This window comes from Ambystoma mexicanum, chromosome 14 (assembly GCF_040938575.1).
Source record: "Ambystoma mexicanum isolate Mex_15411 chromosome 14, UKY_AmexF1_1, whole genome shotgun sequence".
NCBI lineage: Eukaryota > Metazoa > Chordata > Amphibia > Caudata > Ambystomatidae > Ambystoma > Ambystoma mexicanum.
In genome coordinates this window covers 270,855,340-270,927,428 of record NC_090940.1, presented here as the reverse complement: position 1 = coordinate 270,927,428, position 72,089 = coordinate 270,855,340, and positions in this window count along the sequence as shown.

The window sequence follows — 72,089 nt, the reverse complement described above, 5'->3', positions numbered from 1 at the left end:
ATTGGTTCTCTCGGTTTGTCCGTCGGTCTGGGGGTGGTGGCTGGTGGATAACCGCACATCTATTTGTGCTAGTTGGCAACATTTCTTCCAAAAGTGGGAGATAAATTGACTTCCACGTTCTGAGACTAATATAGAAGGGAAACCATGTAACCGCACTATATTTTCCATAAATTCCTTGGCCAAGGTGGAAGCTGACGGCAATCCTTTTAAAGGGATAAAATGGGCCATTTTGGAGAATAGATCCACTATTACGAGAATCGTGTTGTAACCACCACAAGGAGGCAGGTCAGTTATAAAGTCCATTGACAAGGTGTGCCAAGGTGCTGGTGGAATGTCCAAAGGTTGAAGTAGGCCGGCTGGCCTTTTCTTTTGACTTTTATTTTGGGCACAGATTCCGCAAGACAACACAAATGACTTTATGTCTTTTCTCCAAGAAGGCCACCAGAAGTGGCGTTTGATCTTTTCTTCTGTTTTCGCGATACCGGGGTGTCCTTCCATTAATGATTCATGATGACGGGTAATGACAAGTTCCTGCAATTCTTTACTTGGCAGAAATAACCGCTCTTGGAAGTAGGGTAAACCATCCTTAACGGTGTAGTGAGGACCCTTTTGACTCCATTCCAGTAAGACAGAAGAGTCAAAAAGCTGTTTTACTTGAGCTTGGATGTCCTCAATGGTTTGCAATGAAGTCAAGCCCAGAATTCTTTGTTCCGGTATGATTGGCACAGGTTCTAAACTCGAATTGGGTTCTTCCATGCCTATCCGGGATAAGGCATCTGCCTTACCATTCTTGCAGCCAGGGCGATAGGTAATTACAAAATCAAATTCCGCAAAGAATAAAGACCATCGAAGTTGTCGCGAAGATTGAGCTTTGGCCGTCTTTAAATACTGCAAATTTCTGTGGTCCGTAATTACGGTGATGGTGTGTCTTGCACCGAGAAGATAGTGACGCCAAGCCTTGAAAGCTGATTTAATAGCCAGTAGTTCTTTGTCGGTAATTGCGTAATTGAGTTCAGGTGGAGAGAATTTTCTGGACCAAAAGGCCACAGGGTGTAGTTGGTTAGTTTCTGGGTCTCTTTGCGACAGGACAGCTCCCATGGCCGAACTGGATGCATCGGTTTCCACGATGTAAGGGAGATCTGGGCGCGGGTGCTTCAATACAGGTGCAGAGGTGAATTTGGTTTTCAGGTCCTGAAAGGCTTGTTCAGCCTCAAGAGTCCATTCAAAGCGTTTATTTTTCTTTAGGAGAGCTGTGATGGGTTGAACAGTTCGAGAAAATTCCGGGATGAACCTTCGATAGAAATTGGCAAAGCCAAGCATGCTTTGCACTCCCTTCACAGAGCTAGGAGATGGCCATTTGAGAATGGCGTCCACTTTCCGCGAGTCCATTCGGATTCCTTGAGGTGTCAGGATGAATCCGAGAAACTCCACTTCTGTGGTATGAAAAACGCATTTTTCGAGCTTGGCAAATGATTTGTGCTGGCGCAATTTCTCAAGAACTGCCCTAACATGGTTTCTGTGATCAGATTCTGAGGAGGAATACACCAGGATGTCGTCAATATAAACGATGACACAAACATCGATAAGTTCCCGAAGAACATCATGCATGAAGTACTGAAAGGCGGCAGGTGCGTTGCACAAACCGAAGGGCATTACTTGATATTCGAAGAGCCCAAATTTGGTGCGGAATGCAGTCTTCCACTCGTCGCCCTCTTTTATACGTACCAGGTGGTAAGCTCCTCGGAGATCTAGCTTGGTGTACACACGAGCATCTTTTACTTGGTCGATAAGCTCAGGTATCAGGGGCAAAGGGTAACGATTCTTAATCGTTATCTGATTTAGGGCGCGGTAGTCAATACAGGCCCTAAGGTCTCCTTCCTTTTTAGGTACGAAGAACAAAGCGGAAGAGACTGGTGACTTTGATGGGCGAATGAAGCCATTGGCCAGGTATTGATCCAAATACTGGCGCAAATGCAGGTTCTCAGGTTCAGTAAGAGCATAAATCCTACTACAAGGTAGTTGTGCATTGGGTACCAAGTCGATTTGGCAATCGTAAGATCGATGGGGAGGTAAGGTGTTAGCCTGCTCTTTCTGAAAAACGTCTTGGAATTCTTGGTATTCAGATGGTAGCTGTACAGAGGTGGAAGTTACAGAGGCTAGACCCATAGCTGGATTCCTTGGGTAACAGGTTGGTTCACAATCAGGAAAAGTTATCTTCTTTGCTCGCCAGTCTATTCTCGGATTATGTGTTTCTAACCAAGGGATACCAAGAAGTACTTGAAATTGTGGGGCCTTGATCACATCAAACACGATTGCTTCCCGATGTCCGTCCTGACCCACCAGAGTGATTTCAACTGTGGAATGCGTTACAGGCTCTGAGGCTATTTCGGTTCCATCAACTGTAGTAATTACATCTTGGGTTACTTTCGGGCGGAGAGGAAGCTTAATCCTGGAAGCCAATTCACGGTCTATGTAATTTCCAATAGCTCCACTGTCTATGTATGCTTTTATAGCATGCAACTGCTGAGGCTGTTTTGGGTTCACAAGCACCATTGGCATGACAAAATGCGAGGTCAAAGAGTTTGTTTTCAAGCTCGGCAAGCGGACCCCTACGCTTGTCGGGCTAGGTCGTTTCCCGAACCAGGTGTCAATAACTCGTTATCAGTGGCTCCAACCACCTTCTTGGGTGGTTTAACTGGACAACTTTGAAGAAAGTGACCGGAAGTTCCGCAATACAGACAAAGTTGCATTTGTCGCCTTCTCTCTCGTTCCTTCTGCGTTAATGGTCCTTTAACACTGCCAATATGCATAGGTTCGGAAACGTCAGTACTCTTGGAGTTAACGTGGGTCTTGATAGGTACTCTGGTTTCATACTTGAGCCGATCTGCTTTTCTATTTTGAAGTCTGTGATCAAGTTGAACCACTAAGTCTATGTAGTCTGCGCAGGCCTGGGGTGGATCTACTATCTGAGCTATAACATCTTTAAGCTCTCCGCGCAGGCCTCGATGAAACAATGTGATCCTTTTATTTTCAGGCCATCCGGTTTCCACAACTAGTCTATCAAAGGTGGCGATATAGGACAAAAGATCCTGATTACCTTGTCGTAAGGATAGCAGTTCGTTGTCAAGGGCCGGTCCCTGCGAGTGTCGAGCGAACAATCTTTCCATGCTGGCCTGGAAGCCCTGGAAATCCCGGAGAATGGGATCATCCTGATTTACCAATGGAATAGACCAATCGGCAGCACAGCCACTGAGGTAAGATAGTACAAAGGCTACTTTGGTCTGGTCGTTGGGGAAGGCCCCGGGCCTGCATAAAAAGTGTAAACGGCATTGGTTCATAAAAACGGCATATTTCTTGGGATCCCCCGCAAAACGTTCCGGCGGGGCCAAAGGCATGTGTCCAGGTAGATTGATTTGTACCGGGTTATTCGAACCCATTGTTGTAGAAATATCTCCGGAAACAGGTAAAGGAGTGTGCTCTGCCTGGCCCTGCAATAACCTTTTGGCCAGTTCATCAGTTCTTTCCTTGGATAGGATTAGTTCCCTTCTGAGAGCATAAGTCTCCTGGCAGGCTGAGTACACTTCTGCCCGTAATTCCCCTAAAAGATGGGCCAGCTGATCTGTCTCGGAAGTCTCCATAGCGCCCAGGTGGGAAATTGTGGTAAGGCTTCGCGTTCTGTAACGCTCACCTGGTTCCCACGGAGGCGCAGCGTCGAAGGCGCAGAACTCTGAAGATGGACAGGAAGGGCCCCTCTATTCTGGCTTCCCTGGCTCGTTGGATACCCTCCTGTGCGTGAAAAGGGAGTATTACCAACTGTGGAACAATGCTCAAGCCTCCCACTCCCTTCCAACCCTCCACGATACCTCCTCCACGATTCCCCGTGAAGCCTCACCTTAGGGTTTGGAAGGATGAGCTCTCCATCCTGCTTCTGATGCAGGGGCGCGTTGAAACCCAGTTACTTCACTGGATTGAGGATTGATGGGAGTTCAGGTAAGCTTGACTGTTCAGGTAAGGCGCTGTAAAAGTTCTGTTCAAAAGTTCAAGCTTAATAATAATGTTCGTTGTCTAATTGCAGCAAGCGCTAATGCTTATGTCTTTTTCCCCTTAGGGGATGGGGTTCGGAGTGCCGGAGATATGGCGCCGACCCGAAGTGAAACAGTTCTGGATGAGCGCTCAGGTAATGTCTTTGCATTCGCTCATTCAATGTCTTTGTCTTTTTTCCCCATAGGCGCCGGGGTCCGGAGATGCCAGGAAGCGTCAGGACCCGAAATGCAGTGGGAATAATCCAACAGGTAAGACTTAAAAGGAAACTGAGCTTTCCTTATTCCTTTTCTCCCTCTCACCTTTGTTCTTGTCTTTTTTCCTCTAGGCGCCGGGGCGTAGCTGAATCCGGAAGATCGCTGCTGAAGATGGAAGCGCCTTGCAAAGGTGAGTAAAATGCAGCGCTGCAGCGATCGAAACAAAATGCCTTTAAAATGATGTCTTCCTTTTCAGGGCCGTTGGAGAAATGACTCCGGGATGCAGATTTAGTAGGTAAGGGCTTTTCTTCTCCTATTCTCTTCCTTTCTCCCCTTGCAGGTGTTCCAGGGTGCTGGCAGGCGTGGCTGAAGTCAGGATGCAGGAGCTGACACGGTGAGCGTCCAGCTGCTAGGTGCAGAACAACGCGAAGCACGAGTGGCTGTTCGGGTGGGGTTTAAATAGCCTTGGAAGAAGTTCCTGGTATGTATCCTTCCACCAATCAGGTATGTATCCTTCCCCGACCACACCCGGGTGGTGAAGTAGTCCTACAGGTAAAGTAGTCCCATTCAGGCCTCAAGAGGGCCTGGATGAAGCAGCAAGGTCTGCATCAGGTAAGTGTGCACCCAAGCACTTAAACACATATCCTCTTCTATGAGCCTGGCGCCTAAGGCGACAGGACTGGGGTCCGCTATGAGCCTGGTGCCTAAGGCGCCAGGACTGAGTCCAAAGGGCCCCGACTTGGGCCCGCTGAGACTTCCCTGGGGAAAATGATGTCTGCCTCTGGGGTTGCTGGGCCCGGCCTGGCTCCTTGGAGGTAGGCATCATGACACCACTTTATCTTTTGCCATCAGCTTGTCACCTAAGTTTTGAGATGTGTTATGTTTAGGGTCTTTACACTCACATTCCTTGTCAGTATCTCCATTGTCAATTAGTGAGGTGTTCCTGCTCCTTTATGCTTTTGTTCTTCATATTTGGAGTGCCAGTATTCTTTTTTCGCAGTCTGGTTTGTGGTGGGGTCATAACTGGTTCTGTAGTTATTTGTCGTGTCCCGCATACTTTGTTACTGACCCTTTTTGTCAGCCATCGTGTAATGAATGCCTAGGGAGACGGTTTCTAGTGGCTTCTGGATCTTCTTTTGGCATTGTTACAGCATTACGTTAGCTGGGGGCATGTATACTGTTCCTTTGTTCAATTGTGTCCTTCTCACAGCTGTGCTTTGCTAGGGATAAGGGTGAGCTGTTGTATATTACCGAATTCTCCGGTTGGTGAGTATTTTCAAGGGCTTCTCTCACTGTTGCTGCTTCGTCCGAAAGTTTATATGTTTTTCTTTCGTTCCTCATTTCTTCTCACAAATTCTGTCTGCGTTGATGCAATATCGCCGCCGGTGGATCAAAGGTGAAGTGCGCCCACAGTCTCCACTTGTGAGGCGGCGCTGAAGTTACGAGTTGTGTTTTTTACCGGCTTGCACTGTAGAAATCTTCAGCGTATTGAACAGTGGCTCAAAGGCCAATGGTGCCCACAGGCTCCACCGTTACTCTCCTACACGTGCTTTGCAGTAATCTTGCATAGGATAGCTGAGGGGGAGTAAGAGTGATGAGCGGCTGGTCACTGTGTACTTGCCGCAATTTATAAGGTGAATCAATCAGTGGCGCTTACTTTTATTTTTATGGGGCGAGAATACGCTATCTCCTATTGTCGGTTACAGCGTCTATGTCTAAATGCGCATCTATTATGACATAGGCATGGGGGTGGGGTTCGGATAAACTTGCTCCAGCTATTTTTGTTGTATGTAAATGAATGAGTTCAAGAGGTCCGCCGGTGGCGAGCGACTGTATTGCTTACCTCAGATTTCCTGTTATCTGGTTTAAATGGGAGACTTTTATGCGGTCAGCGCCATCCAGGCAAACAGCAAAAACAGCAGCGCACCCTTCACTTGCAGTGGGCCTAACGCCGCAAGGGTGCTCTCAATCTCCTTTTGATGCCAAACTTCCTGGTTGGGTGGGGTCCAATCTCCTTCTCTCTTAAAGCTGCAGGGAGCAGACAGTCCTTTCTTATCAAGAACAAATAATCCCCACACAGCGAAAACAGCAGCGTGCCCTTCACTTGCAGTGGGCTTAACCCAACTTGGCAAATTTCGATTTCTGACATGCAACCATTCCCAAATGTGTGGTTCGGGCCTAGTGAAGAAAGGAAGTCGAAGGGCTTTGTCGTCTGTGTCTTCTTAGGCATGGCTTCAACATACCTTGGATCACCATGAGATGTTTAAATTAAAGACATACGCCCTGGCATGGTGGACTCCTTTCTCCAGCTGTCTCTCCTTTTGGCGCTGTGCTCCATAGAATACAGTTGAGTCACATGATACATTTGGTCGAGTTGCACACATAGTTTCTCCACCTTTTCCTTTCCATGCCTTCCTGAGCATCTTATCTATCCCTGATCTTATCTATCCCTCAGCTTCATCCCAGCTATCTAACTTTGCTCCTCCCTATCATACTCCTCCAATGCCTCTATGGCAGGTGAAAAGCACTTCTACACCATATTCTCTGGCAGAAGGCACTATACAAATGCATAACATAACATAATACACTCCTGGAAAGACTGCAGATAGGTCGAAGAGTTTCAGTCGTGACCCAGTTATCTATTGTTTCCTTTTAACTCAAACCAGTCAGCAGGCCACACTTAGCAACTTTTCAATAGCCCAGGTTTAATTTCTCCAAGGCCCATCCATGACTCCTGCAAGCCTAACGGCTGGATTTGGGTGAATATGTGTGATCCAAGGTGCAAATCTAAGCATGCAGGGGGATTCTGGTGAGTTCTTAGGATAAATGTGAGTTTGGATGCCCATACAGGAACAAGAAGCTTTCTATTTCTTTCATAGGTGGAGTCTGGCTACAGGAACTAGAGGCAGGGCAGGTCCACAAGTGATGGAGATTTTGAAGGCGATTAGGAAGGATTTTGTTTTCTTGGCAGATTCTGGGAGAATGAGAGAATAAAGATATTCCCCACCTGGTTAGAAGTAAGTAAAAGCTCTTGGAAGCCTTCCGGGACTAGCTTTCCAATAGGAATCAGATGGCCGTGGGAGAGGCTTTCCGCGCTGCTGGAAAGAAAGGGAAAGTGAAAAGGTCCTATGACAACAGCGGAAAAGCTATGTGAATGTGAGTTATGTGTATGTACATAGCGGGTGGATCTGTGTAAAGTTGGAGATCGGGGCGCATACCGGGGAGGAAGCAAGTGGTAATACAGAGACAAGATTCCTAGAATTATACAAATACGGTTAGCTTGCACAAAGTGTAAACAAGCAATATTACACTAAAAAGGGCAATCGAACTGATGAAGCATCTCTAAGAAAAGTAGCAATGCGCTGCTCCACTGCCCATGACTGTTGATATCCTCTGCCTGGACCCAGCGTGGGTGGAGGCAGGAAGTTGGTCTAAGAGTAGGGAAACACTGCAAAGATGCATGTCACTACAGGTGCCATCTTGGGAGAGGCATGGACAACTGCATACAATCCTCTCCTATGCCTCCACCAAGACCAGCGCTGAAAGTGAGTTGTGACAGTTTGCCTCCTTCCAAGAGGAGCACACTCCAGCTTCCCAGGGTGTCGATGATGTAACTGACGCACCAGTCGAGGAGCGTGAACCACGGAAGCTGGTTCCCAGGACCGATCGGTTGAAGTATATCCCTTCCAGTCTACTAGATACTGAAGGCGACCCCTAAAATATCTGGAATCACAAATACCAGAGACTTCAAATTCTGCCCCGATAGCAGTGGACACAGGAGAGGGAAGGGAATTGGTACCTCGATGGAAATGATCTGGAACATCAGGTTTGAGCTGTGAAACATGGAACACTGGATGAATCCGGGACCAAGTAGGAGGAAGCTGGAGACGAAAGTTGACAGATCCTACCTTCTCAGTGATCTTGAATGGTCCAAAATATTGAGGAGACAATTTAGAAGGTACCAGATGACGAGGTAAAAAACGAGACACCAGCCAGACTGAATCCCCTACAGAGAGATCTGGAGTAGGAGATCGACGTCAGTCAGCAAAGCGTTAGACTAGCTCCTGAGCTTCCTGAAGTGCAGTACGAGCAGCCTTATGTCTCAGCTAAATGTCCATCAGTAATGCATCGACATCCAGAAATCTGGAGGATGCTGGCACTGTTTTTGGAAAATAGGTTGGATGGAACCCATAAGTACAGAAAAGGGACAGGACTTCAAAGCAGAATGGGCAGCGTTGTTATATGCAAATGATGCCAATGGAAGAAGGTCCACCCAGTTGTCTTGCACGGCCGAAATAAAACACTGCAAGCATCCCTCCAATATTTGATTCAGCCGTTCCGTTTTCCCATTGGTTTGGGGTTGAAAGCCAGAGCTAAATGCTCGTTTGATGTTAAGACATGTGCAGATGTGGTGCCAAAAACGTAAGGTATACTGGGAACCCTTGTCTGATAAAATAGTGTCTGGTAATCCATGTCATGAGAAAATGGTTTCAATAGAAATCTGAGCCATGCAAGATGCCGTAGGAACTCCCGGTAGGGGTACAAAATGAGCATGTTTTGTAAAGTAGTCAATAATAACCATTATAGCAGTAGAACCCCGAGACGGGGGTAAGTTGACAATGAAATCTGTCGAGATAATCTGCCAGGGCTTGTCAGGCAAAGGCATCTTGACCAAATGACTTAGAGGAAATGACCTCGGTATCTTGGTCTGGAGACAGATGGAACAGGATGACACGTAATCTGGAACATCAGAAGCCAATGTACTAATTCAACCTACTAATTGGTCTGGAGACAGATGGAACAGGATGACACGTAATCTGGGACATCAGAAGCCAATGTACTAATTCAGTTGTTTTGGCTATGCCTCGGTGTCCAGCCGCCTGGGAATCGTAGCGCATCCGTAGAACCTCTAATTGGAGGGAGACGGTCGGAAGAAACAACTGGTTACCTCGAAAATAATAGCCCCTTTCTGGAAGTAAATCATGTTTCTGGGACATCCTTAGACATTCACCTTAATGTTCTTTAGACGCAAGCCTAATATTTTGCAGAAAATCCATTACTACATGTAGACATATTGCCTTGGGGAAGATCTTTTCCAAGTGAAACCTGGCAGCTGGTCGTGTGTCCTTCCTTGACAAGGCGTTGGCCCGGAGGTTACTTCTCCCTGTTAGAAATGTGAATATGATGTTATATGGGGAGAAGAAATGAGCCCATCTAGCCTTTTGACTATTTCTAGTCTGTGCATATTGTAAGGCTTTTAGGTTCTGTAGATGAATTGTAACCTCGATTGTGAATTGGGAGCCTAACAACAAGTTTCTTCATTCCTCAAAGGCCTTTTTTTTATTCCAACAGCTCCTTCTCCAGAACTGAGTAATTCAGTTCTGATGGTGACAGAGTTTTTGACATGTAGGCGACGGGGCATTACATTCCTAGATCAGTTTCTTGCAGAGGGATGACTCCGAGGGCATGATTGGGGGCATCAGTCTCCAAAATTAATTTCTTACTTTGATCCAGAGTGATCAAAATAGGAGCAGTGGAAAATAACTGCTTAAGGTGATCAAAATACTGTTGGGCTTGGGAAACCCATAGAAAAGGAAGCTCCTTCTCGAGAAACTTGGTGAGAGGTAATATGATGGCTGAAATGTGTGGAATGAACTTTCTATAGAAATTTGCAAAACCCAAAAAGCACTGGATCTCCTTGACTGAGGATGGAGAAGCACAATTCCTAACTGCAGTAACCTTGGCTGGATGCATAGAGATGCCTTTGGCAGACAATACGTAGCCCAAGTAGGTGACATGGCTTTGATTGAATTCACACTTCTCTAGCTTACAGTAAAGAGGTTCTCCTGGAGTCAGACCAACACCAATTGAACATGTCGGATGTGATCTGATTATGTAGCAGAAAACACCAGGATATCATCTAGATAAACCACTACGAAGTGCAACAAAACATCGGAAAAAAGCTGGTCCATGAATCTCTGAAAGATAGCTGGGGCATTGGACAACCCAAAGGACATTACGCAGTACTCATAATACCTAAAGGGTTTGGTTGCGAAACGCTGTCTTTCATTCGTCCCCGGCTCTAATTCATATAAGATTATATACCCCTCATGGGTCCAACTTGATATAAACAGTGGCTCCTTTCACCGTCTCAAGGATGTCCGGAATCAAGGGCATAGGGTAAGGATCAGGGGTGGAGATCTTGTTAAGCCCTCGAAAGTCTATGCAGGGGCGTAATTCTTCAGTATTGTTCTTCAGGATAAAGAAAAGCAAGGCTCCTGCTGGGGAGGTGGATTCAGTGATCAGCCCATTCTGTAAATTGGTCTGGAGGTATTCCTTGAGTACTGCCTTTTCCTTCTGCGACAAAATGTACATTCTCCCAAAAGGAATGGACTGATCAGGTAGCAATTTGATACTACAGTCATCCCTGTGATGAGGAGGGAGTTCAGAGAACCGCAGGGTGGAAAACACCTCCTGGTAGGATGAGTACGGTTCTGGGACCCCACACACATGGCTCAGGATGGTGGTGTTGGTCGAGAGTTTCAGACAGGGCAGCGAGGTGTGCATACAGATGGTCTAATAGCACAGCGAGTAGAGCGCTCGCTTTGACATCCGTGAAGAGCCTGCCGATGCAGTTTCAAATCCTGGCAGGGCCAACTCAGCCTTTCAATCTCCCCAGGTCGATAAATGAGCACAACAAGCCATGGGTAATAATAAGCAGCGGTTTGTAGTGCTATATAAATGCTAAATTATTATTATTATACCCATAGATCCTTGTGAAAGAAAGTGTGAGACAATGTGCCAAACGCAGGAATAAAGATTTGGCAGTCCAATTGATATAGGGATTGTGCTGGCGTAACCAGGGTAGGCCTAAAATGAATGGGTAGTGAGCTGCATTGATCATATCGAAAGTAATGACTTCCTCATGAGGAGAGATTAACATATGTAAGGGTATTGCCTGTTCTCGAATGGGGCCGGAAGAGTGTGATAAGTGCATCACCAGGCCAAGCAGTGTCAGCTGACATCTTTTTAACCTGTGTAACGTATGTCAAAAGATCCAGGGAACACTGTTTAAAATGTAATAAATGCTCCTGTGAAGATACTGTGATCTCTTGCCGGCTAAACATGGCTTTCAGGCTATTGACGAAGGCGGGATGGGAATTGAGAATAGGGTTGTTCATGTTTAGCAAAGGTGTGGCCCAGGCCAAAGCCGCTCCTGTTAGATGAGAAATCATGTGGCCGATTTTATCTCCACCCTAGGGAAAGAAGGAAGTCTTAAAGGTGCACTGTACTGTATCATGCAAGCTTCGAGGAACCCTTTAGGCTTGTGAGGGTTTCTGTCAAACTTAACTCCCAGTAAGGGATCAGGGAGAAGCTTGGTACCTTGTGGGGTAGGGACGATTTGTTTTTGGCGGTAGGCATTTTCTTGTTTTAAACCTTGCACCTCTAAGGTTAGAGACTATACTGATGCCACAAGCTGCTGCATCCGGTCCGTGTCTGCGCTCTCAGCCTTGTCTGTGTAGGCATCACTGTTAGGCGGAATCACTTCACTTGCAGTACCCTTTGGGAACACTACACACAATTAATACTACAGGTGTAAGTACAATTTCACCCTTGGTACAAGCCTGTACGACACAGTTATGTGGTAGCAGTGGCTGAGCAGCCAGACTTATCTCAACAGGGAAGTGAGCAGTACAAGATGTTACACAAAGGACTTGCAATTACAGTGGTTCAAATACACACTTACTCAAGGTTTCTTGTTAAAAGAATACACATTTATTTACACAGTCAGTTGGAAAACATTCCACTATTAAGAAGCAGCTCAATATCACACAATAATACACTACAATACTAAACCAATATGTTTCTGAACAAGTTAGGCTCCCCTGAAGTGGGAGCAAAATGGCACTTCAGTAACTTTCAAAAGGGGTAGAAAGACAAAGGTTAAAAGAATAAAAAAACACAATTACTTTCATGTCAGGGCAAATAATTTCAGTTCGCTACAACAGGCAATTCAATTCAATAGGCCTGGGCCAAAATCAATGGTTCAGTGTCTTGGATAGGATAGCGCAGTTCTGGTAGTAAACGGTTAAGTCTTTGCCAATGTTCTTAGAAGTAGTTTGCCAGAGAAAAGTTATATGACGGTTTAGGGAGAACAAGCCTCCAAAGTTGGGAAAGTTTCACAAACTTTCACCGCGGCAGAAAAGATTTCTTTACCGCACTTGCACAGTACCTTAGAATGAAAAAAAGCTGTAGCTGCGGCAGTTGTTCCTGGCAGTTCATGCAGATCTCGCTGTTCGTGAGCTTCAGTGAAGGGGACAAGAAGGAGGACGTCGGGAGGTTCCTGCACTGCCCAGGGAAGAGGCCACAAGCTTGGCAGAACATCGGTTTAAGGTGTGAGTGCCCTAAAGTCCACAAACTGGTATCTTTCTCACTGGCTATCCGGTTTTCAACAGCGCTCTGATGAAATTTTGACCAGTATGGAGACGGTGTCCAGGTGGTTTACGAGTTGGTTGTTCCCACCATCTCAAGGGAAGAAGTCGTCCTTGAAGGAGCTTCTCTGTCGATGGAGTTTCAGGCAATTCGGACCTCCAGCAGGGCTTCACCGGTGGCCCAGGGGTTGCAGCAGTCGTCTTCCTTCAGCTTGTCTTCGGTTCTTTCGCTCCAGTGGTCGACTCTGCTTTCCAAGTCCCAGAGACCTGCTTTTAAACAGTTTTCTCCCATTCATTCCAGCCTAGCTGTCACTCACCCAGCAGGGTGGCTGTCCTTGTCAGCCAGCCAATCACGCCAGAGTGAATTCAGGTCGCCTATGAGACTAAGCGCAGGGAGTTTCGGGCACCTCCCTCACATCCTGTCCACCCCAGACACTCAGGCGCCAGACAAGGGCTTCAGCACTAAAGCCCGCCAAAGACCAATGAACAAAGGGACCAAACCTGGTTTGACGTGCAGAAACAAACACTAGAAGGACCTTCCTAAAAGAAACAGCGAAAAAAGTTGACCGCAGTCTGTTTTTACAGATAGGTCTTGGGCGCCATACTGGTAAACATGGCTGACCCGATTTTTTGCTACCGGTGTTCGTGGTCAGGAAAAATCATGGTAGTTCATTCTAAAACCACTGCCACCAGCCATCTCAAGAAGAAAGGGTAACGATGACTGTTACATTAGTGTTTAGACGTAGGGGATGCTATGCAACCCCTCCAGCACTCTATGGGAAGATAGCATGTGCTAGGTCTGTAAATTTAAAAAGATTGGCAAAGTCAATTTAACTTTACATACTCTGGGAGATAGTAGTCAGTCCCAGAGACGGTATTTAAACCTGGGGGAGTCTGAAAGTCACCCCTGTGCCTCTGCACTGAAGGTGCTGTGTGACACACAAGCAAAAGATGATGCTAATGGAGGTGTTTTAAAACTCCATATACAAAGAACACAAAGTAAAACACACATCAAAATACATAAAAGAGTGGGGAATAAAGGCTCACACTCTTTCCAGGTCAAAATTTAAATCCTAGAAATCCAGCAAAGTTGCTGGGGGTCTCAAAAGGTAAGGGAAATTATCATATTCTTGAGAATTCTCCCTAACAGTCGCTATCTATCATTGGCTTACATTTACAGATGAATAACTGGTAAAAAGAGGCTGCCACTAACCTGAACCAGATACTGCTGTTGATGTTAGTGAGAAATCCCCCTGACCACCCTGTGTCTTCTTTCCTAAAAGGCCGTAGCTCGGAGGTCAGGATGCCCAGGAAAACCCTCTGGGGAAGAAAACCCTGATGGCTGGAGGCTTCAGTCTGTGTTGTTGCAGAAGAAAGATATGCCCCACCTGGTCAGAAGTAAGTAGAAGCTCTGGGAAGCCTTCTGATAGGAATAGGATGGCCGTGGGAGAGGCTTTCTGTGCTGCCAGAAAGAAAGGGAAATTGAAAAGGTCTCATGACAACAGCGGAAAAGTTACTTGAATATGTGTTATGTGTCTGTACATACCGGGTGGATCTGTGTGAAGTTGGAGGTTGGGGTGCATACTGGAAGGGAAGCAAGCTGAAATACAGGGACAGGATTCCTAGAAGTATAGAAAGAAGGTTAGCTTGCACGTAGTGTTAACGGAGCAACATTACACTAAATAGGGCAATCAAACTCACGAAGCGTCTCTAAGGAGAGTAGCGACGAGCTGCTCCGTTGCCCACCACTGTTGATATCCTCTACCGGGACGCAGTATGGGTGGAGCCAGGAAGTTGACCTAAGAGCAGGGAAATACTGCAAAGATGCGTGTCACTTCAGGCGCCGTCTTGGGAGAGGCATGGACAACTGCATTCAATCCTCTGCTACGCCTCCACAAAGACCAGCGCTCCAAATGAGATATGACAAAACCTTTGTTATTTTTGAAGCTTGTAAAGCCACTTTGTTATGTGGAGCCAGTTTGGCATGGGCCACCAATTTGTTTTGAGAAGGCATTTGTATGTATATAGCAAGGGAAATCTTTGGTTGGGAAACATTGTGCTCAGTTTAAGTTTTTTAGTTGAATAAATGTGGGAGACTTGAGATTCTGCATTGTTCTTCTTCAATTAAAATGATCTTGGTATAGGGGCTGTGGAGGACATTGTATTGCTTTTCTTCTACCTCAAATCTGAAGGGAGGGGCACAATTGTAGAGCATATTTGGTGTGATCAAATAAACAGATAATTGGTCTTTCATCCAGTAGATGCTGCTGCTACCAGGTTTGATGATGCTGAGACGTTTGATGGTGGTGGTGTTAAAGATGGGCGAGGGACTAGCAATGGTGGACATAATGGTGGTGATGATGTTGAGGGGTGGGAGGAGAAGGAAAGGCAAAAAGAAGAGATGTGGGTGACAGGCTGGTAGAGGAGGGGAATGCAATAGTAGAGGAGGAAATAAGGCATGAGCACATAGGAGTGGTGTTGGAGGAGGAAAGGGAAGTGGATCATGAAGTGGTGGTGGTGGAGGAAGAAAGGGAGGCTGAGCACATAGTTCAGAGGGTGTTGAAGGCAAAGTTGGTGCATCCAGACGTGCAGGGGTCTGACAGTGGAAGCCACATTAAACCCAATGGGGGCAAAGGAGACCCAAGCCTCTTGCTGTACTTTCTTGGAGGAGAGGAAGAAATCTCATGTTTTCATCCTCCTCCTGGGCCTGGGATTATTGAGGTTGTTTTACCAGCCGAATCTGAAATGATTGTGTGCTTCTTGTGCAAGGTATCTGTCAGGACTGGTAAGGTCTTTGACAGCCATTCACTGGGTCAAACAGCCTATGTGAACAACTTGTGGTGCTGGAACCAGGGTGTGTATGACATTGTCCAGCCCCTTAACCTGAAATAAGTTTGGAGGCGGCCTCATTTTGAGTTTGGCAGTATTTTGGTAGTACATCTGTCAAAATACTGCTACACTCAAATACTTTTACTGAATTACAAGTGGTGGTAATTCCCCATTTCTGAAGTCCATAGGACTCCATGGGGAATTTGTTTTGGATTTACTGCCAGTCGGAATTACTGTGCTGTAAATTTACTGATTTTTGTAGGAAAAGGGGCAGACAGCAAAAAGCTGGAGGTGAACTCACCATTTTTCCTAAAGATGTTCTGCACAGTAATTTCACTCGCGGTAAATCCACAAAAAAGAACTAATTCGGAGTTTCTGGAAAAACAGTGGTAATTCAGTTACTACCAAAAAAACTGTAAGAAATGGAATAACTGCCACTTTTTTCCCACACCCCCAAACTTGTAATGAATCCAATATGTTTAATTTTGTTTTGGGGTGGATTTTATATTCAAGTTGCTTGCTCTCTCCCTTCCTTTTTAAAAAAGTATCTAAAAGATAAAATCTTACAAAACATTTACACCACAAAGAACCCAAACATGTTTTACTTTGCCCAGTGTAAATAATGTTGAATAATAAAGATTGAAGTGATGGTAGGAATTTCAGGGGCATGTATCCTACTTTAGGAATGAAGAAGCCTTTTGTTTTAGTTTAGATAAATGACTCAATGGGGCTTTTTCTTTGCCAAACTAACAAAGCAGATAAATCCTTGTTCTTCCTCAAACAAAAATACTATATAAAAGCTAACAAGACAGATCAACTTTTTACCACCCAACTTCACCAGAGAGTGGCCTCCCGAATTATGCAGTGGATGCAGCTTCCCTCCAAAGACATAGGGGTTCATTACGACCCTGGAGGTAGCCATGCCGCTATTTGCGGCATGGCTACCCCCATTCCGGGTACCAGGTCTCCCGGTTCCTGGAATGAGAAAATGCCAGGTCATTCCTTGGAGGGCCCGGTATTTCCCCATTCCAGGAACCCATCCCCATTCCCATTTGAGCCCTCATAGGGCTCAATGGGAATGGGGAGCATGCTAACAACGGGCCCGTTAATGACGGGCCCGTTGTTAGAATGCTGGACCGCTCGCAGGACCCGCTAAGGATGCCTGGTTTTACCAGGCGTCGTTAGCGGGTCCCGCGAGCGGACCTCGTAATGAGGCGGTAGGGGATTAACGGGGCTGGCAGCTCTACCGGCCCAATTAACCCCCTACAGCCAGGGTTGTAATGACCCCCATAGTCACTGAGACCGCTCATATTTTCACGCAATTCCATTTATTCTATTCAAAATGATATCAATGGGAACTCCAAGATTTACACTCTCAATTGGAATATTTGGAGACGGTCGCCCTTCTCTGCCGGCACAGACAGATATTGAGTGGCTCGAATGCAATGTCACTCAGGATGAAGTACTACAGGTGATTCGTGATCTCCTGCTAAACAAATCGCCAGGGCCCGATGGATACGACAGTGTTTTACTCACAGTAAATCCACCAAAAAGATCTAATTTGGAGTTTCTGGAAAAACAGTGGGATACAGTGGGATACAGTGTTTTAGAAAACATGGCAAAATATAATGGCGTCTAAAGTAACCCAATTATTTTGCCACTTCAGGCAGCATCTCCCCTGCTATGGAGGAGGCAAAAATAGTTTTGTTTACTAAGCTGGGCAAAGACCTGACTAATTGTGGGTCATATCGTCCTATTGCTTAATGAACGTAGATGCAAAGATCTACCCAAAAGTGTTAGCAAATAGGATGAAGGATCTACTGCCATAGTTAATACACCCTGACCAAACAGGTTTTATCAAGTCCTGACAGACGCATGACAATATTCGTAGAACATGCCATATAGTAGAAAAAATAGGGGAAAAAAAGATCCCGGCCGTTCTTGCCTCCATTGATGTGGAAAAAGCTTTTGTTCGGGTAGAATGGTCTTTTCTTTTTCTTACTTTGGCAAAGATGGGATTCGGTCCAAAAATAATCAATAAAACCAGGGCTAACTATAAACAACCTTCAGCAAGATTATTAATTAACGGCCATTTATCCTTGCCTATTTTCTTACAATGCGGAACTAAACATGGGTGTCCCCTATCACCGCTGTTGTAGGCACTTCACTTGGAACCACTACTCGCCAAAGTCAGGCAGACAGAGGCTTCAGAAAAATTCACTTTGGGTGTATTTCATATAAAATCATGGCGCATGCAGATGCCATGCTCCTTTTGGACTCCGACCCCTTAAGTATATTACAAGCGGCATCCTGAGAATTTGTGAACTTTAGTAAGGTCGCAGGACTAAAAATAAATGAAACTAAAGTAAAGGTCTTAAACATATCTCTCCCCTCTTCCGAAGTGCAGGCTTTAAGGTTGTGCTTAATAGTCGGTTGGGTGCAAGATGCGATCAAACTGCTAGGGGTAACTCTAACTCCCACAATAGATGGGCTATATGATGCTAAATATCCCCCTATGTTGAAAGCAATTCAAACTCAATTACTAAATTGGGGCCCCGTTACAATATCCTGGCTGGGTAGAATCAATTCGGTACAGATTGTCACACTTCCCAATATTCTTTACATGTTCCAAGCATTACCAATACAGGTTCCTACAACGTTCTTCCATAAACTGCACAGAGCAATCCCTGCCTTTATATGGAAAGACAAAACTCCAAGGTTAGCTTTTACAGAAAGGGGGGCTGGGTCTCCCTCTTACACCCTTATTTTTTAATCCCCAATTCACTCCAGGTATCAAACATAATGCATTTGGGTAGACATGTTTCAGGGGAGTGAGCCAAAATAATTTATGCAATGCAAACAGGGGATTGGTTTACATGAAATCAGCCGTTTCCAATATTTTCAGGTGAGACACTGGATCCTTGCCCCACCTTTTAGGAAGGCAGGAATAAGAGATCTGAAACCTTTTGAAAAATATGTGACATCCAGTCCCGGAAATAAAGACCTTATATCAAATCTTTACAAATTGATGGCCGATTAAACCCCTGAGACTCTAATGAGGTACAAACAATGCTGGCATTTAACATTGGGGGAGGTAGTGCCGAAAATGTTTGGGAGGCACTATGGCAAATCATACCTAGGGCCTCATTACACGGAAGGCGGTGAGCCATGGCGCTAGTAGCGCCATGGCTCATGCCGGTAAAATACCGGCACCGCCTTGGCGGAAAGGGGATTTACCCCCCCATTCCAAGGTTGGAGGGGCGGTAAATCCCCCTTCCGCCATTGCCCTTCGCCATTCCCATTTCTGCCCCATAGGGCTCTATGGGAATGGGGAAGGCGCTAATTACGGCACCGCAATTTTGCGGTGCCGTAATTAGCTCCGAGGTCCCTTAGCGGGTTGGTTTTTAACGCCTGCAAAAAGCAGGCGTTAAAGCACCAACCCGCTAAGGGACCTCGTAGTAAGGCGGTAATGGTTAACGGTCACCGTTACCATTAACGGTGGCCGTTAACCATTACCGCCTTCCGTGTAATGAGGCCCCTAGACTCACTAGGTCACTTCAAATGAGAGAATTTTGGAATAAATTAACAGTGCAGTGGCACTATGCACATGTTTGGCAAGAAACATGAAACCTTCTGTCTCTGATTTATGCTGAAGAGAATGTGGAATGGTGGGGGATTAGAAGCATATTTGGTGGTGTTGACATGGGCTGACGCAACATTGGAGAGAGTTTAATACATGTTTGGTTCAAATGTTTGGCCTGCAGGAACGCAGGACTTTGAGGAGAGCAGTCTCAACAAAGCCATAAACAAACATTGAACGCTTTTGCTATACTAAAGTTAGCGGCTCTGTTAGTGATTGCACAAAAGGAAGGAACCTCCTCATATTGCTGAATGGCTCTCCAAAGTTTGGAACATTTTGGCTTTGCAATGGGTAACATATTCCATACATGGGGAACACTCTAACTTCTCCAAGGACTGGAATATAGTGTAGAACTGTGTGCATGAGGATCACAATGTTAGATTTTGTCTACAAAAACTTTGAATTTTGGGAATTGCTTGATTGAGTCAAAATAGTTTGCAATAGCATAATTGTCTACTTTACAGCCTTATGATTTAATTAATGCACAGCGGGGAAAGGGAGCGGAGGGTCGGAGGATTTGTGGAAGGGGGAGGAGATATCTGTCTGTTGTTAAAGCAAAAGGCTAATAAAAACAAATAAAAAAAAAGGTTTGTCAGTCTCTCCCTGTCGGGCTTGGACCTTTCACAGCAAAACAAAACACTAATGGGGTACCCTTCCCCAAGTTTCCTTCACTTCCTTTATGGGTCCCTTTCTCCTAACATATTACACCTTCGGTCTCCATCTGTCAGTCTCGGACCATTTCCTGATGTCGAAGACTTTCAAATATGCATGGATTTCCTCAGACCTCATCACGACCACATTAGCTTTCCAACTTCTAACTCACGCATCTATATCATTTGCCCAGTGCTTCCTGGTCTGGGTAGTTCACTCTATTATGTAGTTCACTGTTCACATTTTTACTCTCCCCTTTTCTCAGGGTCAATTTCCATCACCTCACTTTTACAGTTCATTCACTTTATTGCTACAAACTATTCACCTTTCATGGAGACTTTCGAGTGGGCTACTTCCTTTCGCGGGACCACTCCGTTGATCAGTATTGCTGATTTTGCAGCTATCGTTATTTCAAAGTTCACTCGTAGGTCAGCATTTCATTGTGTCTCATCCGCAGCCTGCAATTGGGCGATAATATTTTGCTACTTCAATCTTTCTTCAGAACACACCGGTCTCTCACATTGCTTGCCAACTCACCAGCTGTGTGTGTTTCTTTTCTTTTATGTGCTGCTTTGATTCTCGAGTCAAGGTTAGTACCACATGCTTGACGTCGCCTCCCCAACTCTGCTGTTCACCCAGGAGAGTCACTGGCATCCTTGAAACACAAAGCAGCTTTCTTGTTCAGGACTCAGCCTTCTCCACGTGTCTTTCACAGCCTTTTGGAGGCTACAACCTCCTAAAGGAAACTCCTGGGATTCTCCACCCGTGGCTTTTGTCCCTCTGCCCGTTGCTCTTCTCTAGTAGCTTCGCCTTCGCCTCACAAGTTCTGCTCTTACTCGTGTTCCACCTTGCTCAGATTTTGCTTCTACGGTCCACCTTTTATCCATGTTAAGTGAGCTAATTGGCATCTGGTGTATGTACTTCGAGTGCCTGACTGTGTCTGACCAAATTAGTCAGACATGTCCAATGCGATGTGTAAGAGTTAGTTTTGATACAGTCAGTCGCCCTCTTCCTTAGCCAAGTGTTTGTGTTGAAAGGGGGGGTGGAGTTGGGACATTGGAGAATACTATGAAATAGGAGGGATCATAGGTACAGGAAAGGGAGGAATACTGCATCTTGCCACTGCCTGCCCCACCCCACAACCTGAAGACTCCTCACCCAGGTGATCCTCCCGCATTGGTCCACCCCAGGGTCTGAATCCAAAGGTGATGGCCATGCCCTGGCCACCTGAGAGAGAGATCCCAGAGGACTAGCAGGTGAGACACCCTTTGGTTTCTCACATACCCTTCCCCTATGTAATGCAGCTGCATATGCTTCACAGGGAAACTGGGAAAGGAGATCAATGTTTGCAAGTTCCTTTTCTTTTCAGTGTTCCACAGTGAAACCATAGGGTTGCAGGTCTAAGAACCATTGCATGACTTCCGGGTTAAAGTCCTTTCATTGGATTATCATACCAAAGTTGAGTGGTCGTTTACAAGATTTTAGTTTCTCCCCAGAAGGTAGTACCTCAAAGGAATAATTGCCCATTTGATGGCAAGGGCCACTAGAATACAGAGTAGTTTTTCTCACAGGAGAAGATTTTACGACTGGTGATAGGATGGGGTGTTCTAATCCATCACATATTTGTGACAATATGGCTCCTAACCCCGTGTGGGAGGCATCCGTCTATAATACAAATTCCTTTGAGAAATCCACCACTTTTAGTATTGGGTTTTGGCATACGGTTTGTTTCAGATTATTGTAACACATATCATACTAATCAGTCCAACACATTTTCTGGGGCTCTGCATTTCTTCGTTTGTCAGTCAGCATAGTTGTTCTATCAGAAAAATTTGGGAAAAACCTTTGGTAAAAAACAATTAACCCTAAGAATGCATCGCTTAGTCTTAGGCATGGGGTATCTAGGACAGCTTTCACTTTTTCTAGTTGAGTCTGGTCACTGTCATTCCCTACAAAGAAGCCTAGGTATTGCACAGCCAATTGAGCTAGCTTGCATGTTGATGTATTGGCAGTTTAGCCAGCCTCTCTGAGGGTTCTCATAATAGTAGAACAATGAAAAAGATGGTCTTCCCAAGTTTTACTATAAAGGACTATGTCATCAATATAGGCTGTCCATAAGTCATTGAAATGTGGCTAAGGGCCCATGCAGTACAAAAGGGAGCACTTTGAATTGGAATAATCCCATTGGTGTTGAGAAAACTGTATTTTCCTTAGCGGGTTCATGTACAGGAACCTGCCAATATCCCTTGGTTAAATCTAGGGTTGACAGGAAAGTGGCATTTACAAGTTAATCTATTAACTCATCGATCCGTGGCATAGGATAGGTATCAGAGGCGGAGTTGGTGTTGACTTGCTGGAAATTTATGCAAAACCTCCAAGAATGATTTAGTTTAGCCACCAACACAATAGGGGAGGACCATAGACTTGAAGAGAGCTTGATAATGTTTGCCTTCAGCATTTTCTTAACTTCATCAATTACTATCTGTTTTCCTGCTTCTGGGAGTCTATATGGTTTCAAATGGACCACTTTTCCCTTTGGGGTTCTGATAAGATGATAAGTACCATGCACTCTCCCTGGTTTCTCAAAGAATACATCGGTGACTGCAATTATAAGGTCATTCAAATCTTCTTGTTTCTGTTTAGATAGCTCTTGGGTAATAAATTCAGAGTGGTCTATCTCCTTGGGTACCAAACAGGACAACATAGAGGAGGAAGCAACAGAATGATTTTCTTTCCACTCTTTTAGATGATTTACGTGGCAGAGATGGGTCTTTTGCATTCTATCAGGTCAGATTATTTTATAGGTGCAGGTTCCCATTTGCTGTAGCACTTCATAGGGCCCATGACACTTTGAGACAAGTTTATTTTCAGATGTAGGTAAGATGACTAATACTGTCTGTTCTTTTGAAAACTATCTTAAATGTACCTTCTTGTCATAGGTGGATTTTGTTGGCCTTGATTTTTTTCCATGTGAGTGTGGACTAGACTCTGGACGAGCTTCATGTGCTCTCGCAGTCGGGTAGCTGTCTGTGAGAGGGGAATATGTGGCTCTTCTCTTTCTTCCCTGGTCTCCCAGAGCATGTCTAAGACATCTCTTGGTTCTCTACGGTAGAGCAACTCAAAAGGGGAGAATCCTGTGGATGCCTCAGGGGACTTAATTACTGCAAATGGGGCCCACTGGATCATACAATCCCAGTCCGTCCCATCCTCATCTACCAATTTCCTCAAAATCATTTTGAGGGTTTTGTTAAATCTCTCTACCAATCCGTCTGTTTGGGACTGGTAAACAGAGGTTCTTAAGGTGGTTATGTGTAGTAATTCCTTAGCCTTCACACATAAGCTCACTCATGACATTGGATCCCTGATCCATTAGCATTTCGTTGAGGAAACCAACCCTTGAAAGAAATGGCAGCAGGTTTTTTAGGATTTGCTGGGTTGTGTTGTTGGGGAAGGCTTCTGGGTACCGGGTAGCGTAATCAATGATTACATGAACATATTTATTAACCAGTCTAGAAGTTTCCAACGGTCCAATGATATCCATTTCAATTCGAGAAAAAGGGATTTCTATTATTGGTAATGTGTTTAGAGGGGCAGGTAAGGGAATATGTGAGCTGTTTTTTTGGCATATCTCACATTTCTGAATCAGGTTCTTTATTTCAGCATGGATACCCGGCTAATAGAATTGGGTTTTATATTGCCCCAATTGTCCAACTGTCAAATGAGAGGGTGTGATCTCTAGCACTATCTTATGATGGGTTTTAGATATTACTTACTGATTTTTACTTAAGCCTTCCCTGGAGGTTTTCTTTCTATATAGAAATCCCTGATTCTAGAAGAAAAAAGTGCTTCCCTTCTCTTGTCCTTCTCCCCCAGGAATCACTTGTAAAAAGCCTCTGCAAATACTGGATCATTTCACTGGGCGAAGGCTAGATCGGGAAGGATGCTGGGTTCTTCATCACTTTTTGCCTCAGTGACATGTGTTTCATCAGCCTCTGCAAAGCCCAAGCTACCTTTCTCAGTTTCAGCTGGTTAACTTTCTTCCTAAAAATGGGGAAATAGAGCTTTCTCAAGAATTCCCTGTGCAATTGTGTCCCCAGGTCATATTTCAAAAGGAGTTTCGCCATTGGTTCTGTAGGAGAACCTTTATGTCTCCCCGAAAGTCCAGATCTATTACGGCTGCTAGGATATCTTGACCAAACTTCCAGGACAGACCAGATTTGGGCCAATCTTATATAACAACCCCCAGGGGGGATCAGAACTAATTCTGTGGGAATCATCCCTCTTTTCCCGGGGGAGATAGTGGCTTCTCTGCTGCTACAAATATCAAAGGCTATGGATTCTTTTGTGGCAGTAGAGGGGTCTGAGGATCTATGACAATGTTTCTGGAATTATAGGGTCCCCAAATGTGTCTCAATTGAGTCGTATCCCACTACTGACACCATATGTAAGGGAGGCATGGTATCACAAGTATGACACTGACACAAAAGTTACAATTTGTAAAAATCTTTATTGAAGTTTCAATACTGTTGGAGAAACTCCTACTTTTCTCTACAGATAAAATGGGAGTAGTGTCGACCATCAAATAATAAAGGAAACAGTCGTAGTTGAGTCCATCAAATAAAAATCCCCTATACTAACATAACCTAATGCCTCCCCTATATCTTGTACATAAATTGTGAAAAGGAGAATATGTATGTAAAGGAAAGTCAGTATTCAAATACAAAGAATAAATGTGACTAGTCAGCTCTCCTCCCCAGGTTGGACAGAACAGATTAAGGCGGTCCCTGTAGGCAAGATGACACACTTGTTGGGGTTCCCTTCCACAAGCTTCATTCAGTTCCTTTAGGAGTTCCCTTGCCCTAACATGTTACACCTTCAGTCTTGCTCTGTCGTGCTCGGACAGTGTCCTGATGTCGAAGACTTTCGAATGTGGGTGGTTTTTCTTCAGACCTCCACAGGATCACTTTAACTTTCTGACGTGTAACTCACGCATCTATATAATTTGCTCTGTGCCTCCTGGTCTGGGTAGTTCACTGTATTATGTAGGTCAACGTTCATCTTTTTACTCTCCCCTTTTCTCAGGGTCAATTTCCATCACCTTGCTTTTACAGTTCATTCACTTTATCCCTACCAAATTTTTATCTTTCACTGGGACTTTTGAGTGGGCTACTTCCTTTTGCCGGACCACTCTGTTACTAAGTATAGCTATCTTTCCAGCTATGGTTATTTCAAAGTTCACTCACAGGTCTGCCTTTCACTGTGTCTCATTCACAAGCATGCAGCTTTCAATTGTGCAATAATATTTTGCTACTTCAATCTTTCTGCAGCACACACCAGTCTCTCATGTTGCTTTCCAACTCACTGGCTGTGTGTGTTTCCTTTATGTTATGTGCTGCTTTGATTCTCGAGTCAAAGTTAGTACCACAGGCTTCACCTCACCTCCCCAACTTTGCCGTTCACCTGGGAGGGTCGCTGGCATCCTCGAAAGACAATGCAGCTTTCTTGTTTGGGACTCTGCCTTCTTCACATGACTTTTGCGGCCTTTTGGAGGCAACAACCTGGGATTCTCCAACTGTGGCTCTCGTCCCTTGGTCCATTTCTCTTCTCTAGTAGGTTCCCGTTTGCCCCAGAAGTTCAGCTCTTACTCGCGTTCCACCTTGCTCAGAGTGTGTTCTACGTTCTGCCTTTTATCTGTGTGAGGAGAGCTAACTGGCATCAGGTGTATGCACTTCGAGTCAAGTGCCTGACTGTTCCTGACCCAGTTGGCAGGATATGTCCAATGTGATGTTTAAGAGTTAATGTTGTTACTCTCAGTCGCCCTCTTCCTCGGCCCAGTGTTTGTGTTGAAAGGGGGGGTTGGACTTTGGAGAATCCTATGATTAGGAGGGATCATAGGTATGGGAAAGGGAGGAATACCGTGTCTCGCCACCGGCTGCCCCACCCCCACTGCGTGAAGACCTCTCACCCAGGTGATCCTCCACTCTGGTCCACCACCAGGGTCTGGATCCAAAGGTGATGGCCGTGCCCTGGCCACCTGGGAGAGAGATCCCATAGGGCTAGCAGGTGAAACACCCTTTGGTTTCTCACACCTCTCAGTGTGCGTGGAATCAAACAGGTTCACACCTATGTGCTGCAACCAAGATTTCCTCTGGGCTAATCATACAGCCGAGTTTGGCAACTTTCCCATAACAGGTGTGCCACGCTTTTAACAGCACCCTCTGGTATGATGAGGACCTTATGTAGTCGGCTTGCGGTAGTGGTAGTTGACAGCCCCCCAGAAAAACTCCTATGTAGTCCTGGCCAGAGATCACAGTACCATTTCTAGGTTGACCGAGATAAGGTCCCTTCCCAAAGGCCCTCCCACTCCTCGGCCAGCCTCAGTTTGCAGCAAATAAGAAGATCATACACAGACTACTGGTAAACCAACATTCTTGTATTATATAGTTAATACACAGCATACAGAGTGATCAGCTGATCAGCAGGAAACACAGCAGGACAAGTGTATCATATCATAGGCAAACACTAATATGGTATAGTACTTTCACAATGGGGGTGGTACTTGGCACGATATTGCAGACATTTGTCAAGAACTGTTGACATCTCACTTGTGATGCAGCCCTGCAGAGACATTGGCCCTCATTACAAGCATGGCGGTCTGGAAAGTATGGTACCGGTAAGCATGCCGGTACTGTACTTCCCGGACCGCCATACTACGGGCTCTGCTCGCGGGAACCGTTTCACCCACCAGGTCTGTCCTGGCGGGTGTAACGGCACCTGTGAGCATAGCACGTTGGATGCACCGGCTCAACTCTGAGTGTGCCGGTGCATCCGACGTCCCCATCCACATTCAGCCCTATGGGGCAGAATGGGGATGGGGAGGCCCTTGATTCCGGCACCCGAAAATGGGCAATTACCGGGTCCGCCTAATTCGGCATGACCCGGTTCTTGCTCATTGATGGGTGCCGGAAAAAAGCTACTCCGGCGGCAGCCGTGCTGTTTTTAACGGCACGGCTACCGCCAGAGTTGTGATGAGGCCCATTGCATTGCATTATGGATAAACAACATTCACAGAAACCCTACTGTTACCTCCCACATATGGGGGTTATGCCATACTTGTAGAGAATAAGCAGAAGAGAAGGTCTGATGTGTCCTCTGCCCTAGGAGGGGTTTGGGCCTGTCAGCAGTGCTGTGTGCAGAGGGAAGCAGCGGGAGGCAGGGGGAAGATCTGAGGCCTAAATATACGAGAGAGAGCATAATGTAGTATACAATAGCATAGCATAACAATCCTGCACAAGATAGGACAGCATACCAATCCTGAATAACATAGCATAGTATAGCAATCCTGCCACATCAGCAGGCTATACTCAGATCTATGTTATCACTGCACACCCCGTTATTTCGCTACAAAAACACCTAAAATGCTGAAAATGAAAAATAGCATAGATGACACATTCCCACATTCTACGTACCCCCAACCTGTCTTCATGTGTTGCGAGTCCCCTTTCCCTAATGTGCATCGGGACTTCCGACGCTGCTTCACTTTTGTTTTAAACCAACCTTTATTCGCTTGCGTACTACATGCAGTAGAAGTCAAGAGCTGGAGGTAATTCAGGCACCCCACCGGCAAAAACAGCCAGTATTACCAGCACTGGTGTTACAGGTACCGGTAATACTGGGAATCCTTCCATGAAGTCCTATGGACTCCATGGAATGGGGGTTAACATATCATTGCCACCACCTGTCATCTGCCGGTAATACCAGTGCCTGTAACGCTATTACCGTTTGCCGGTATCCCGCTGGATATACTGGAAGGCTACCGGTAAACACAAAATGAGCCCCTATGTCCTTAAAATAAATGTTGCCCAGTGTGTATTGCATATAATAGATGTGCATTTAATGACAATTAGTATTAATACTACATGAACATTTACATAAAGTGTGTTGATTCATATCTATGTATCCAACTATGCTTCATTAAATACACCTATAAATAGTTGTATTACGTTGCACAACATCAGTGACAATTAAAATCTTCAGGGATAATATTCAATCTACAATCCATGTTCCCCAGCTACTCATCCTATAATAATCTACTATGGGAATCATAACTTCCATATAAAGTGCATGCAACTAATTCTTTATTTATTAAGTCCTAATTTAGTGCCCATTATTTATTACTCTTATCAACAGTCAGTGGCGTTTTTGGTGCACCAGTACTTAAAGGAATCATGGGTTATGTGTTCTAAATTGTGTACCTATTTCCCAAAAAACATGCTGTTGATGTTACAATTCTCACCGATACTCCACCCACTTATTTCTAAGGTGGGTAGTTCCCTTAGTGTGAGAAGAATAAAAGTTAGTCTGAGCTTAGGTGAAGGAAAATTCAGTAGATATGTCTGTGTTCTAAGGAAGTGGTGGTCCAATCTAGCTGTCCAAGCATCTTTCATCCTCTCTTTCCTTCCTGCCTCACATTCTGGTCCTTGCCAACAAGGCCCACTTTCAACTCCACCTCCTCAAAGGATTCCATCCTTTCCTCACTTTCCCCCAGTAGCACAATGTCTCTAGAGCTCTGGTTCTCTGAAGGCTAGACTACTGCAACAGCCTCTTCCTTAATCTACCCTCTTCTTCTCTACTACCCCTCCAGCTAATCCAGTATAGGGCTGCAAGACTAATCCTTGGCCTAAAGCCAAGGGACCACATCTCTCCAGCACTAAAATATCTCCACTGGCTCCCGGTTGTTGCAAGGATCAAATTCAAATCCCTCTGCATCATCAATAAGGGTGTCTGGTGCCGGAGATCATGCTATCTACAACTGGCTCACACTAAATACTCTCCCTCCAGGTCTTTTAAATCCTCCAGCAACAACTCTCTTAGTGCCAAGCTCTTCGCTAAACAGCGAGCTGGTGGCTGATTACTTTCCTCGGCTGGCTCCCTCATATGCAACAGCCCCCACTCCCTCTTCGTCTTGAGCCAAATCTCCTCACATTCTGGAAGCTCCTCAAGACTTCCCTTTTCACCTCCTCCTTCCCTCCTTCCCTTCTCTGCTAAACCCCACAGTTGCTGTGATTGGTGGTCAGGGCCCTTAAGGGTCCATCCGAGTTCTGCCCTCCCACACCCAAATGCCTCAGCCTCCGCCTGATCCCAGCACTTGCCTAAGCACCCAATTGCCTGTGCTTCCACAGGTCTGTAATTATTTATTGGAGGTTGACCACTCCCACTAAGTAACTCAACAGCTGCTTACTCCCCAGCACTCCTAGCACCTATCCGCCCACCCTCATCCCTTATCTCTCACTGCACTTGCACATTCTGAATGCTCACAAGGTCTAGTAGGTCCGCCTCAATCTCTCATTGTTATATTTGCATTTCATTCCCATGTTCTCTCCCTGCTGCCCTGTGGGCTATTTGAAACACAATGGGCCTCATTACGACCCAGGCGGTAAGTTACCGCCTGGGTCGTACCTTTACCACCATGGCGTAAACTACGTTTACGCCATGGTGGTTGGCGGACTTACCGCCCCATTCCGAGGTTGGCGGGGCGGTAAGTCCCCAATCCCCATTTACCCTTCCCCATTCCCATTTTTGCCCCATAGGGCATAATGGGAGTGGGGAAGGCGTTAATTACGCCACCGTAAATTACGGTGGCGTAATTAACAACAAGGTCCCTTAGCGCCATGGATTTTAACACCTGCTAAAAGCAGGTGTTAAATCCTCCATGGCGCTAAGGGACCTCGGAATCAGGCGGTAAGGGTCGGCGCTGTTTACGCTGCCGTAAACCCCTTACCGCCTGGGTCGTAATGAGGCCCAATGTACTTGATGTATAAGCGCCTTACAAATGCTCAATAAATAAAAAAAAACGAAACTACATGTTTTTAGTCGAGCCAAGTGTTAGAAGATTATCAGCCAGTCACGTTGTTTGGCTTTGTAAGAGACTTCTTTCTTGAGTTGGTAGGCTCTTTACACCAATCTCGGGTCCAATCTATTTCTTCAAAGTATTTTGTGTTACTGTGCCTGAAACTGGCGGCAGCTCTACATCCTCTGCCACCAATGGTTCATTTAATTATATTCAAAAGGGGACATTCATGCTCAGTCTTGATCTTAATATACAACATACCTCTTCTGATCGAAATAACAGTAGACAGTGAAGTGAGCCCCAATTCTATTCTCAATGCTTCAACAAGAATGCTTTGAGCTACTCCTATAATACGCCTCCAGATTTTCCCTTCAAGTGTGGGTAACCACTTTGTCTGTTATAATGCGCTAGTTTCCAGGCCATAAAACAGAGCAGTAATAGAACATTGTTTGTAGACCTGCATGATGAATGTAAGGCCATCCTAGTGGCAAAGTACTTCAATATGCTCATAAGGCTACGAGCTTTTGATATCCTTTTTTCTCAGCTTTTTCGATTCTTAAATAAATATAAAAGTGTACTTGCTTAATGCTCCCTTTTGGGTGTGACGGATTATTTGGTTTCATTTTGATTAATGTGAAGTCCATTTCTCTCAGCATATTCACACAGTTTCAGAGCACTGCGCTTGACACCAATCAATGTTTGATCCAAAAACACCACGTTGTCAGCATAAGTAATCAACAGGACGTAGCATTTCCCTATTTTAGGGGGAAAGCTGTTGATATCTGTGAGGTATTCTGGCAAATCTGCTAGATACAAGTTAAACAGTATGGGAGCTAATATGCACCCCTGTTTTAAGTCCCTGGCGGGATGGAATGTCCTTTGTCATATTTCCTGTACCGTTCAACCTACCTGCACTGTGGTGTTAATGTGCCGCTGAACTATTATAGACGTAGAAGGTAGTCAGCTCATGTCACACATCTACAGCCAATAAACATTAAATCAATGCTGTAATACATACAAAATTCATCATTTATTAATAGTCAATAGTTTTCAAATTCTTAGAAAAATACACATTGGTTTATAAAAAGGATTGTTGATGGACGAAACCCCATCCAGTTCACATAGTGAAACAGTTACACACTATCTAAAAACAGACAATTTAGTTTGTGACACTTAGATTATGATATGTACTGATAACACATATCTAGCAGATTGAACGTGGATATAATAGTCTCTGCAGGAGTCTTATACTACCTTGCTTAGATCTAGTGGCCCTGTTAGGGGGAAGATTATATGCTGCTAACTAGAGGTTGTTACACTAGTTAGGAAAGGGTCAACATGTTTCAGTTCTCTGGTAGTTCTAGGAACTTTCTTCAGGAGTGGTGTCACTGTATCTAAATGGTTACAATAAAAGAACAGTAAAAACAGCAGAAAACACTTTCAAATTCAAACAGGATATGGCTGAATACATAGAGCATTGGTAGGTGATTCCTGTTGTGAGTGTATAATAACACAGTTGGAAGGTTTATCTGTGGCCAGTCTTGTCTGGGCGAGTAGTAGTTGTAGAGGAGTGGTCCTGAATATAGCAGGGAATAGTCCTCTTGGTCATTAGTGGACTCCAACTGGAGTTTCACAAAGACCTTTCGTTATTGAGTAAAGGGTCCCTGTGGAGATGATCCCTTTCCTTCGGGACACTCTAGGGCAAGTTGACAGGTGCGGGATAGGCTATTTACATGAGCCTCGACCGTCCGTGACTGCCTTGCACTATTGGGCGTGTGCTGTAGTTGGTCAGATAGTTTACATAAAGTCAATTCTTCCAGTTAGTGCCTTAAACGCTCTCGATGCGGATTCGAGGATCAAGTGCCAACATAATTTTGATGTGCCTGTCAGACTAATCCAACTTTACCAACTTAGGTTTCACTCTAGTCCGTTTGTCTTTGTTGGCTAGGTAGTACCCCAGTCTCAGAAAATAATGTATCTGAGATCTTATCATATGGGCTATCACAGGAGATGTACAATGTACTTGTGTGGTAGGAGATTGTGTATTCTCAACAAATTGTATGTTATAAATATATTTTGTATTTAGTACTCTTAATTGGGGTATTAGTGATAGGATGTGTAAAAAGCAGACCCTATTCAGTATATTCAGTATTTCGCTTGTCTTGTCGTCAAAACGATGGCAAATGGTGAAAGAAGTCTCTTCCAGTATAGGCTGATTTGGGCATTGTATAGTTTTATGCACAGGGCACAATGACACGGCAGATGTCAGAAGGATGCAGGTCAAGCTGGCATCATTGATGTTATCCATGATCACGCTGGTGGGCATCAAGCTAACCCTATCAAACTCCTCTGTGTCCTCGTCCATGCTGTGGTTAGTCTGGTCAACCTCATTGTCCATTTTAGTGGAGGTAGTATGGCTCAAAGGCAACACGTTTATCTTGGAAGCAAGACAACGCAGCACCGCACAAGTTTGCATCCTGATCCCGTGCTTAGAAACCACTCGCTGGTATTTAATGTGTTATAAAAGAACACTTATACTCATTTCATTTACGCGTTTATTCGCACGATGGTCTGTATTAGTCTTAATTAGCCATCCACAAAGTTCCCCTTATGCACACACTCTAAATTGTCTCTGTTTCCACTTTCTCTAATTTTTTTGTAACAGCTGTCATCCTTTAATTAGTGATGTCTTACAAGCAATCTCAAGGAGAGCTATACCCCATCACTGCACAGGCATACAGAGCCTATTGTATGCTCTTCAAGTTAATATTTTTCATTTGTTGTTGCTTTTGATTGTTGAATGGTGCATCAGAAAGCTGTACAGAGAAGTTCTAACTGTCCCTGCCTCTCACAAGGAATGCCCTTAGTGTGTGCTGGTCACCACCTGACTATTAGTGGATAGAACAAGAAAAAACAATAAAAACAATATTTTCCAAAATCGGAATTGATAAGGACGAGGCTTCTAACAGACAGCGTGATTATACAGGCTTCTCATGCCCGAGGACACCATGGGCCTCATTAGGACCCTGGTGGTAGCCGGGCCCTTATTAAGGGCATGGCTGCCACCGGTAATGATTTTTTTAATTCCATGGACCTGTTAAAAATGAATACCCATTCCCATTTGAGCCCAAGAGGGCTCAATGGGAATGGGGATGATGCTAACAACAGGCCCATTAATAACGGGCCCATTGTTAGCATGCATGTCCCCTCGCGGGACCGGCAAAGAACGTCTGGTAGAACCAGATGTCCAGAGCGGGTCCCCTAGTGGCTCCGTTATCCCCTTACCGCCCTCCTCATAATGAGGCCCCATCTCTATTTTCCCAGCAATTTGGGTACCAAAGAGAACTGTGCATTAGTTAAAAAACATGTATTACCAAAGAACCTGAACGTGAGACCATTCCGAAACTTTATGTTGGCATAGAAGAGCTGTGGCAAACTAAGAAACACCAATGTATGTATGTATAGATGCCTTATATTTGAAGAAGACAGTCCTGAAGAAGGTGGTATCACCAAAAACAGTAGCCACACACGTAGCGAGGGTCAGGACATACCTGCCACATACTATGTAATACCATTAGGGAGGCAGAGCTAATTGACTGGTCCTCCCTCTGGCTTAGACTTCATAGCTACGTAATTGATTTTATTCTGTCAATTTCATTCAGGCATAGACATGTCGAGTATAGGCCACTAATGTTTTTAATTGCCATTAATACTGACTGGGTGGTCTATCCCTTCTTACTTTGTTTTGCTTTAGATCAAAAAGGGCCTAACGAGTTGGTCGCATGCAAAAACTGACACTGTGAAAGTTGAAGATCATAGTTTTTGGCCTCAGAAAATATCCATGATTCCTTAAATTCCATGTGGGTCCTTAAATACAAGCGTACGTCTATTCAAACGATGTGTGCAGTTAGTGGAAGCCTGTGTAGTTTCTTAAGAACTGGTGAGTTTTGTACAGAGTTCACGTTGCAATTCTTACTGTTCTGTTTTGGACTATATGAATACGATTGAGTGAATATTACGGTGCTCCAAGAAGCAAAGCATTATGATCATCCTTGAGCTTATTATAGATTGCTCTATTATTGCTTCATGATGTTCTGCGATAAAGGGCCTGATTTGTTTGGTTATCATCAGATGCTGGTTTGTAGAACTAACTATTGTGTTAACGTAGTGTAACATTGATAGATGAGTGTCAAAATGCATTCCTAAATTGCATACAGATGTTAGAACATTCATATTAACTTTGTCAAGACATATTTCTTTCAGGTAATTGGCTAGTAATTAACTTGTGGTTGTAAATAAGCATTCCGTTTTTGAAGCGTTCAAGCTCAGTCAAGTGCTGTCCATTCAGTATTCCATTTTGTTTAAGATATTGGCTATGGATTATACATTTAGTTGAACATGATCTGCCTGAAGATGAAAAATCAAGTGTGTGTCATCAACGTAGTTTTGAAAAATGATATGTTTCGACATTAACTAATTGTGAAATGGTTTTATATACACATTAAAAAAAACTGGGGACAGGCAGGCATCCTGTGGTCCACCACAGTCAATTCTAAGTTCTTCTTATTCAAATATGTCTAATTTCACTATGGCACATAACCCTTTTAAAAAGGAGATGATCCAGTTGGAAGAATTCTCTGAAATGATGGTGACTTGTGTCAGTGTGGTCAAACGTATGTTGTGGTCCTCCACGAGAACTAAGAGCATGAGTAGGGAATTAAAATCCCAATTCCTGGTGATAAGAAACTGATCCTTTACATCAATAAGGGCAACTGTTGTTCGAAATTATCTTGTAGTTGATTTCTTGCTGCTTAATCGAAGATTTCAAAAGGAATGGGTTGTTGGAGATAGGACAATAGATTCCTGTTTCATGATGAACAAGTTATGTTTTTTAAGTCGAAAGATAACCAAGTCTTTTTAAGATTCAGAGGAATATACCCTACATTAAAAGATCTATTAATAATGGCAGCAAATGCTTTTGCACACTATTTGATTACAAAGAAGGGCAATGGCCTTGAGAGAGGTTTTTAGGTTCATGGAATTAGTTATGTTGGTAATTCCACAGCATCTGTAATAGAAATATATTATGGAATATCGTTTTTCTCCACTGAATCTTATTTTTCAGAGTGAAGCAAATTGAAACAATGGTTACTCACTTTATATGTATTTGCAATCAGATTTCAATTATTTGCAACTTTAGCTGAAAAGCAGATGCAAGAGAGTTGCACCATACATTAGTAGACCTGGCCTTTGAGGAGCTGAGTTGATGTACTTTGATGTAATTTGAAAGAGATTTTTGACTCAACATTTACAATTTGTCTTTAAAATAAAGTTAATTTGGCTTTTTGTTTTTAAATTTTATTTTTATTTTAACAAACAAAAACAACCATATAAAACCGGACAGTGTACACCAATTATACATTTCAAGTCTCATGCTTACTCTCTAGATGTGTCCACCGCTACCACGTTACCCCCCTCCCCTATCCGGAGCCTATCCCACATCACTGCCCTCCACCTCTCTATCTGAGGACATCCCTTCTTCCACTCCCTCGGAGGCACCATCGTCTTCTAGGCAAGTCTGGGCAGACCCAGACAGCGTGGCTATTAAGTGCCTCCAAGCTACCAATGGCTCTGCCTCTTCATCTCCCTTTTCTATTAACTGCTTCGCTCCATTGCCCATTTCTGAAGGTCATGCCACCACACTTCTACTCTGGGTCTATTACTTGCTTTCCAGCTCATGGCAATTCTGCGTTTAGCAAGTATGTAAGCCAGGTCTTTGAGTTTACTCACATGTTTCGACTTACGTGGCCTAGGGACCCCCCCCACCATGCATGCCCACCGAGATTCCACCTCCAGACGAATCCCCTTCTCGGCCAGAAGGTGAGCCACCTCCCCCCAGAATCTCCCTATTTCTGGGCATGCCCAGAACATATGTACCAGTCCCGCATTCTCCTCTCCACATTTAGGACATGTTTATGTTCCAGCATTTTTAAACTTTGCAATCTGCTGAGGAGTCATATACGCTCTATGGGTGACCTATAACTGGATTTGGTGCAGCCTCGCGTTCCTGGACACTTTTTTGTGGTATCTCTGTACCCTCACCCACAGCCCATCACTCATAGGTTCCCCAGCTTCCTCTTCCCAATCCCTTCTCAACTGACTCACCTCCTTCCCTGCCCTGGACATCAGTTCATAAATTCGGAAGAACTCATGGCCTCTGTCTGACACATCATAGACTGTTTCTATGGCCGTGTCGGGCTGACTCTCGAGCGCTGTTTCTGACCAAGTGTCTTATCTTTTGCACCAACCTAGTATAAGTTATAGACTGTCATCGGTGTAATCCAGTGTCCTCCACCAATGTGTCAAACCCCACCACTTTCCCAGCCTGGCACACATCTCCTAGCGTTGCTATACCAATTGGCTCCCAATTCTTCCGGAGTATCTGCCTCAATTGTTCATACAATCCCTTCAGTGCCCCTAGCGACATCTGTGGGGAACACGGGAACAGGTTTTCCATAACCCGGCAGAACCGTTGCCATATCTTCCATCCCAGGTTTAACAATCTTGTTTCCATAACTCTATTCTGTTCCTGGTATTATGCCATATGAACCCCCTGCATATACTCTGGATTTTAACAAAGAGTCGCTTGGGTATCATGTATGGTATATTCACAAAGTAGTGCAACAGCCTGGACAGCACCACCATCTTTAACAGTGCCACCCTCCCCATCATGGACAACGGAAGCTTGGCCCAGAACCTCATACTGTTGCCCTTCGCCTTCTCTGTGTTTAGTTTGTGTTTGGCCTCGACACTGTGATACACATCATTCCCCAGGTATCTAAAGGTCCCGGTCTCCCATTGTATTGTAACACCAGCAGTTTTTCTCGCAGTATCCCTTTATAACTACCTAGGGGAAATATACATGATTTCTTGAGGTTCACGATTATGCCAGACAGCACCGCGCATCGCCCCATTACTTCCAGAATATATTGCAGATTCTCTTCAGGATATCTCAGATACAACAGCATATCATCAGCATACATTGATATCAGATGCTGCCCCCCCTTAGTGCTGATCCACACCTCTCCATATTGTGGCCTCAAGTATATCGCCAGGGGTTCCAATGCTAAAATGAACAGCATCGGGCACCATGGGCATCTGTTACGCTCACCTGGTATCCACGTGGGCGCCACACAATACTGGATGGAGGTCTAAGCGCTATCCCGGACCCCTCTCTGCTTGATTATCTGCCAGTCGTTGGGTAGCGCCTATAACAGGAGAATGGAGGGTTAAGATACTGGTTCTGTGATGGGTGGACTCCCACCTCCCTCTGGTCCAATTACCCTCCCTTGGGGTTATTGCTCACCTTAGGTTTTTGTGCGATGAACTCTCAGTCCTGCATCTCTGTGCAGGGGCGCGTGGTTGGTGTGGGCGTTCCGTGGACCTAGTTGCTTCATTGGTCCGTGTGCCCTTATGATGGGTCCAGACCGGCTGTGACTCAGACTCTGCTTGCTGTCATCCAGGTGAGTTATAATGTCTTTTCCGTCTTTATTCTGTCTCTTACTTTCCCTCTGTTTTCTCTGTCTTCTCGGCATCTTACTTCACTACGCTGTTCCCTAACAATGTCTCTTTTTGTTTTCACAGGGATGGTTGCGATCTCGGAGTTGCTGCGCCGACGGCAAAGACCACAGTGAGTTATTAATGTGCGCAGCGCTGAGCTGTTTATTGGTATTAATTGCTAACCTGTGTTCTCTTCCCTTCTTTGTACAGGTTGCGGTGATGATCCGGAGTGATGAGAGATCGAAGCGCTGCTTGCCCACGTAAGTGCTTTGTTAATGCTGACCTTGTTCGTTCTCCGTTGCAAGTTGCGGTGAATCCCGGAGATGGGCGAGGTAAGAGAAGCGCAGGGTGCTGCCAGGACTCACTGCTTGCCCAGGTAAGAATTGTTATTAATGCTGTCCTTGTTTCTTTACCTTTGCAGGTTGCGGCGAACTCCAGAGATGGACGAGGTAAGCAAAGCGCAGGATGGATTCAAGACCGGTTACTTCACAGGTAAGTATTCTTGCTCGCTAATGCTGTTCTTGTTCTTCCAGGTTATTAATGGAATCCAGATCTAGGGCTTCAGGATCGGGCCGCCGGAGAAGCAGATGAGCAGGAGCTGGACACAGTGAGTGTTACGCTGCAGGAGTGCAGAATAACGCAAAGCGTGTTCTGCTGTTTGAGTGTGGTTTAAATAGCCCAGGTAAAGTAGTTCCAGGCCAAGTAGTTCCAGGCCCAGCCACACCCAAAACACTAGACCGCATGGCTTGGTTCTAAAGAACTAAGCTGTGTAATAGGCCTCCATGTTGGCTTAAGGTCCAAAACTGGTATTGCTTTATTCCTGATAATGAGCCTGGTGCCAAAGGCGCCAGGACTGACTCCATGTATGTTTCTAATGGAGTTTTAAGGCCCTTGGGGCCAGTGTGAAGGGCTTTAGCCCCACTGCTGCCAGGGAGCTGTTATACCAGAGGGGGTCAGGGACATGGATCGTGACAGAATCCATGTCTAGTACCTCTACTGAGTTGCCATCGATCTGAGATGGTCGCCCCCATCTTGACTCGAGCTAGTGGCTTACTGTACAACAATTGGACCCACCTCAAGTACATTGGCCTGACACCATATTCCTTCAAGGCCGCCATTAGCCAGGGCCACTTGACAGAGTCAAAGGCCTTTACTGCATCTAATGGCCTTTCCTGTTCTATACCATGATGGAGCCTTCTAAGATTGTTAGGATACTTCTGCACGGCACATACCCGGTCTGGTCAGGATGTATGAGTTTATTGATAACCGGTCTCAGCCTATTCGCCAGGACTGCCATAAGTATCTTGCTGTCCAGATTAAGCATGGATAGCGACCTATATGACCCACAGTCCATGCATGGCTTATTAGGCTTGAGAAGCAGGATGATAATTGCCTCCCGCAGAGACTCCGGCAGTATCTCCGCCCTTTAGCGCCTCGTTTAACATTGCTAGAAGTGGGGGGAGCAACTCCACCTTGTACGTTTTATAGAACTCACTAGGGAGTCCTTCTGCCCTCGAAGCTTTACTAGTAGGTAAGAGCTTGATCACTGCTTCTAATTCCTCCAATGTAATTGGGGCCTCTAAGCTCTCCCTCTCTGCAGCCTTGTTTGGAAGACCGATATCCTTCAGTGTTTCTATCACATCAATCACTTCTCCCTCATTAACATCTATATATAGTCGCTGGTAGAACTCTAAAAAGCCTATGTTCACTCCTTCTTGGGTGTCTAGTATTTGTCCATCCATCCCCGTTACCGCTCTGATTGTTTGTCTGGGTGTCTCACTCTTATACAACCAGGCTAACAATCTGCCTGGCATATCTCCCTCCGCATGGTGCCTTTCAACGTATTTTTTATAGTTCAGGTTGCATAATCTCTCCCAGTACTGCCTACAATCTTGTTGAAGTTGTCGTATGGTTCCAACTTCCTCTGAGGAATGCCCACCTTTGCGCATTATTGTCTCCAACTTCTTTTCTGTTTCGTGTAACTCACGTGTTATCCCAGCTTGTCGGCCTTTGGATTTAGATATTTCCACCCCCCTCACCACCACCTTAAATGCCCCCCACAATGTGCCAGGCAATTCCACGCTCCCAGTGTTATGTTAGAAGTATTCCACTATTTCTTTCTTCAGGTCCTCCCTGAACACTGTGTCTTTCAGAACTTCAGCCCTAAGTCTCCATGTTGGGATCCGTGCTCTGGGGGGCCAATACTGGCATACTACAATCAATGGCGAGTGGTCCGAGAGGACTCTCGCCTTGTATTCCAACTGCGAAAGTTCATTTGGCTTTAATTGTGGTTTGCTTATATGCATTGCACAACTTTTACAATGCAGAATTAGTATTTGGCGAGGGATCATTTCTCCATGTGCTTTCTGCTGCTCTTATGGGGGTCATTACGAGTCAGGAGGTAACCATGCCGCTATTAGCGGCATGGCTACCACCTTACCTGGTACCGGGTGCAGGTTCCTTGAATGAGGAATTACTGGGCCATTCCGACTTTGGAGGGCCTAGTAATTCCTCATCCAAGGAACCCATCCCCATTCCCTTTCGAGCCCCAATAGGGCTCAATGGGAATGGGGAGGGTACTAAAAATGGCGCCGTTAATAATGGGCCCATTGTTAGCACCCTGGTCTGCTAGTGGGACACGCTAAGGATGCCTGGTTTTAGCAGGCGGCTTTGGCGGGTCCTGCGAGCAGCACTCGTAATGAGGCGGTAAGGAGTTGACGGCTCCGGCACCTTTACCGGCACCGTTAACCCCTTACCGCCTAACTCGGAATGACCCCCTATGTTTGTGCCAGATTCTCCTAGGGAGCTAGTATACCATTTGTTCTTTTCTAAACCAATTTTAATACTCTTAGTATATTGAGAGGCAATATCATGAATGGTTTTGTTGATATTTAGTTAGTAAAAGTTAGTTAACTCATCAAGCGATACAGTCTGATTGGTATTTTCAAGGTATTGTTGCATAGTTATAAATAAATGATCCCTATTTAGTCATCATGAATCTCAAATTATTATAACTTTTGGATTACTTCTGAAAGGTGGATTTAGGGCAACAAGGTCAAATTTGATAAGAGCATGATCTGTCCATTGTTGTTGGGAAGAGGATACATTTGCTAAATGTATGTTTTTATAGAGAATCCGGTCTAGTATTCAACCTTTTAAGTGAGTTGTGTGTTTGATAGCTTCTTTTAATTCCAGTGCTGACATCATGCGCCCCTGTATACCTTGGGTCTTCAAGCCCAGGTTAATATCACCCATGAATAAAAACTGAGCCTGGAGCTTGATACAAGATCAAACAGTGTAGAAACGTGGATTTTTGTAACTCAAACGTAATACACAAAATCAGCGTGTCCGTTGAGGCTTTTGCCACAATTTTCTCACCAAACAAGCCCCCCTTGGCTGACTCACACCCTGACACAGTCCTTTCCATGCACCATTCTGCTATATCTGAACTCTCGATGTTCTTGCCCCTGTCATGAGGATCCGCTTAAAGCCCAAAGCCAAGTGCAACTCTTGGTACGACTCAGACCTCGTCACCCTTAAACGCAAGTGCAGGGTGGCTGAGAGGAAATGGCGTGTTTCCGGCACATCTCTGACAAACTGGCATGCTGCCTGCTCCAAAGGCAATACCGGCTCTCCGTACACACCAATAAGAGAGCCCACATCCAAGACCACGTCTCTGCTGCATCTAACAACTCGTCTGAACTCTTTTAAATATGCAAGGAGCTGGCCAATCCTGTTGCAGTCTCTACCTCTCCTCTCCCTTCCCAGGCCCTTCATCTCTAAAACTCAGGTCATCCGTCCTCTATCTCTTCCTCTCCCCCTCCTCCCTCGACTTCCTGCTCCTCCTCTGGCCCTTCTTCGGCCACCTCTCCTCCCTCCTTCTCTGTCTTTCCCCTGTTCTCCTCAGACAAGGTTTCTAGACAAGTACGATCGTTGAAAGTCTCATCAAAACAGGTTCAGCCCTGTTCCTCCAAAACCATCAAGGACTGTATTGGCACCTTGGCTCCTGCTCTGGCTGATTTCTGCAATGACTGCTTTGCCACTGGAGTCTTCCCCTCCCCCAAAGCACTCCCTTGTGCACCCTCTTTTAAGAAACCATCTGCCGGCCTTTCCTACCCAGCTAACTATCATCCAATCGTGGACAATGCAAAGGGTCTTGAATTTAATCCTTGCAGCCACTGGGAGCGAATTAAGAGATTTCAGGGCTGGAAAGATATGATCCCAGGGCTTGAGGCCAAAGACGTGTCTCTGAGTCCTGTTCTGGATGAGATGCAGAGGTCAGAGAGTGGTTGCAGGCAGTTTTAGGAAGAGGCTATTGCAATAGTCCAGCCTAGAGAGAACCAGAGCTCTAGAGAAAGTGAGCTTCTGGGGGAAGGAGAGAAAAAGGAAGAATGCCTCTGAGGAGGTGCAGTTGTTGGTTTGACATTTTTGAGACGTCAGAGATGTGTGGGGAAAAGGAAAGTGTGGAGTCGAAGAGGACCTTGAGGTTCTTAGCCTCACAAGTGGGAGCAGGGAGAGGATCAAGGGATGCCAACCAGAGAGTCACAGGAAAGGAAGGTGCAGGTGTGCCGGTGAGGAGGATCTCTCTCTTAATGGCATTAAGGCAGAGGTTGTTGGTGATGCCCCACTCTTGGATTGCAGAGAGGCAGTCAGAGGTGAGAGAGGGAGAAGAGGTGGCATAAGGGAGCCAAAAAACAAGTTGGGTGTCATCTGCATAGCCCTGAAAGTTTGAGCAGAGAGCAGCAATGCAGTGGGCGAGTGGGGACAGGTATTGGTTGAAGAGTCAGGGAGAGAGGTTAGACCCCTGGGGAACATCAACGGTAGAAAGTGAGACAGAGGAAACGAAGGATCCAAGTTGAACCTGGGAGGGTCGATTGGAGAGGAAGGAGGTCAGCCAGGTCAGGGCCTGATCAGTGATACCCAGGTTATCACAGAGACGATTGAGCAGGATGGCATGATTGACCATGTCAAAGGCAGAAGAAAGCACAAGTAGAATGAGGACAGAAGGGATGATGGCTCATAGTCTTTATCGTGATAATCATTACAGTCTGACATATCAGTGCATGGGGCAGCAGAGATAGAGACCTGGGATTTTCAATCTTCCCCCATACCTCACATGTGTTGTACCTCCCTGATCGTCAGTATTTAGGATCTACACACCTGCCCCTTCTACCGCTGAAATAGTGATATGAACTGAAAGTTCTACCTCCTCTGTCACTCTGCTTGGTGTTCATTGTAATGGTGCAATAAAATGCATTTTCTTGTAGTTGTGCTTGTCACCCAGAGTAACATGTGATGGGGTATGGAGGAGTCATACATTACATTCAACTGACAGCATGCAATTCTGGCCTCATCAGTGAACACAGCAAATTCTACTTTAGGATTAATCAGGAGAAGCATGTCTCCCCAGCCCCACAAGATGTCCCAAGTGTGTCACCTAACTCTCTGAATCTCTTCAGAATCCCTATCAGCAAAATCAGATGGGTCTGGCTTCCCCACAAGATGCACCCAGGATTCTGAGCTCTTCCTGCTTCTCTTCCTAGGTGTCTCTCAATGGCATGTTTCACATCAACCCACTTCAAGAGACAGGCACTGACTTCTATGTCTCACCCTCCTCTCCAACCCCTTGCTGCTCCCTCACAGCAAAGCCAGCCAAGTATGCCTCTCCCACAAGCTGCTCTCAGAATTCCTCACTCCTCCCACTCATTTTCCTGGTGTCACCTGATAGCACATGTTTCACCCACTCAGCTAATGAGACAGATACTGACTGATGTGTCACCCACCTCCTACGAATCTCTGTTGCACCCTCCCAGCAAAATTGGACGAGAGTGCCTCCCCACAATCAGGATGCAATGTGGAAGCTGCCTGATTTGGTGTAAATGAAAGTGTTAATATACCCCCGTGCGTTGTATATGAACACTTTCATTTATACCAAAGTGAGCAGCTTTAAAATCGCTGGATGTTGAAGCTGCTTACTTTGGTTTTATAGGAAAGTGTTCATATACGCTCGTGTGATGTATACGAACACTTTAATTTACACCAAAGCGAGCAGCTTCAACGTTGCAGAATGCAACGTTGAAGCTGCTCGCTTTGGTGTAAATTAAAGTGTTCATATACACCCGTGTGTGGTATATGAACACTTTCATTTACACCAAAGTGAGCAGCTTCAACATTGCAAGATGTTGAAGCTGATTACTTTGGTGTATAGGAAAGTGTTCATATACACTTGTGTGTTGTATATGAATACTTTCATGTGCACCAAAGTAAGCAGCTTCAACGTTGAAGCTGCTTGCTTTGGTGTACATGAAAGTGTTCATATACAACACACAGGTGTATGTGAACACTTTCATTTACACCAAACAAGTCTTCTTGTAACACTCCTCCAGTCTAACGCTACCAAAAGGGTACTGTATATTTGAGCTATTTTAGCGCACATATTAAACTGGAGGAGCGCCACAAGAATACCCTTCCAAAAAGCCAGATTACGCGTTTGGCTGTTGCTAGGTTGGTTTCCAATCCTTCCTAGGAACCACCACATGTATTCCAAAAGTGGCACATTCCTTGCGACTACGGAAGAATGCACCTCCTTCAGAATAGGTCTTAAGTACCGAAACGGTTGTTAAGCCTCTTAACGTCCTTTTCGGTACTTAACACCCGAATGAGAATAGGGGCCTCAGAGTTACATTCCCTGAGTAAAGCAAGGTATGACAAATTCCAACAACAAGCTGGGTGAAAGCCTTTGCAAGAATAGCGAGTATACCCGGACTAATGGCAAGAAATCACACCCACAACACTGTAAGTAAACAAACATCAGCCTATTTTGTTAACTTATTTCAAGCCCACTGCTCCAACCTGAGACTTAGGGACTCAACCGTAGTAATATTTCAGCTTTTGAAACGCAACTCTGAAGAACGAACTAATCATACGGTGGGGACTCCCAGGAAATGGAGAAGAGGGGGGAAAGTGTGCCTTAATGAGGCAAATATTGTAGCTACTTGCTGCCAATGCCATCTCCCTCCTGTGGACAGCCGAATTAGTGCGGAAAGAGTTTAAGTATTGAGAGTACATTTTCTAAATCCACAGGTCATTTTTTTGCCTTCTGGTGAACTGCATGCTCGTGTTTTTAGTCTTCCATTGAAGGTGAGGGGAATAATGACAGAATTGTAAATGTGTTGCCTAGCCAATTTCTATTAGGGTTTATATATTTGTGTGAGTACTTTACTATGTTTTGTATACTTTTCAAGTTCTCTTTATGAAACAGTATTGTTGAAAGGAAAACGTGGTGAGGGTGAGAAGGGTACAGATGAGAGGGAAAGTATCATCAAAAGGCGGGCATCTTTTATACTTTGCAGGCATAGTTATTGGAAGTTCTCCTCTCTCAGGTTATTTTTCAAGTGTTGATTATTTTTTTTGAAAGGCAAATACTCATTTGTCTTGTGCAGTTTCTTCTAAAGGGAAAGGATATTTGGAGTAAATGTGTTTATTCACTTACTGTGCATATATTAATGGGGGGTAGTTTGATTTGTGTTACGGGGGCAGTGATTCACACACTGAGTGACGCAAGGGAGCTGTACTCATACCCAGGTCGAAACAACACATTTTATAGCACATTTTGCAGCAGGAATAGAAAAAATGCCATATGTGTTAAACTCTCTAAGCTATCCTATTGTTACACAATATGCTGTAAAATCAATTGTGCCGTTAAAAAGAAACAGGTATGATGATATCTACCCGATAACCTCACAATCCTTTTAATTAAAAAACATAGCACTACAATTATCACGTTTACTAGTGCACCATGACATCAGCCTGCTGCTTCTAAGCACTGTAATGATAAGTGTTATGTTAATAAGAAATGAAACCCCCATAGCCAACATATTATCAAAAGGTCTGGTATGCACATTTGAGGATAAATAGTTGGTAAGATAGCTCAGTGGGTTTAGTGCTCACTGCTGGGGTATATGAGTGTTCTGCCCGTCATATGTTTGAATCCTATCAAGGTCTACTCAAACATATATACCACTGATCATATAGCTCAGACTTATATGGTTAATAACATATAAGATCAGCGGCATATACAAGTACAATGTTGTGGTGTCAGCCACTTCCTCTGCTTGATGATGAACCAGATATGTATTCCCTTTCAGTTTGTATATGAACTTTTGATTTAAAATTTGATTGATTATATTGTCTCAACAAACTAGACCTTAATATTTTCTTGACTGAATTGTTTTCTCAAAATTCCCTACCAAATCAAAGGGAATTACATATAGTCAAGATTTGCGTCCGCTTTTGCTGCATGCTGCTTTGCCTCTTCTTTTCATTAGGTGCACGTTGGATTAGTTTAAGTGTAATTTTGCACCCACCCTGAACTCGCGTTAACCTTTTCTTCTATGCCAGGTTTCTGCATTCTGTGGCACAGGACTGTTAGCAGGACAGCGGAGCACACGAACACCAAGTAGGAGCAGCTTGTATTGCCTTGTCCAGATCCTCGATATGATCATAACTGCAGGCAAGCCAAGGTAAGTGCAAATGTTTACATTCACAGTAATTTGGTAATATGGGCCTATAAACACTGATATTAATGATACATATAGCAAACCATTCTTGTATGAAATGTATATCATATTACTGTGATATCGTAACCATATTTTTATTAGTGTACTGAGGAACAATGCTATGGGATGCCACATCCTGTTTTGTCAAGGGGTGAAAGGTTGTGTGCCATCACTTCGTGTGATATCACTTGGGGGCGGGGTCAAATGTAATGGCATCCTGTGATGTCATCAGAGGCCAAGGGTCATGTGATGTCACTTCCGCTACCCCTGGTATTTTTGTGAAACGACGTCCATGTTGCAAGCCCTGAAGAATGTGAGTTGATAATGTTTGCCAGCTTTTAAACTAATATATAGGGACAGTGGGGAGCTGGTGAATGTAACTACTATGAATTTAGCATGGGTAGTATAGCTCAGTGGAGCACCGGTAGTATAGCTCACAGGCAAAGTGCTTGTCTTGGAAGCAAGACGAAGTAAAGCAACACAGGTTTGAATCCCGGGTCAGCCATTAGAAACCTTTTTGGTATTAAGCTAGTTATAAAAAAATTATTATAACTCTGGTAAACCCTGGCATTCATTTTCAGAGGTGTGTACTGAGGATAACAAACTATTCTATTCATACTGGCAGGTGAAATCCCCTGTTACCAGTATTTGATCATAGTTACTACAGTTTCTTGTCTCTATTATAGATCCCAACATTATATTAAATAATTCCAGAGCCTCTAAAGATAGATATTCAACAGGTGCAAAACCACACTGGCTGTAGATTTAACAGTAGCACCTAACATGTCTGGAGATATACATTGATCAATTTTAATTTTACGCCCAGGCTAGACAGTATCCATATTACCATGCCCCCAGTGGGCAAGCTCTGAGGCCTTTAGGGGCAGGACAAAATAATGTTTTATATCCATGTTTGTGTACTGGTGCTCTTGTGACATATTCATGCCAATCTGCATCACCTTCCCTTCTACCTAGGCCTCTTAGATTCCATGAAAGGATTTTAATTTGTATCTTCTAATGTAGCATTGTTATCAATTGACTATTTCCATCAACAATATTTTCTGTACAAAGGTTGGTACAAGGGTCGCTACAGGGGGAAGACATACATCTAGAATAATCAGTGGTTATTCCTTTCCTAGTTCTACAACTCTTGTTTTAATTTCTGAATATTATAAGGCCAGTGGTCTGCATCTCAACTGTATCCTAGAACCTCCAGGTGGAAGTGTTCTGATTTATCTGTCAGCAAGAGATTGATGAATCAATTCAATGGTAATCAAATCCACATGTGGGTTAGTACGATCATTAAATCAGTTATCTGACTTTATGTCAGAACGGATAATGCTGAGGCAACCTCTCATATGGTGTAACCAAAGTACCAAGTGTAACCTGTTACAACTAGCCAATCGGGTAGCCGGGAGGCTGTGAAGCTCACCCTCAATACCGAAGGCCTACATCAAAGGCCTTGTCTGAGCCTGGTTCCTCATTCACATCACAGCAATCAAGGAAGTAAGCTTGCATAGCCCTTCCCACTCCACATTTACAACTTCAGTGTGGATACCGCCTGGGAGAGGCCATGGGCAGCGTGTGCAGACACAAGCGCTCAGCTCGCTGCTTGCAGTGGCCATTTCAATGATTCATTTCTTTCTGCAACGTGTGGCCAGAGGTCGCCATTGGGGCCCGCTTTTGCCCTCATTCATTGAAAAAAGCGTGCGAAGACACTCAGAGTGTGCAACTCCACTATAACATCATGGCTGCCCTCTTCATCAACACTGCAGTACCTCAGAGGGTAGCCTTAACGACTGGGATGCCTTCAGCCTGATTGGTTCCTTCCTGTTACAACTAGCCAATCGGGTAACCGGCAGGCTGTGAAGGTGGCCCTCAACACCGAAGGCCCACATCTAATGCCATGTCTGTACCTGTCAGGGCCTTGCTGGGCATGGAGGCCCCCTTCTTATTTCTGCTGGCAAAGACATGCATTATGCTGGGTACCTCATCCTTGCACACATGGACTGTGGCATCCCTCCTGCCATTACGTGAGTGCTGATTATTGCTCAGTTGCCTACCTCATCTCTCCTTGACTCTTCACCTCTGCCTCCCAGGCATTCTCATCTCTGTTGACAGATGTCCCTTTGTACTTCATGGTCTACCTTTGAGATTGCCTTCTACATTTCCTGAGCTCTCATTCCCCTGCCTCCACTTCTGTACTGCTTTGGTGTAATACCCCTGTCACACTATTCGTTTTTAGGTGTGCTTTCATCCTGTATTGTTGTGACTGTTAGTTTGAAAATCGAATTTAGGTGTGCTTTGATCCTGTACTGTTGTGACTAGTTTACAAATCGAATCTAGGTGTGCTTTCATCCTGTATTGGTGTGACTGTTAGTTTAAAAATCGAATCTTGGTATGCTTTCATCCTATATGGTTGTGACCGTTAGATTAAATATCAAATCTTGCTGTGCTTTCATTCTGTATTGTTGTGACTGTTAGCTTAAAAATTTAATGTAGGTGTGCTTTCCTTCTGTACTGTTGTGACCGTTAGATTAAAAATCAAATCTTGCTGTGCTTTCATTCTATATTGTTGTGACTGTTAGCTTAAAAATTGAATGTAGGTGTGCTTTCCTTCTGTACTGTTGTGACAGTTTGATTAAAAATCAAATCTTGCTGTGCTTTCATTCTATACTGTTGTGACTGTTAGTTTAAAAATCATATCTAGCTGTGCTTTCATCCTGTATTGCTCTGACTGTTAGTTTAAAAATCTAGATGTGCTTTCATCCTGTATTGTTGTGACTGCTAGTTTAAAAATCATATTTAGGTGTGCTTTCATCCTGCACTGTTTGTGACTGTAGTTTAAAAATCGAATTGGGGTGTGCTCACAACTACGGTTGTTTTGTTCTGATAGTTAAAAATCCAACTAACTCCCTTGCCCTCTCTACTGTTTCTGTTTCTTATTTCCTTGTATCCCCTTAGCTCCCACTTTTTTTCCTCCCAGTCCTATTGTGTACTTCCACTGTGTGCTTGCGCCCTCCTGTCAACTCCCTCCTCTGTGTTTCAGCTGCTCAGTCTGGTTAAGTGTACCACACTCTGTACCCCGTCACAATGGCGCTTTCTATCTCTTCTATCTTCTCTAACTGCTTCTCTAATTACTATCCTTCACCTCTCAATAAGTCTGGCAGGAAGAAACTTAAGAAGGACAAACTTGGCTCCAGCCCAGTGTTTCCTATCGCTGACATCTATGTCAGTGCTTCCGCCAGAGAGACTCTCACTAACATCCTCTTTGTTGTTCCTTCTCCCGTCTTATGGACTCTACATATGGTTGCTCTGCTCTCTCCCTAATCTTCCTCACATATCAATGGTGGCACCCGCTGGGAGGTCCTTCTTGCCTTCCCCTCAACCTCTAGGGTCATCATAAATGTCTATCGAAATGGTACCATCCTGGTACAAGGGCTTCAACCCAACCTCATTCTTTATGATAGGCTCCTCCCTCGCCTTATCAACTTTCCACCTTCCTCCTCACTGGATCGCTTGCCAACTGCACCTACGGCCTCGCTGGTTACCTTTCCTGGCAGGTACACCTTGGCTACTTTGCCTCTGCCTGGGCACACCTCCTCCCGAACCATGGCTCCTTCTACTATCCTGGCTCCCTTGCCCACATTCTCTGCACTGACAACCTTGTCAGCCTCTCCCACGCTGATGCCTTTGCCACCCACTGCTGATGCATCTGGGGCTCTCTTGCCCCCTGTAGCCCCTCCTTCACTGGCTCCCTTGCCATCTGCCACTGCCCCGGCTCCCTTGCCCACACTCCCTTTGGCCCCGCTGCCTTCTCTTGCCTCTGTCTCTCAGGCACCCATGCCACTTACGGGGGGATCTCTGTCCCCTGCACCCTGCGTAAGCCTTTCAAAAATGTCAATCTGCTCAACATTGCCACGCTTAACTCTCACCCTGCAGTCAAGCACTCCTCCGACATCCGCCACCTCCTTCAAAACCTCGACCTTGACGTTCTTGCTCTCTTGGAGACCTGGTTTAAGGACAGGTCTGTCACAAGTTTTGAACCTAGCTGCAACAGGCCAGGAAGGGGAGTTGCTCTAATCTTTCCAGAGTGGATCCCTGTTTCCACCATTCCCACTCAGGCCTATTCCTTTTTCAAATGCCTGGTCTGTAGGCTTTCTCTCTCTCCTGTGTCCTCTCTTACCCTGGCCTCCTTCTATAGGCTACCGGGCCAGTCTACCCTCTTCTCAGAATGGGCTGACCTGACATCTTCTCTCCTTTCCTCCTCCTAACTCCCCCTGCTGTGGGATCTTTTCATCCATCTTGACTCTCCTGACTCTTCAGGAGCTTTCCACAACATATGTGACTCTCTCTCTCTCTCTCTCTCTCCATTCTACACTCTGGTCCGATGCACACTGCTGGCCCCACTTTGGATGCTCTCATCGCCACAGACATCCCTCTCTCTATCCCTCTCACTACCTCACTCTCATGGACTGATCACTCTCTGCTCTCCTCTCACTTAAAGCTTTCTTCTCCTTTAGCACTGGCACACCCAGCACTGCTCCCACCTTCAAGGTCACTTTTAAGGATTTCAATCAGGCACACACCCATGTCTCCCCTAGCATGTAGTGCCCAATGAAATAATTATTTTATTTGTATCTATAAATTCAATATTCTGAATGATATACCACTCATATCACATCCTTCTCAAAATGTGTATTTATTTAATATTCAAATCACACATACATTTTAATATATATAGATATGGGGCAGCAATCACCAAGCAGTGACAGTACAATTCAGAAAATAAGTAAAGCAATTGAATTCACCTATAATAATGCAGGATATAAAATACAGGAAATAGAACAGTTTTGGTTTGTGAACAGAGAGCGTTTAGGTTAATATTCCCCCTGCAAAGTACTGAAGGTACAAATGAGCAATCCTACAGAAATGTCAGTAATCAGCAGGTATTCAGGAATGAAAGACAATGGGCCTCATTCCAAGGTTGGCAGTAAGGGGTTAACGGCACCTCTAAGGGTGCCGGTGCCGTTAACCCCTTACCGCCACATTACGAGGTCCTTTAGCGGGTCCTGCTAAGGGCGGCTGGTGTTTCCAGGCGCCCTTAGTGGGAGCCGCTAAAGGACCAGGATGCTGACAATGGACCGGTTATTAACGGGCCCGTTGTTAGCATGGTCCCCATTCCGATTGAGCCCTATGGGGGCTCGAATGGGAATGGGGATGGGTACCCTGAATGGGGAAATACAGGTCCTCCAAAGTTGGAATGGCCCAGTAATTCCCCATTCAGGGAACCCGGACCCGGTATGCGGTAAGGGGGTAGCCATGGTGCTAATAGCTCCATGGCTACCTCCAACCTTGTAATGAGGCCCAATGTCTAGAGTTAAATGCAATCTTCCCTCCCCAAATAAGAGAGAAAAACATTTCTTGAAATGGACACTTTTAAAATGACAGGTGAAAATGGCTTTCTGACACAATGCAAAAGGGTGCAAAAATGCTTAAATGGATAAAAATTCTTAGGAAAGCAACACTAAACAGGTCCTAACAAACATGAGCTACAAGATAAACACTTTAGATCAGGATGGGATTTGAGAAACACTTTGAATGGGAAAAAGACACGTGTAAACTTTTGAAAACTGCAAATTCACTGCAAAATTTCACTATGCGATTTTTGATAAAAAATGGTCAAATACACTGTTCTGCGATGCTTTTTGGTTGTGGATGTAGCTAAGGGTGTTAGGTATTAGTGAGAGTTAAAATTTTGTTTCTATTTCTGTTTTCTTTATGGGATTTACTTTAGTTACTCAAAATCACTAATGACTTATGGTTTTGTAAAACAAATGAGAAAAATCAGTGCAAGAATGGTTCTGAAAATACTAGGGTTCTGAAGTTAAAGATGGGATGGGTTGAGATTGGGATAAGAAAATGCAAATATACTATGGGTCACTGTTCTTCCTATTTATACTTACAGTCCCTTGTAATTAAAATTGGGCCGTCAAAGGTCTGGTCACTGGATCGGGTCAGGTCAGCCGGCAGCAGGGCACATCTGGAGGGAATTTTGGACTGCACCTCAGACTGGATTTGGATGGACCCTTCTGGTAACTGGACATGGTAGATAGCAGGATGCAAGTTTCAGTGGCCAAGCCTTAATGGTACCAAGCCAGACTGAATAAGAATTATTCTTTTAAGTTTTGGGATGATTGAATTTGGGCCTAGCTAAAAAGAGTTCAGCAATGTTAAGGCCTGGATTCTGCAAAGAAATCTGGAGTCAGCTGCAAGGTGAAGAGTTCTGTACAAGATGAAGAAGTCAGGAATGAGACGCTGCGCCAAAATCTGGATGTGTTCTGAAAGCAGTGTCTATGTGTGGTGAAGCTCCTATATTTATCTTCCCAAATGACATCACCAGGTTTATGGTGTGAGCAGAATTTCAAAACCCAGCCCCTAGCTGCGAGTGGCCACAGGCACTTGCCTTGTCCTGGTTTGCAGTCAGAACAGAGCTGTCATATTTATGATGCGATTTAGGAACTCCCACATTGATTTAAAACGTAACTTTTGCACAAATGTACATTTCTAAAATTATGTCACCTAATAAAATCGGACCCATACATTTCATATTTGAAGGGCTACATTCCCCTTCAATCCCCATCCCTGTGAGAGCTGTCTTTCTCATTCTATAGAATTGTATCAATTTTAATCAAAACAGTCTGGACTAATCATTTCTAATTCAGTACACCTCTAGGCAATTATCACTGGAGCCTAAATATACAATTTTATGCTTGCAACATTAATAGTTCTGCTACAATTTGGGTTTTCCTGTAACTTTGGTTTCTTAGATGGTACAGGTTTCATTATTGTTTTCAAAGAAAAAGCCTAAAATTAGGTTAAAATCTACCAATTTTCAGACTTATCCTTTTTCCGGTTGCACAGTTAAAGAATTTCAAGCTTAACCACAAATTAGGATTTAAACATCAAAGTTCTCCTTTGTAACTTCCCCTTCCCAAGCAGCAGCTGTCACAGTCCTTTGATCAGGGAGGTGTGTCCTCTTCCTGGAGAGGGAAGCTTCCATGTAGAGATCAGATAGGCAGCTTGCCATTGTTCTTGGCTCAGCCCCAGACGAATGTCTAATGAGGGCTCATTGTGCTCCTTGTTGTCAATATGCGGGAACCATTAAGGCTTCCTGTATCAAGGGAGTGTCATACTGAAATGTCAAACTTTCCCAGGCTGGTCACTGGCCAATCAGAATTAAGCAGTTAATTAAGCAGTTAACCGCGGACAGCACCCCGATTGGCCCATGGCCTTGCATCATGTCCGTGGACATGCGACGTGTTCGCTGATTGGACGGCGAGGGGCATGGAGCACGTCAGATTTTCTGTGGCGCCTGCCATCTTGTATTCGCCGTCGACCGCGTACAGCGCGGTGAAACGTGGATAAAAAATTGTATTTAGTGCCGTGTGTTGGTGTGTAAGAGTGTTTGGGGAGGGTGGGGGAGTATGAGATAGGTTCAATATTTTGTTTTTTTATGTGCTAGACATTTTTGTTGCGTTCGATTTGTCCGCAGAGAACACGACTGTTCTGACATTTTGTAAATAAACTAAATGGTGGGATGTTTAGAGGACGGAGTATGTGTCATTTTTGTTCGCAAGGAAGGTAAAAATGAGCTATGAACACTCGTGGTGTACTTAATTGTTCGTAAATACACAAACTGGGGGTGTCCTCAGGACGCTGTCCGTATTGCAATCTGTCTAGTTGAATGTGTTCTAAGAACACTCGCGGTGTCCCGAAATGGTTGCAATTATACAAAATGGGGGTGTTCTGAGAACGTTGTTTGTATTGTTCGTTGTCAGAGTGAAAGTGTTTTAATACCACTCCTTTTGTCCGCTAATAGTACAATTTCCTATGGGCGTCAACCGACTTTTTGTCCACTAAAGAAATGATAAATCCGGCTGGTGAGCGCCGACATTATGTGATAATCCTATGACTGACGTTATTGACCTGGCTGACTTGCTTTTGCGACACTAAATCATATCTCCCGCCCCTAAGCCTGATATTATCAAAGCATTCATATTCCCCGCCTCTCTCCGTGACGTTACAGGGTGCATCATCAAACGCGCCCAGTCCTCTCCAGTGCTAAGTGACTGTACACAGAACCCGGAAGACAACACATATTATGTCACAACACAGTGTGCCACAATTCGGAATATGAAACAGTGATTTAAAAGCAAACAGCAAGATTGTAAATTTTGTAAAGTACATTTATTTGACATCAAATGTTTAGAGAATATTCAGCAATTTGCATTTGTCTTTGTTGTCGATCCGCAAAAGTTCATGTTGAGGCACGCGATGTTCCTTTGCGGTACAGAGGGTGTTAGATCAGCTTACAATACAGTGCGCCACAATTCGGAATATGAAACAGTGATTTAAAAGCAAACAGCAAGATTGTAAATTTGGTAAAGTACATTTATTTCACATGAAATGTTTAGTGAATATTCAGCGATTTGCTATTGTCTCTGCTGTCGATCAGCAAAAGTTTATTTTGAGCCACGCGTTGTTCCTTTGCGGTAGATAGGCTGTTGGTTTATGATAAAAGCAGTAAATGGTCGCTCTGATAATCGGAAGGTTGCTCCAACAACGAGCCATTACACCACCCTATTGGTTGGTATGTTGTTTGTAGCCGCTAGTACTGCGTAAGGGCATATTGGTCCTTGGCGATTGTCCCATAAAATGGTGAGGGTCATGAAGTTGCATATTTGGACCTGCACCTGGCAGTTGAAGACCCCATCCGCTGTAGTCTGTAAATCGTGACATATGCAAAATGGGGCCACATACCTGTTTTAAAAAACATAAATTAGTCTCACCAGCCGATCTTCATTAAAAATCATCATTTTATTTATTAGGGCGTGAAGCTATTTGCTATCGTAGTATGTTAATAATAAAATAATAATATTTTCCCATTCATATAGCGCTAAGAACCATGAGGTATCTAAGCGGTGCTTATTATTAACCACGGTGTGTGGTGCTCATTTATCGACCACGGAAGGATGAAAGGATGAGTTTGGCCTTGCCGGGATTCGAACTTGAAGCTGTGCACGGATGTTGACAGGCTACAGTGAAGTGACACAGCGAGTAGAACGCTTGACCGCCTATAGCCCGGTTAAATTATTTCTATTAACCCACCCTGTGTCGTCTGCCTTTTTCAGAGCCCTCTAAACGACAGGGGATCAATTTGGCGGTGATAGTGCGCGGTAGAAAACATTATGCCACTTTCAACGAACAAGTTCAACTTGAGCGGTCTTTAATGCTACGCTATTGTAATTATATTTGGTATAAAATAATCTAAAGGGTTACTTACAGTACAATTGCAATTTCCATTGTCTACGAGTAGTGCAGTCCCAAAATACGACTCCGCCTGTGCGAACGATCTTTCGCATAGTGATATAATATATAAAAGTGGTTTTGTTTCAGAAATTTTATCCTTATCTTCTCTTACGTTTTAGCCACACTCCTTCAAGAGAAGTCTTTCATCACAATCTCTGTCTGTCAAGGTCAAAACACAATACAACCTTATAGTCCACTTTGTGAGCCTCTCCGGGGCCCGAGAAAAAAATGGAAGCAGCTGACCTTCACTGTGAACGAGCATAAATTCTTACTTTGCAACATTCTGTGTAAAGCCATCTGTGAGAAGTTGGTTTTTGCACGCCATGCTTGTATATTGATTGCGTGATATTAAAAAAAGTTTGTTTAAGGGACGTTATGGTTCTAAGTACAGCCGAAAGACCCCTGAAAATCGCAAGTTATGGTAAGCTATGAAAAATAACTCGCGCCACCACCGTGCACTGCTAAGACTAACACCCAGGACATCAAAGATGACATCGCAAATGTCATTGATGAAATCACTGATGACATCACATGTGTATGTACTTTTCATGGAATTTTTATTATAATGTTGTGAAAAAAGTGTCAAGGATATTGCAATAAATATCATACTGTTATTAGTGCTTTGAACGATGCATTGATATAAATAGCATTGTATTATGGGATTCTATCTAGTATACTGAGCTACTAATGGAGAAACATAGCATTGTGTGCAGAGTACAAGATGAAAGTATAATATTTGTAATGTTAATTTGTTGAATAATGAAATGATAATTGTCCTGAAATATTCGAAAATTCACAAAATGGGGTGTTCTGAGGACGTTATTCGTATTGTGTGATTGCTTAGCTGTATGCAATGAGGGAATGGCACAGAGAGTAAAGTGGACGCCGTCCGCGGACACCGTGGCTATTCATGGACAGGGCGTGCTACATCCGAGTTTTTCCAGGAAATCCAACATGGAAAGAAGACTGTACGGATCAGCCAATCAGATGTCGAGGTTGTGGATTTGTGTTGAAAGAGACTGTGTGTAGTGAAGATGGCAGAAGTGGAGAAAGTCAGGGTGTTGGTGCTCAGAGATATGTTTGTACATGGTTTACAACAGTACGCTCAATGCAGGCATGTTGCAAAGAACTTTGATGTGAAAGGAGTGGAGGTGGTGTGGAGCACTGTGCCTGATTGCAATGTACAGGGAATTTTACAAGGTTGTGAGGATATGGCCACGATGAACAGTCCGCATGTGGTAGTTTTGCACTATGGTGCTTTCCATTTGGGCAACGTCAGTGCCCCTACTTTGTTGGCTGATTTGGAACGCTTGGTTCAAGCCGTAATGAAGATCCTTCCAAATGCGAAAGTAATTTTTTCTGGATTACTACCTAGGGCAATATGGGACAATAGTTCATTTTTTTGTCCTCAGCAAAACATTGCTAGGTGTGTCATCAACCGAGGCATGTGTGCCTTCATGCTTAGAGCTGGTATGTTCTTCTGTAATAATGAGAATATTGATGCCAGGGATATTATGGTTAAGTTGTGCTACTAAAAACCTATGAAATTCAGTAAAAAAACTTTGTTAAAGGGACCTTATGGTTAAGTTGCGCTACTAAAAACCTATGAAATTCAGTAAAAAAACTTTGTTAAAGGGACGTTATGGTTAAGTTGCGCTACTAAAAACCTATGAAATTCAGTGAAAAAACGTTAAAGGGACGTTATGGTTCAAAGTAAAACCGAAAACCCCCTGAAATTCGGCAGTTATGGTAACATAAGCAACCATAACTCGCGCCACTGTGCACTGCTAACACTAACACCCAGGACATCAAAGATGACATCACAAATGTCATTGATGACATCACTGATGACATCACATGGCTGGCTCTCCCTTTTTATCCTTTACTGACATATCAAAGCCACATAGTTTTCTTCAGTAACAGTCAGGAAGTACAAATTGAAAAGGTACTATATTTGTAGACTTAGGGTCAAGTAACATCATATGAAACATATACATAGCGGGAGACACAGGCTTGAAAGAGAGCAATCCTTTCTGTGCATGAAGATAATCATTAGGGTTATCAGCACTTTCTCATAATTTTATTTTTATTACTCTACCTTCCCTTTATATGCTCATATTTGTATACATTATACTCACTCTCCTTTCCTTTGGGTGCAGTCACATCATGTGATACACATACATATGGTAAGTAGCAGCTTTGAAACAGAGCAATAGTTTCTCTGCATAAAGACAATCAGTTAGGTTATGAACTCTTTCTGCTACTACTTCTGCTTTTTTGTTTACTTCACTGTCCCTGTATATAGTCATATTTGTATGTGTTGCTGGCTCTTTGTGTTTTGTCTGTAATAATTATGTATTAAGTGGGTTTTATTATCTACTTATTACATGTTTCACAGTACGCAAAACTCTAATAAGAAAGCAGTTATCATTTCATTATTCAACATGGCAAGATTATGAATATGGCACCTTCATCATGTATGCTGCACACACTGCCTATGTTTCTGCATGAGTAGCTTAGTATACTGGATAGAACTTCATAATAGAATGCTATTTATATCAATGCGTTACTTAATGCACTAATTAGCTCATGATATTTATCCCAATGATCCTTGACAGTTTTTTGTCAGCATTATAAGAATCCCTTGTACAGAGTTTTTATGAAAAGTAAATGCACATGTGATGTCATCAGTGATGTCATCAATGACATTTGTGATGTCATCTTTGATGTCCTGGGTGTTAGTGTTAGCAGTGCATGGTGGCGCGAGTTATGGTTGCTTATGTTACCATAACTGCCGAATTTCAGGGGTTTTTCGGTTTTACTTTGAACCATAACGTCGCTTTAACAAAGTTTTTTCACTGAATTTCATAGGTTTTTAGTAGCGCAACGTAACCATAACGTCCCTTTAACAAAGTTTTTTTTACTGTATATATATATATATATATATATACATTTCTTTGTTTTATACAAATTGTTCTCATATTTCTATTCATATACTCACCCGTTTTTCATCCCCATCCCCACTTTTTCATATACATTTGAAAATATATTCACAGTTACTCAACTGATGTATCTCTTATTTTACCCCATTTCATTTTTACACTTCAACTTGGTACAGATGTTTTCTTGTCATAGGGCCTCATTACGACCCAGGCGGTAAGTTACCGCCTGGGCCGTGACTTTACCACCATGGCGTAAACTACGTTTACGCCATGGTGGTTGGCGGACTTACCGCCCCATTCCGACCTTGGCGGGGCGGTAAGTCCCCAATCCCCATTTACCCTTCCCCATTCCCATTTTTGCCCCATAGGGCATAATGGGAGTGGGGAAGGCGTTAATTACGCCACCGTAAATTACGGTGGCATAATTAACTCCATGGTCCCTTAGCGCCATGGATTTTAACACCTGCTAAAAGCAGGTGTTAAAAGCGCCAATGCGCTAAGGGACCTCGTACTCAGGCGGTAAGGGTCGGCGCTGTTAACGCTGCCGTTAACCCCTTACCGCCTGGGTCGTAATGAGGCCCATAGTATGATTTTGCACTGTCACTGTCTTTTTCCAAATTCAGCTGTGCAAACGCATAAGCATGTTGCAAGTGCTTTCTCAGCTCTTCCACATATTTGCAGATTGTGGCTGCATTTACTAGGACCTGCTAATTGGTCCTCTAAAGCAGGTGCTGTGGCAACACCATTTCCTACATGTCAGAATCTCATGTGGACTGAGATTTGTTGATCTGGATGTTGTTGACTTAATAACCATTAGCGCCAGAAGGAGTCACACATCCTAAATGGATCCTGCCTCAGCTCCAACCGTCTTTAAAATAACAACAATTGACCTGTTGCAACGTTCTACATCCCCAGAAGGAGAGGGCTGGTAGGTAATGTGCAATTTCTTCTTAACACCCAAGATTTGCCACATCGTTGTCATCACTGCACTAGTAAAAAGGCTTCCACGGTCTACTTCTATTCTGTGAGGTAAACCAAATCTTGAAAAAATATGATTGACCAGCATAATGGCTGCCATTTCAACACTGCTGTCAGGGGCTAGAATGTATTCCTCCCACCTGGACATCAAACAAGTGACCGTCAAGAAATACCTGTTTCCCCGTGCTGACCTATTTGTAAATCTGACCATGGAAGTGTCCGACCTCTTTTCGTTTACAGTGCCCTGTGTTTTGGGGAAGTAGGTTGGAACTTTGATCACAATAAACATCCCCTTGTATAGAGCTCTACATCCTGTGACATGTGTGGTAAAAAGGCACAATCTTTTAAAATGTTCAAAGTGCTCTGGGAACCCCTGTTCCCACAGTAATGGAATCATGGGCATGATGCAACATCAATCCCGAAATGACAAAGGTAATACCCATTGGGTTTGACCTCACACAGATTCCCAAATCATCAGTCCATCTTGTAAACCAATTCTCTTTTTGTTTTTTAACAACACCCTCAGTTCCTCTTTCCCTTTGCAGTCCTCCTCAGTTGAAGGATCATTTTACCTTGTTTAAGCGATTTCTTGTTATATGTGAGCTTCCCTCTCAATTTCCCCCACGTAAATATTCCACAGAACTATTTTGTGCATAATCAGAATCAGTGACTAAAACTATTGCTTTAAGTTTATTCTCTACTTCTGTAGATATTGCTTTATAAATGGCAGCCAGTTCTGCAACTTGACTTTTTTGGGGCCTCACCTCATGCTTACCCTTGGGATTCCATTGCATTTAATCCATAAATTCCCTTTTCCTGCCACAAATTATTTTTTCAGAATCATGTGCCATGTGAAACGCCCATCCATTTACATACACAGTTGAGAGATCTCTGCATGTTTCTTCATTGAACACCTTGTGTGGAGATTGCTCAAATTCATTTAAATGTGTTTCTAGTTCCGTGTCTTCAGACACACAGGCAGCTGTACAGTCATGTACATCTGCTATCCCTTGAGCGACTGGGCCATTTTTGTTCTGTCCATATCTCACTTCCACTGGGGATCACTGGAGTGCTAACATCCATGAAGTAATTCTTGGCTAGTCAGAATTCCCTGATCTGATCATTTTACTTTGTAAGAATTGTAAGAATTGTAGAAGCTGGTGATTTGTTTCAACAATCACCCATTTCCATTGAATAATGTGACAGAAATGTTGTAACAGACAGTGGTCAAAAGTGCTCTTTCGCATTCATTAAATGTGGTCTCAATTTGTGACAGTGCTTTGCTGGCATATGCAATGGTTTTGTTATTTGCATCATGTTTTTGGTATAGCACTACTGACATACAATGATCTGTGAATCATATCTCTATAAATACATCTTGGTTCTTTATTGGATAAGCTAATAATGTTGCTTTTAACAAGCAGATTTTTTTTTTATTTGGCCACTGCCTCACTTTGCCCCTTTTCCCACATCCAGGGTACACCCTGTGCCAGCAATTTGATCAAAGGCTTATGTGATCTCTGCATAATGTTCAATACATTTCCTGTGTAACTTGTCATTCCTAGCAAAGTCTTTACACTTTTCAGTTTGTGTGATCTTTTAGTTTCTGAATTGCTTCCACTTTGTTTCTTTTGTGGGTTTAACCCATGATCTGTCACTTTGTGGCCTAGAAAGTGTACCTTTTTCTACACCACTGTGCTTGCTGTAAAGATACTTTTGCCCCAGTCTTTTGTAACTGAGCAAATGTCTAATTTCATTGAAGTGACTTTTCAAGTCCTCATTTTTGATTAGCACATCATACACATGCACTATGGCGCCTCTCTCAGCTGCATTTGGGAGTGCCTTGCTCAGGAATATCCCAAATTCAATCCCACTATTGATATACCCGAAGGGGGTCCAGGACCATGCATATTGTAATCTGTTAAAGGAGAAAGCAAATACATTTTTTTGTATATATTCATCTAGTGGCACACACCAGTACCCTGCTACGAGATCCAAAGTGGTAAACACTCTTGACCCTTGAACATGTGCAAGGCTTCATCAATAAATGGAAGGGAGTTACCCTCTTGTTCAATTAAGTCTGCAAACAAGCACCATTGGCCATTGGGCTTAAACACACCTAAGATGAGAGTATTTGAAGTACTGTGAATGGGTGTAATGATGCCTCTAGATACCACATTTGTAATTATTTCAGCTGGTGGCTCTAGACATGCCAGTGGTAACCTATAGTGTTGCACAAATACTGGCTCCATACCATATCCTTCTGGTAGTGTGGCAACATGTAAATCAGTCAGCCCACGATCATAGGCATCTTTGACGAAAATCTCTTTGAATTCCATGAAAGTCTTCCTCAACTGATTCCTTTTCTCTTCATTTGTGCAAGCATCTGCAGCTTGAATCTGTTACTCTGCAATTTTAGAAAATTCTGTGAAATCCTCCAAAGGAGGAACTTCGATGCTTTCCTCTATTTGTGTGGCAATGTTTCTTTGGAGAGCCACCACCCTCAGATATTTTGGAATATTTGCCTCCACTTCAATTTGCTGTGTTTTACCTTTCTGCTTTTCTCTATAGGATTCACCCCCTTCAAATAGGGCACAAATATCTTGATAACAGCATATTACTTATTCAGGCTCATACGGGTATACACACTGAATTCTAAGAATTCACCTTGGTTTAGAATCCAATGATTCAGGTAATTCACCTTGTGAAGTTACACAGTTTCAGGGATGTTCCACATGCTGGATTGCTTAAATCAGCAGTGTAGTATGATTCCTGCACTGCCATCCCTAATTCTAAATGTCTTTCAATTGAATGTTCTACCACCCTTTGTTGTCCACCAGTATTCGGATGGGACCATCCTCAATCTCAACCAACGGTGTACATTCATTTTGTAGCCCTGGCTGTTTCATGGATTCATAGAGGCACACACATGCATCAGGCCCTTCCGTCTGGTGTCCCTTTCTGTAATTTAATGCTTTTGCAAACTGTCTGGTAAAAGCCAAAATAGTAACATCCTACTTTACTTGAAGCTCAATTGCATTTGGCATCATTTGAGCACCATGGTACACTTGTCTTTTGTTTTCAAATTCAGGTGCAGCTCCAGTCAATCTAGACCAGACCTTTTGATTTAAAAAGTTTAAAGTCATACAGATTCTGTGCATGATGTCATTTCTCAAATAGAATTTCTTTTGGGTTCCACTTACAATCGAAAAATTATGATGAATGCTCTTAGAGCAAATTGTAATCTTTAGCATACATCTTCCCACAATTTGTTGCCCCCAATTCAAGGTAATCCAGACCAAAAATGAGTTGATTTTAAATTTTCTTCTCTGTTAAGTATTTGTCTAGACACGTTTTCATTAATGAAACATCTTTTGTGCTCCAGCGCCAAAGTGACGTCAATCATTTCAGGATGCCCATTTATATGGATAGGGATCTGTGGCTGACCTTCTCCAATGTGTATCTCTGCAATTGTTGAATCTGACTGCAGAAATATTTTGTTTGCTATGTTCCTAATTTAGAAAAAACGCAATGTATGTGTGGCAATTTTTCTTGGAGTCCAAATAAATCTCCAAAGATATTTTCTTATTTTTCCTCGCATTTCATCCTGACACATGAGAATGACAGAAACACTAGGCACACAGCCATTCTGAACATATACTTCTGCTGCACTTTCTGACTAAGCAAAGGTGTGGCATCCTTTTACACTTTTGCTGTGAGTCATTATTTGCTTAGGTTTCAGTGTTTTTTGGCTAAGGACCACAACACCCCATTCACGCAATCAATCAGCGGTAACAGCCTCTTCAGTCAATTTGTTCCTATGAGGAATGGCATCTCATTAATGGGTGTGACCAGCACTTCCTGTCTTATCCTATGCTTTCATATCTTTATGTCAACCTCAGTGAAACCATCCACAGGTATTTCTTCCCCACTGACATTATGTACAGGGCCTTCACTCTGTATCAACTTTAAACAGTTTTGTGAGGATCTCCCATCATTTATGCTTTGATTAGTTCCCTTGAAATTATTGTTGCTTGAGCACCTGTGTCAATCATTGCCTATGCATTGCATTTCTCTTGAATAGTGATGTGAGCATAATACCTGTCTCACATTCTTCCAGCATGCATAAAAAGTTTGAATTGTTACTGATCTCAGGGCTTACTTTTCTTAGTACAGCCCGGCTTTTTGCTAGGCAACGGAGCATATGAAATTACATTTCACCCCACCCCATTTTTCCTATTTCCGTTTGAAGTTCTTTGTCTTTTCTCCTGGACCCAGAACCCATTTGAAGTGTAGCCACTAACTGCCCCTCTGACTTGAGAACCGTAGTGTTCAATATCCATTCTTTCATTGTTCTTTCCATTGTCTGGGTCCTTTCCACTTACCTCCATTCTGGAACCTATTGACTGTGTATTTTCACAAGTATCAGGTGACAGAATGGCAGTTTTTGGAATATGTGACACTTACCTGCATTTTGCACGGTAACTGTCATTTCTGTGTCTTGGAATATCTGTGGCTCAAAATCCTCTTCAAGTGACTGACTGGCCCCTCTCTTTTGGTGACTTTTCCTTTCTGTGGAGGTATGGACAGTGTTCTAGTTATCAAGTAAGGATAGACTTTCAGTTGATTCTGACTTTTCATTTATCACTGCTTAGACATTCAACATACCATTAGCACTGTCATTATTGATTTTGTCACAAGCCATCATTTGTTTCACGGCGTGTGTTTAATTTTTATGTTGCATATTCTTTTTAAATTGCCATCTATCCTGGTGGTCTTTAGGTTTTTCCTGTCCATTTCTTATTTCCTGATCCTCATTTTCACACATCTGAATGGTCTGGTTCAAATCCAAGTTAACCACCTGTTGTAATGTAAGTCAGTCTTGTATTGTATCATTGGCCGGGAGTGCAAGGTAATGGAATGTTGATGTATGCATGATAGACATCTCAGGAGAATGTTGAGTGAATGTGTGTGTCGAGTGTTTTATGAATGTCAGTTGGGGGCTGAGCTGGGAGTAAAAGGATGGCCAGTGGGTATGTTCATTTAATGTCCATTTGTCTATATATGAACCTATGATGTACATAATACAAGTAACTGGATCCTATACATAATGTATATATGTACAATAAAGCCTTCCTGGACTAAACTATGTGGCTCCACAGCTGGTCTGTGTATGTCTAGATTGAGCCCTACAATTAAACATAACATTGGCGACAAGGAAGTTTAAAAGAACCCACATCAGAAGAAGAGATTGAATGCAGGACAGAGAACGGCTGCACCAGAGTAAGAAACTAAAGCAACTAAAACAAGTAAGGAGAGCTGTGGGAGGGGGAAGCAGCTGCAGCAAGACCCATCGTTCCCCTGTGTGTTTGAAGGTATCCATCCTTTTCCAGCAGAGCAATAAATAGGTTCTCTGGTTGGGAGGCCCCCACAAGCAATGAAGTCCCCACAGATCCCCATTAAGGGAGAGCACACACCACTTTAAAGGAACATAAGTTTGGTACTTGATGCTCTAATTGTTTGAGTGGCACCAATAATTGCATAATTTCCTGTGCCACCATGTAGAAAAAATAAAGGAACGATGTACGCCACTCATTACGCTTGGTCCAGATAGAGAAATGTTGTGCCTGTTACGGCATTTAAATGAATGAAACATGAGAACCTACAAATTTGAGAACACACGGATTTGTTTTACCCTTCATGCAGTTGCTTAGCGAGTTGAGCCCCTGTGTCATGCTCAAGTCGCTGCTGGGAGCGCGTTCGGTAGCACAATGAGGAAGCCAAAGGGCCGGGCAGCCTGCTGGGCTTTGGAGCACTCATGAGTCTGAGGTCCATGTTAAAGTAAACATTGGGGGCTGCGAGGGAGTTCTGTCTCTTTTGGTGCTGATTACAATTGTGGTGACGTCAGATGTAAATCCAACGGCCTTGCTTTCTGTCACCATGACTACACAGCATATGCCTGGAAAGATTCAAAGAAAGGGACTAGCTGCGTAAGATGCCGGCTGCGTAAGATTCCGGCTGCGTAGTGTCAATGTGTATGACATGGACTGCTGTGTGTTACAGCTTAATAGAGAGGATCTCGGAGAAAAAAGAATTGTGAGGCACAGGACTGTGGTACAAGGAATGATTTTATAGCTATATTAACAAGATAAACTAAAAAATCTTCCGGATCAAAAGGACCGTAGAAAGACGCATCCAGGTCCGGTATGGGGCTCTAAGCATTGGAACCTGTCCAGGTTCCTAAACTCATCCCTTTGGGGTCTAGGTCAGTAATGATTGAATTTACCCTGATAGGCCTGTTTGGATACCTTTCAGAAGACACAGGAGGTGGGGAACGTGGGTTGGCCATCCTTTGACCATGGTCAACCTATGGTGTGGATTGACTATTTTGCTGAGGTGCATGAGTCACATTTGTCTTTCATGTGGTGGGAATTGGTCCCTGTGCTTATTTCCTTTTTCAATTAATCTATCCACATACTCTTGTCTTTTGTGATGGTCATAGACCATTGTGTTAGGGTCAAATCTACTCTGGGTCCCTAATGTCTAGTATGGACCGCTATACATCTGATTTTGGTTATTATTTGCCATTGACATATCATAGCAGAACCCCGCTTTGCGAGAATAATCAATATACCAAAGACTAATGGAAGAGTTTCTGTCACTGGGATCTAACGATTGGAACATCAACGTTTGGGGTGGTGTTCTCTGTAGAGCCACATCGCTTTGATTTGTATGGTGTGTCATTCTTTGCTTGAAGTTGAAATGTTTTCAGAGGCATCTTTACAGACTGCACCTCTACAACTGCTAGTGTGGATTCTTTCATTTTTGATTGGGTTTCTTTACTCTTAGCTGTTGCTTCATTCTCATTGGATATTACCTCATAGATCTTGGTTGCCTGTTCAATAATCCATTCTAATGGTTTTTCCCTGTCAAACTAACAGATCAGCTGAGATACAATATAATGCTCAAAATGTAAGAACGCCACCTTTAGGTTTTGAAAGAGCTGGCAAGGGTAATCATTTGGCTGTGCAGACAGGCTATAACCAGCCTTATTGGCTTGTTGTATAGACTGATAGGGCGAAAACTAGTGTCTAATTTCTTTCTCAAAGTACTCACATGACAAATGTTTGCTGCTCATGTAGGCCTCGAATGACACTGGCAAAGGCATAATCGAATGTGAGATGAAAATACTGCCCATGTTGTTCCCTAGCAATCTGAAGCATCTTAAATGAATCGGATACAACTTCAAGATGATCTTCGATACAGCCATATCCTCCTTTTGTGAATGGTTTGATTAAAGCCTTGACAGATTTCATTATTTTTAAGGCACTACATAGTACATCATGGGATGTGTCATTTTGTTCCCCACCCATGTTCTCTTGTGGGTAAGCAGGTGGGTGAGCAGTTGTGGGTGGTTCTGCCTCGAATACTGGACCATAGCCAGGCCTTGTCAGGTGGACAGATGATACCAAACTTTCCTGACTTGGTCTCTGATTAAATTTAGCTTCAGTGAACATGGTGCCTTGGTGTTTTATTTAGATTCAAAACTAGAGATTTGCCACTTCAAATCTCTGCACTGAGCACGGAGTTGTTGTGCTTCATGGCAAAGAGCAGAATTCCCATTCTTCACTTTAGTGATTATTCCTTGCAATTCATTAATCTGTGTCCGATAATTATCAACTGCTTTGTTTTTTTCTTCATTCTCATCTAACCATTTAAATATTTCATTTTCCATGGGACACAATTCCTTATCTTTTTCGCTGCTATCCCTTCGATGTGTCTGAATTTCTGATATTACCACATCCATATCTTCGTGTACACCGTCCAACACAGCTTTAAAATGAATTAATAAATGCTCACTCTCAGCAAACTGTCTCTCTGAATCAACTGTGCATCAAGATCGATAGATTTCTCCAGAAGTTGAGTATCCACCTCTCTATGTTCTGAATCTACTTTCATCTGTTCCACTCGTTCACGTTCTCTCATCTAAACTACAATGCAACTTGGTAAGGACATCAGCATCTTTTCCTTGCAGATTAATAAACTTATGTCGCAGAAACTACAACTTAGCGCATAACCAAATATAATAATACGTTTTATGTTTCTGTTTGTTTGCTTGAAACAGTCTAAGAAGGCATGTTTGTACAATACTTCCCTCTTTAAGAATCTTTTTGGGGGCGTCTTTCCCCACTTCAGCACTAATTCTGTATTTCCAAGTTATTACGTTTTCATATGACCACATTGCAAAAGCAAAGAGATTTGTTTTCAGCTAGCCAGATCATTCTGAGAATCCAGCTTCTAATCCTAGCACTGTGGGATCTAGTGCCAATAACACACAAATAATCTTTTTTGGAACACTGCACAGTTGCTGCCTCTTTCCTCACAATTCACTTTAGGTCAGAGAATGAGCGCACAATATGGTTATTTTACACTCTACAAGGCCACTCCCAGTAACTGCTTTACAGCTTGGTGAGCCCAAAATACACAGGACTACCTATACTCTTCTTATATTGGATCATGAGCGATAAACCAAAATTGGACCTGGTGCGCACTGAGTCACAATTTCATTATCATGTGTTATTTTGTCATTTATGCCTTTCTGGCAGTATTTCAAAATATACTTACCAGTACACCAGGACACTGTCACCTATGTAATCAGCCCCTTGATGTGAGCCACTACACAATAACCCGTTTCACCTTTTATTTTACCACAAGCAGTAAAATTAATATACCACATGCAGTAAAATGAAAACACCTCAATAGCTACCCACTTGTCTGTATGCTATCATCAATAACTAGAACACATAATAAACAGACCGAGACTGGATTACCTCTTTTTTGTGCGTTATCAGTAATTAGGATTTCTGAAAAGTACACATCACATATACAATCTACTAAGTTTTTACATGATATCTCTGGAATTGTAAAGTTTCCCCCACGGTAAATAACTTTTTCACAATAGACTTCAATCAACTGCTTTGCGCTGCATGCCAAGAGTCCTGCTAAAACTGACGTTGGCAATTATCACTGGGATAGTGAATAATAAACATGAAATGAAATACCTACGTTTGTTAATGTAAAACAGAATTCCCCAGCCTGCAATTGCCTGTAAAATGCACTTACAGACAGTAGATCACACACCTCACTTGTACTTGGATCTTACATATGTAAAGATTGGTTCTGTGTGCCTTCGCACAGCAAAACCAGGACCCCCTCCACTCGGACTGGTGAGAATCTCATTTCCCTGTCTACCTGGACACAGCCTGCATGGAAAGTTTCTTTATCTGCTTTTCCCTTTTCAATAGAACAGCTCATCACACTCTTCCGAGAGAGACAGCCAGCCTGTTCACCGTCCGTAAGTGCAGCACACTCTGACTCAAAGCCAGAGAGAGGGACCCTTCCTTCTGACTGACAGCCCTTTTTAAATCCTCTCTATGACCTGCCCACAAATGGATGTTGACCTACATAAAGTGTAAGAATATGCCTGCCTTTCACTGCGATGTCATGTTCCAATCAACACCATCTCCCTTTGTCAAACCAACCAACCAACCCACTAGAAGTTTCCAGAGAGCACGTGTTCAGCCTGCACCTTTGACCGTGATTCAGGCAGCAGCCAACAGATGCAATGGCTACATTTCTGTGCTGATTCCTGCTCTGAAAGTCTTTTAAACAATAAGCTTATTTGAGCAAAACTGATTTCACATCCCTCAGATCTTCCTTACAAGAAAGCAGCTTTCATTCTGCCCCTTTATTCTATTTTAAAATGAGCCTGATTTTACCATTATCCTGCACCAATATTTTGCACCACAGGGCTAGGGACTGGGCTGCCTTGAACATTAGTCAGGGGAAAGGTTAGTAGATTAGGGGTATTAGTAGAGTAAGCAAACTAAAGTCTTATGCTTCATAGCAACACAGTCCATGTTTCCATGTTGTGCTTTGGGTGTCTGCCTTAATAGATGACAGAAGCCCTGTGAAGAAGCTAGTAGGAGTGCCACAACAAGCATCAACCAGCATCCATCTTTTAAGGAGTTTTTACGCGACAGTCGAGCTCTCGAACTGCGTATGGCTACACCACTGACTGTCACGCTGCAGTCACTAAAGCCGTCCGAGTCGCTGCGACCAGCGTTCCAGATCCAAACCAGCACAGATAAAACGATTCTTGACCCTGAGCCGCTGTGTAGGCCAGCCTGCAGCCGTCTGTCCAGCCTCGTTTGCCGAACTGCCTGCTGCCTGATACCAGCAGCTATCTCCCGTCTTGAACTCTGTCGCAGGAGCAGCAAAGCGTCCTGGAACCGACTCGGCGCTGTCGAGCATCAAGATCATCTCAAGCACCAAGTAAATTGTGGTTCTATCCCCCTGGCCCATCTCAAAAGACCTTAATGAAATGTACAACCCTTTGCTCCCTTGATGTTGAAATCAAATAACCTTGAACAGTTAAAACTGATTGCTTTACTGACTACACTCCTGTCAGTATCCAGAGTGCATCCCTTTCCTTTGTGAAACTTTCTGTCCTCTGTGTTCTTTTACCGGGTGGGTTGTATTTTGAAGTGTGCTAGAACTCTCCGTTGTAATAACAATAAAATAGATATGTTTATACAACCTTGGCTGGACAGCCCCTTTTATCATTGGGTAATAATTGTATTTTCACTGTGTTGCAACTAACCAACGATCCACGACCTTGGGGAGATAAGCCTGACGTTCCGTCTACATTATCAAAATTGGACCATCACAACTGGTGCCCCGGAAGTTAATTTGTCACACTGGACCTGTCAATTTCCACCACTTCCCAGCTGTTTTATACATATCTGTTGTTATGTTTTTTCTGTATGACTACACATTTGTACAGTACTTCATTATTTCCCGGAGCTAGGTTTGCCCGCAGTTCATACCACAAATAAATAAATAATAAATCACTATTATGTTAACACATATTTTGTGTTATACTTGAGAGTGGCACTTATACATAGCAATGCTTTTCATAATGCAAATCATACATTTCATTGGCACATCTCATCACTGTTTTGACCACAAGTTATGTTGGATACATGGCCGATTCAGCCGTGTGACATGCTGTCTATAATTTACCCACTAGGTTTTTCTTTGACATTGTACACGGATCAATGCACCTCATCCTAGATGTCATGGCCACTGTGCACATTGGCACACAATTCTCAAGCACATCCTCATTTAGGTATATTTCATAGATGGAGTATTGGTGGACAAAAGGTTATAGCATTTTCCCTGGGAGAAGAGGACAGACAAATGTGCTGGGTTCAATGTTTATCAATGATTATCTCTTTATTTATTTATTTGATATTGTATTTATTTCATCCAGTTAACAAAGGCATCCACTAAATGCTGATTACATGAATTCATGAGGCCTGCTCCAGTTAACTGACACAACTAAACACAGATAAGCATAATACTTCGCCAAGATACAGCTGTTCATGTCTAGCCCTTGCCATTATATTTCTCTAACTTTGTATTTGTATATCACTGCCTCTCTACCTATAATAATTAATAAGGATTATTTGCATGTGGCCCATATCATTTTGTGTAATTTCGTATATTTTCCGCTCCGTTTGGTAGATGTGAATAGTTGCATGCAATACTCTGCAATGTAACCTGCAGCGCTTAAGTGCAACTGTTGGTCGTCCCCTGCATACAATTTCTTTTTTTTTAATGATCCCTACAAAGTTTTCTTTGTGACCAAAGTGTATTTAGTGCCACGGATAAGGTCAATGGAATGCATGCTTTAACAGAATTGTCTTTAATGAAATACGATTATTTTCAATGGGAAGTGGAAAGTCGCAAATAAGTAAAACTGGTGCTGAGGGCACAAGAATCAGACATTGCCACATTTCAAGAGAAATTGATCGGCTGTGCTAAATTAAAAGCCGGAATCAATGGTTGGCAGAGTATTTTCACTACGCAAATTCCGATTCTGATAAGTTAAATGCAATGCATTCTCTTTTTAGAGAATTACAGCTGACACAAGGTGATACCATTTTACATTTCTCTCACTTGTTGGAAACATTGATTAAGGAGGTTAAATCACCATCAAAAACGTTGGAACAGAAAGGAAAACAACAGGGAAGCAACTGGAAAATAAAACTGTTCAGTGTTTGGATTTGTTACATTTAGCAAGGGATTGGAATGTGAGCAGATCAAGTCAGCTAAACAGCTGGTTGCTATGTTGGCAATACAACTTCATTTGGAATGTAATAAGCTAATTGCTGAGTTGAAAAAAAATGTACTACCTTATACAGGCAATTGAGACACATGTAAAAATGTTTTTTAACGCACTGGGCCAGATTCACAAAAATGTGCGCAAATGAAAGACGCACAGTTACATTTGCACTCATTGTTGAACTGCTCAGGTCACCTTATTCTCAAGTTGACTTGAGCATTTCAGGTGGAGCTGGACGATAGCGCAAAGATGCACTGTCCAGCGCCCTGGCATACATTAGTGTCGGGAGCACGCTTTCAAAGATAATGTATAACAGGCTCCCAGCAACTACGTGGTTTCTGGGAGCACATTTCACCGAGATGGGCCATTAAAGGTTAAATTAGAAATCTTTCAATAATATTTCCTGCACGCGATATTTTTATTTGGAAGGTTTATTGCGGATCCCTTGTTTCTATAGAATAATATGTGTTGTGTTCATAAATCATGTTTCTATGAGAAAGATAATTGATTTGCTACATAATGTTTAGACCTAAGAAAATCCTGGGTACATAGTTTTGGCCCCTTTGCACTTTCCTCATCGATTTGTCTATGAGGTAAATGTATGGGTGACTGCAGTGGTCAATGTGATTTCAAACTACTCCTCTACAATGACCACCTGATGATATAGGTGTAGCAGAAGGAGGATTCAACTTAGAAGACAGAGGTGAAAACAGATGTTCTTTCTTTCATTATTATCCTGCAGATGTGAAGGAGATTGTTTTGCTCCTCAGATTTCAAGCAAGGCTTACTGGAGTTTTGCCAGAAAACTCAGAAGTAGACTCTGATGTCAATTGAGAGATTATTCAACAA